Genomic DNA, 72,089 nt, shown 5'->3' with positions numbered 1-72,089 from the left:
TTCTACTTTGGAGATTGAATTAGAGGATCAAGCCGTGTACTCAGAGATTGTAGCCTAATTTTCTCATTTATATAAATATTTTATTTTGTACACATGTTCTTATTTGATTCGTTTGCAGAAAATTTCGTGTTTGGTTCGAATTATGACATTTATACGATAAAATAATATCATATCGTCATGTGAAAAGCCAAACAATCTTTTTCTTTAACGGGATTACACTCTCACCTAGCACATAAACCCCTTGTGTCTACTTTTATAACATGGGTCACTAGTTGTTCTGGTTGAACAACTTTCAATCCAACTTGGTACGAAAGAAGTGTGACTAACGAAATGAAGTTGAAGTTCTACTATAAAATCAATTTGAAAAATGGGGATTAGCAGAATTACTTATAAACACATGCAATGTCCCTTCTTTCCCTGAAGTGGGATTCATAATCTCAACAAGAAATCTGATTTTACCATTTCAATTTTTTTAATTATATTATTTATGACACACCCCGACCCGATATGTCCACTTGGACTTCGAATCGAGCTGTGATGGTCGATACCAGGAAGGTGACAAAGCCATATAGTGTAGTGATGTGGAAAATATGAATAAATTTAAACTTGAAAGTGACTAAATGCAAGATTGCACATGTGAGCGGGATTGAACTCATTTCACACGCGATGTCAAAGCATAAGTAAAGTACAATAAAAATAGAATAAGAATTATACCATCGAAGGTAATCTCCTATATCAACATTTGCCAAGAATCCTCGTCGACACAAAAACTCTGCTACTAAAACTTGGAGGGGCGAAAAACAAGGGTGAATGGGCCTAAAAATAAATTGTTATAAAAACCTTTTTAAAAAACGGTATAACCCCTAACATAATGGTATGAAAATACATACTGTAAACAGTAATGTCTCAAGAATGCAATACTTCACAATATCTCGCAAATAAACACATAACATCCAATAATCATAATATCTCGTATAAACAAACATATCACATTGAGTGCTCATCGACATATGCTGACACACGAGTTCAAGCAGAGATATTCTGACATAAGGACACACCCCGACCTGAGATGTCCACTAGGACTCCAAATCGAGCTGTGTTGGCTGACACCTGGAGGGTGACGAAGCCATAAAGTATGATGATGTGGGAAAATGTGAATAAATTTAAACCTAAGAGTGCCTAAATACCAGAATGCGCTGGTGAGCGGGAATGAACCCACTTTACACGTGACGTTAGAGCATAAGCAAGTACAGTAGAGTGAATTAAGAATCGTACCCTCAAAATAATCTCTAATACTAAGAATCGCCATAAATCTTCGACGATAAGAAAGCTAATAAAACCTGAAGGGTGAAAACAAAACAAGGGCGAGTGGCTCTGGAAATAAAATTTTAATAGAAACCATATAAAACATTATAACCCCTCGTTACAACACCTGTATAGTTTCCAAAAAAATCATAAGTATACCACAACACAGCATCGCATCAGCAATATCAATAATCATGTGATTAATAGCTCATACTAGCACGCAAGTCGGAGTCACCTACAGTGACCTATACGACTTACCCATATCTCATCACATATGCTAGCTCATCACATACTACCTCACATATGCTAGCTCATCACATATCTCCTCACATATGCTAGCTCATCACATATCTCATCACATATGCTAGCTCATCACATATCTCATCACATATTTCGTCACATATGCTAGCTCATCACATATCTCGTCACATATGTTGGAAGTATGCCCACAAAGCCACTCATTTGATGTAATAGCTTTTTGGAATACTTAATGTATTAAACTTTTATATGTTTAATGGAGGGCAAATCTTATTGTTAATCACTATTTATTGTATCATGTGTTTAAGCAATAAGAGAATCCAAGGAATGTATTTGTTCTAAGAGATAAGTGATCTAAGTGAGTTAGATTATCGAGACCTTTCTCTTATGTTCATTCCTAAAACGTTCCTAGCCATAGGATTGCCAATTGGGCATTGACGATCCGCTAAGGTTAGTATGTGTTGTGTTGACTCAAGCGTGAGTATGACTAGTCTCAAGTCATTTGGTGTTGGACACTAAGACAAACACATAGGTGCTCGAAAGAGTAATCGAGTACACTGAACTACGATCAAAAGAGAGTTCGAACATACATGTCATGTATAAACTCTAAAGTTGCAATATGCAAAGTAGTCCTTTGACCTGAGGCATCATAGATGTCTAATGGTTAGGTCATTGATATTTGATCATGTCAAACGGCATTCCATCGGAATGTCCACGGCATTGTTGGGGTCAAGCTATCTAGTCATGTAGGCATATGAATGCACAACAAGGGATCTCTAACCTTCCAAGGTAGAAGGAGAATACTCTAAGATATGATTCTAAAGTCTTTGGCCAAAGCAAATGAATATGACTTAGGAAGTTTGTTCCAAATCATATTCAAGGGAATCATATAGGAAAGTATCACATTGGATAGTAGACATGAAACAAACTATCACTTAAACAATGTGATTAAGAGTATTGTATTAGAGAATGACCGTATTGCATTGTAGTTGTAACTGGATAGGTTCTCCAACCAATTCTACTTAGCTTGGGTAACCATGATATTCTGCTAGGCATCACTCATGGTTTGTGGAAGCCCTAATGATTAGCAAATACTAATCATCAAAGGGAGAATTGAAATGTGGTTTCAATTCACAATTGATCGTTAAGACTAACATCGCCCACTGCCTCGCTAAATGGAACCTAATGGATCGTACACCGAGTAAGGATGTATGTGAAGAAATTAAATGAAATGGATAAGCAATTAAATGGTTTAATTGAAGAATGGTCAAGATTAATTAATTAGTTAATTAATTTTACGAAAGGTTCGTATTGGGCTTATATGTTGGTTTTGGGTTTCGGGGCCCAAAAGCGTTTTGGTCCAAAAGGCCCATTATGTTTAAGTTGTATGACAACTAAAACAAAATGAGCAACAAGCCCAACAACAATATGATGGCCGGCCATTAGGGTGGATGATGAAAGCTTGCTTAATTGCAAGTTTGCCACTCACCAAAGAAAAGGTTATAAAAGCAACTTTATAGCTATTTTCTCTTTAGGGTTTTCTAGTTGAAATTGGGTGAAACATTTTCTCTCCATTTTCTTCCAAGAGGCCGGCTACTAAGGGAAGGGACATCTAGCAATCTCTTCTTCCCTAAGTCATCCATATCATCTTCACAAGATACATCCTTGGTGAAGAGACTTAGAGACATCAAACTTTTGGTGTTTTGGAGAACTTATCCTCATTTCCTCAAATCTTCAAAGGAGCACTAAAGGGAGGAAAACACAAGGAGGATTCAAGGAGCTTGGAGGTGACTTGAAGGCCCTCCACTTGGGTGAATCCCTTGTGTAAACAAGGATGAGCTTCAAGGGTAAAGAAACTCTAAATCTTTACTTATCTTTAATGTTGTTAAAGAGTTTATTGGTTCACCATATACTAGGCTTTGAAAGTCATGGGTTTTATGAATTGTTTTTGGATGCATGTCTACTTTAAAGTGTTAATAGCTTGCATGTGTATTCAAATGTTCATACTTGTTCTTAGCTAGGACAAAATTTTTCCTTCAAGTGGTATCAGAGCCTAGGCCTAGTTTATGGTGAATCCTTTTGGGTTTTGTGATTTTCATGATTTGTGATTTAAATGTTGTAAATGTTACAAGCTTTTTCTTGCTTTTGAATATATAAATTTTGCTAGAAAATTTAGCATCTCAAATGTTGTAGATGTATTTCATTTAAGCATGAATATTGGAACTAAAATTTGGTGCCATGTATTTTGGGAAATTCGGCCAAATCCTTAGGGTGATTTTTTGGGTTCATGTTTGTCTTGTTAAAATGGTTTTAAGGTGACTTTTGGAACCCCTAAGTACCCTAGGATATTAGCCCTCTTTTGAGAGGTGAAAATTTGAGTTTTGGTGATTGAAAACATTCATGGAGCTATTATGAGTTTTCATGGTGTTCTTCAATGTTCTTGAAGTTCTTGCCAAGAACAAAAGGGTTTGAAGTTTTGATTCAAAAGTTTTATGTTTTTCATAAAGTTTTGGTTTATTAATTGATGGTTGATGGTTATTGGTGAGATGTGATGAAATGGTTTTAATGTTTTGTCATAAACTTTAATTTTTCTTACAAACCATCAATTTCACCAATAACTCACCCACCAAAATCCACTTGCATTTAGCACATGCATGCACAACTTGCATAAAACCATTTCACACTACTTTACCTCTCTAAAAACCGGCCACCCCCTAGTGGGGGTACTTTTGGGGTCTTTTATGCAATTACATAAAATTTTGATACTTTTGTGTATTTGCACTTTGGCCCAAAAGTTTACGTTTTTACGTTAAGGCCCTAAAACGCTAAAGGACGAATTGTTTTGATCCTTTAATGATGGTTTTACATTAATAAAATTTTGGGATCTAGTTGTAATTACATGAAATTGTGGACTATTGTGTTGTTACAAAGTGACCCCAAAAGTTTTTGTATTTGCATTATGGCCCAATTGTTGTGGTCATAGTTTCCTTTTGGCCCAAATAAAATGAGAACAAAATTGTTTTGTCTCTTTAATGAGAATTGGATTTTCATTTCATTTAGTTCCATTTAAATCAATTCTATGGATCCAAAAACCAATTGTTTAAGTTGCTTTCTTAGTTAATGTGATTAATTGAGAAAAGGGTGATTATGAACCAAAGGCCTCGATAATTGAGCTATGTGATTGGCCGCTTTACATTATGAATGTTTGGGTTTTAGTAGTATAGATTTGAATGTAATTTGATTAATTCAATTTGTTGTAAATGGACATAAGTCCATCTTTTGATTTGTGTTGTAAAAGGGCATAAGCCCTTCTTATTATTTCATGTATTCCTTTTTGTTTAATTGTATGCAAAATGGAATAGTTGGGTCCAACGCCCAATAGGAAATAACGGTTTAATTGGATTAAACGCGTAACTAAAATCAACAACTATCTACCTTAAACCCAAGGTCCAACACAAGGCTCATGTTGGATCAAATCGAACGGTTCATAATCATCCTAAAACCTAATATGACTATATAGTCCATATGAGGATGCAATGCATTCGTTAGTAGTTCTATATAGTCTCGCTTGTTTCTTCGAAATAGTGGGAGTATTATAAACTACTAATTCATATTTACTTGGACCAATGGTTGTGATAGGCCCAAGTTCTTTTAATGTGATTAAAATGTTTTGATGTAGCCCAAAACTACCCCCTCAAAACGAATATTAAGTTGATAAGCGAGAGATGTTTAGAATATCTCTTCGTAGGCCTTCCACCGTGGTGGGCTCCAAGCGTTTGTGACTCATACACCGGCTTCACCCTATCATGGGGAAGTACAAAGTATGTGCTTACATCCAGGAGGAGTCCATAAACATATGATGAGGTGAGTGTAGGCAACGAGGATAGCCAACATCGTATCATCGTGAGGCTATTCTTGAACCCCTTCACGAACTAAGCATGGTGGAAATAACTTAAACTAAGTGCAATGGTGCCAACATCGTATCATCGTGAGGCAACATTCTCTAGAGGCCAAACGGATGGGTAATTACAAACGTTGTAAATGAATAATGCGTTATTCTCTCATCATTATTTTTGCTAGCCAACATCGTATCATCGTGAGGTGGGCTTGGTAATGGTGAGTCTCCCATAACCCGCTAAGAGTTCAATATAACTCTCGAATTCTATTGAGGGATGTGAAATTTGCCAAAAATAGTGGGTGGTACTATTTGATTCAAAGACCCAATCAAATAGTTTTAAACAAACAATCTAATACGATTTCTGTTATGTTATGTAGTGAACGACATGCCTAAAATTATACCCACCATTATACTTGACAAAAGGGGCCTTAAGGGCCAACGTTTCCTTGCTTGGTATCGCCACATTGAGAATGTCTCAAAGGTGAAAGACATATTGTATGTGCTTAAGCAATCCCCTCCTCATGTACCTCCTACGAAATTAGCTTCAAAGGAGGAGTGTCAAAATTATGTTAGACACTATGAGGATGACTTACAAGCCAAATGCTTAATCCTCACTTCACTTAGTGAGGAGCTTATGAAGCTACATAAGCACATGAACACTTCTTGTGCCATGGTTGAAAGTTTGCATAAGATGCATGACATTGAGACTAGTAATGTACGATTCTCAAATGTTTGTAGTCTAATGAATGCCAAGATGGCAAAGGGGGCATCGGTCCATAAACATGGACAAAAGATGGAAAAGATATTTAAAGATCTTAAAAGTTTAGGAACTTCCATCGATGGGAAAATGGCCTAAGACTTTTTCCTTGCATCTCTCTCGGATGATTTCACTAAGTTTATTGTAAACTATAAAGTGAATAGATTCGATCATTCTTTGAAAGAGATGATTGACATGTGCTGTAAATTTGAAAAAGGTTTCAAAAGGGACAGTGGGAGTGAGAATGCAATGATAAGGAAAAGGTTGCATAAGAAGAAGGCAAAGAAATCCAAAGGAACATGCTTTCATTGTGGAAAGGATGAACATTGGAAGAATAAATACAGGGTGCGCATTGCGAGCCTTATGACACGAACTTTTGAAGAGACTATTTCTGTCATAGAGAGTTCTTTTACAGTGAGCTCCAATTCCTGGATATTTGATTCAGGCGCTAGTCAACATATCTGTAATACGATGCAGGGACTAGCAGGGAGCAAGTCACTGAGCAATGGGGAGATGATTGTGCGAGTTGGGAACGGCACTAAAATCTCGGCAAAAGCAATAGGCACCTACATGTTTAACCTACCCTCTGGGGAAGTCCTGGAACTTAAAAATTGTTTATATTTTCCTTCATGTATAAAGAATTTGATTTCCATCTCTAAGCTTTTACGAGATGGGCACTCAGTATTGTTTGACAAAATGAGTTGCACTTTATACTTGAACGGTCGTATTATCTCTCATGGTAATATGATAGATGAACTTTTTCACCTAGAGACGAATAGTGGGATGCACTGTATTGCAAGCAGGAATACCTCAAAACCCAAAAGGGCTAGAGAAGACGTTAACCAAGAAAAGATGTGGCATCTTAAACTTGGACATGTGAACCTTGATAAGATTCACAAGATGTCGAAAGACGGATATATCCACCTATTAGGTAATGACCAGATGGGTACTTGTGAATGTTGTTTGAAAGGGAAAATGACCAAATCTCCATTTACTGGAAAAGGAGAGCGTGCCACTGAAATTCTAGGGTTAATCCACACTGACGTATGTGGACCTATGTCTACTACGTCGAGAGGAGGCTTCTCCTACTATATCACATTCACCGACGATCACTCTCGGTTTGGCTATGTGTATCTTATGAAGTACAAGTCAGAATCCTTTGAAAGGTTCAAAGAATTCAAGAATGAAGTAGAGAAGCAAACTGGGAAACAGATAAAGATCCTAAGATCGGATCGAGGGGGTGAATATCTGAGTAACGAGTTCCTAGATTATCTCAAAGAGTGTGGAATAATATCACAGTGGACTCCACCGGGAACTCCACAACTCAATGGAGTTTCTGAAAGGAGAAATCGAACCTTGATGAACATGGTTCGTTCTATGATGAGTTCTGCTGATCTACCAGTAACATTCTGGGGATACGCTCTATATACAGCAGCTTACTTGCTTAATAGAGTACCTTCCAAATCAGTTTCACAAACGCCCTATGAGATATGGCATGGAAGAAAGCCAAGTCTTAAACACATTAAGATTTGGGGTTGTGAAGCATATGTCAAGAAGCTTGAAGCTACTAAGCTTGAAGCGAGATCAGTAAGATGCTATTTTGTGGGATATCCTAAAGAAACTATGGGATATGAGTTCTACCATCTTGACGACCAGAAAGTCTTTGTCGCCAGAACTGCTAAGTTTCTAGAGGACGAATTTGTTCTCAAAGGAACTATAAGCAAAGAGATGGAAATTAATGAGATTAATAATGAACCACAAACAAGCACTCGACATATTGACAACCCTGTTCCTGAACCCCTAGCTCCACGTAGATCTGAACGGGTCAGTAAGCCACCTAAGAGGTATGGCTTAGACAATGACTTTGATGAATTGTACCTTCTAGATGACAATGAAACAAAGGAGGACCCTAGAGACTACACTGAAGCAATGTCCGACATTGATTCAAAGAGATGGCAAGAGGCCATGAAATCCGAGATGGATTCCATGTATCAAAATCAGGTCTGGACTTTTGTAGACCCTCCAGAAGGTATTGTACCTGTTGGAAACAAATGGGTCTTCAAGAGGAAGATAGGCGTTGATGGGAACGTGGAGACTTATAAGGCTAGACTAGTAGCCAAGGGTTACAGGCAAAGAGAAGGGATTGACTATGAAGAAACTTTCTCTCCTGTAGCCATGATTAAGTCCATTCGGATTTTGCTTGCTATAGCTGCGTACCATGATTATGAGATATGGCAAATGGACGTGAAGACGACCTTTCTGAACGGCTACCTAGAGGAAGAGCTCTATATGACTCAACCCGAAGGTTTCATGTCCAAGTCTGAAAAGACTAAGGTATGCAAGCTTCAAAGGTCCATTTATGGACTTAAGCAAGCCTCCAGGAGCTGGAACATTCGTTTCGACACTGAAATCAAAACGTTTGGTTTTACTCAAAACGAAGACGACAATTGTGTTTATCAAAAGGTCGTTGGGGAAGCAGTAGTATTCCTAGTGTTATATGTAGATGACATATTACTATTCGGGAATGACACTGCAATACTTTCTTCTGTAAAAGTGTGGTTGTCCAAAACCTTCCACATGAAAGATTTAGGAGATGCATCTTATGTACTTGGGATAAAGCTCTATCGTGATAAATCCAGAAGATTAATTGGATTATCCCAATCTATGTACATTGATAAGGTGCTAAGTAGGTTCGAAATGGAACAATCTAAGAAAGGTTTTCTTCCTGTGAGACATGGAATTCACCTTTCTAAGGCCATGGAACCTAAGACTCTTGAAGAGATACGGCAAATGAGTTATATTCCTTATGCTTCCGCCATAGGAAGTCTCATGTATGCCATGATATGCACAAGGCCTGATATCGCATATGCTGTGAGCATTACTAGTCGATATCAATCTAACCCAGGATCAGAACACTGGGCAGCTGTCAAGACGGTCCTTAAGTACTTAAGAAGAACTAAGGACATGTTCCTCGTATATGGAGGAGTGGCAGAGTTGCGAGTGGAAGGCTATACAGACGCAGATTTCCAATCTGACGTCGATGATAGAAGTTCCAACTCCGGATATGTATTCACTCTGAATGGTGGGGCTGTCAGTTGGAAGAGCAAGAAACAAAGTGTAATTGCTGATTCCACAACAGAGGCTGAATATGTCGCTGCAGCTGAAGCCGGCAAAGAAGCGTTCTAGATGAAGAAGTTCATCATTGAACTTGGGGTGGTTCCAACCATTACATCACCAGTAACTTTGTACTGTGATAATAGTGGGGCGATAGCTCAAGCCAAGGAACCCATGGCACATCAAAAGAACAAGCATTTTGACAGACGCTTTAATATCATTAAAAGATATGCTGCCGAGGGGAAAGTCAACATTCTCAAAGTTGCTTCAGCCGATAACGTAGCAGATCCACTGACAAAGCCAATGTCTCAAATCCAGCTTGACCGTCATATGGATAAGATGGGTATTAGATACATGGGAGGATGGCTTTGAGTGCAAGTGGGAGATTGTTGGAAGTATGCCCACAAAGCCACTCATTTGATGTAATAGCTTTTTGGAATACTTAATGTATTAAACTTTTATATGTTTAATGGAGGGCAAATCTTATTGTTAATCACTATTTATTGTATCATGTGTTTAAGCAATAAGAGAATCCAAGGAATGTATTTGTTCTAAGAGATAAGTGATCTAAGTGAGTTAGATTATCGAGACCTTTCTCTTATGTTCATTCCTAAAACGTTCCTAGCCATAGGATTGCCAATTGGGCATTGACGATCCGCTAAGGTTAGTATGTGTTGTGTTGACTCAAGCGTGAGTATGACTAGTCTCAAGTCATTTGGTGTTGGACACTAAGACAAACACATAGGTGCTCGAAAGAGTAATCGAGTACACTGAACTACGATCAAAAGAGAGTTCGAACATACATGTCATGTATGAACTCTAAAGTTGCAATATGCAAAGTAGTCCTTTGACCTGAGGCATCATAGATGTCTAATGGTTAGGTCATTGATATTTGATCATGTCAAACGGCATTCCATCGGAATGTCCACGGCATTGTTGGGGTCAAGCTATCTAGTCATGTAGGCATATGAATGCACAACAAGGGATCTCTAACCTTCCAAGGTAGAAGGAGAATACTCTAAGATATGATTCTAAAGTCTTTGGCCAAAACAAATGAATATGACTTAGGAAGTTTGTTCCAAATCATATTCAAGGGAATCATATAGGAAAGTATCACATTGGATAGTAGACATGAAACAAACTATCACTTAAACAATGTGATTAAGAGTATTGTATTAGAGAATGACCGTATTGCATTGTAGTTGTAACTGGATAGGTTCTCCAACCAATTCTACTTAGCTTGGGTAACCATGATATTCTGCTAGGCGTCACTCATGGTTTGTGGAAGCCCTAATGATTAGCAAATACTAATCATCAAAGGGAGAATTGAAATGTGGTTTCAATTCACAATCGATCGTTAAGAGTAACATCGCCCACTGCCTCGCTAAATGGAACCTAATGGATCGTACACCGAGTAAGGATGTATGTGAAGAAATTAAATGAAATGGATAATCAATTAAATGGTTTAATTGAAGAATGGTCAAGATTAATTAATTAGTTAATTAATTTTACGAAAGGTTCGTATTGGGCTTATATGTTGGTTTTGGGTTTCGGGGCCCAAAAGCGTTTTGGTCCAAAAGGCCCATTATGTTTAAGTTGTATGACAACTAAAACAAAATGAGCAACAAGCCCAACAACAATATGATGGCCGGTCATTAGGGTGGATGATGAAAGCTTGCTTAATTGCAAGTTTACCACTCACCAAAGAAAAGGTTATAAAAGCAACTTTATAGCTATTTTCTCTTTAGGGTTTTCTAGTTGAAATTGGGTGAAACATTTTCTCTCCATTTTCTTCCAAGAGGCCGGCCACTAAGGGAAAGGACATCTAGCAATCTCTTCTTCCCTAAGTCATCCATATCATCTTCACAAGATACATCCTTGGTGAAGAGACTTAGAGACATCAAACTTTTGGTGTTTTGGAGAACTTATCCTCATTTCCTCAAATCTTCAAAGGAGCACTAAAGGGAGGAAAACACAAGGAGGATTCAAGGAGCTTGGAGGTGACTTGAAGGCCCTCCACTTGGGTGAACCCCTTGTGTAAACAAGGATAAGCTTCAAGGGTAAAGAAACTCTAAATCTTTACTTATCTTTAATGTTGTTAAAGAGTTTATTGGTTCACCATATACTAGGCTTTGAAAGTTATGGGTTTTATGAATTGTTTTTGGATGCATGTCTACTTTAAAGTGTTAATAGCTTGCATGTGTATTCAAATGTTCATACTTGTTCTTAGCTAGGACAAAATTTTTCCTTCAACATATGCTAGCTCAAAAGTCGAAGTCACCTATAATGACCTGTACGACTTATCCATATCTCATCACATATGCTAGCTCATAAGTATACCTGCACACGAGTCGGAACCAGCTAAAGTGGTCTGTACGACAAGACTGGGTGTAAATAAATACTCTCGAGTGCTGCGATCACGTGAAGACTGTGCGAATAATCGTGGGTCACCTACGAGTCGGAACCACCTATAGTGGTCTGTACGACAGGACTGTGCCCTGGTCACGGGCGGGAGCACTAACACCGGGGTGCAGGTTTATGAGCTCTAACTGCATCTATTGTAACATATACGACTCATGGGCAACCTGTACGACAGTGTCAGAGTTGCCTAAAACATATATGTAGTTGTACCATAACTTCATCATTTCAACTAATACCATAAACTCACCTGAACTTACCTGGGTGTCCTATGTTCACCTTTGCACTTCAAAGCGTTCCTAATAATTATATACAGGTAATATACATATAGATAAACCATGATGCAATCTGTTACTCAACCATGTTATAGCATTTTTCAATTATATATAAGCTGTAACGCCCTACTCCCGAACTATTTATTTTCAAAAATAATTATCAGTGACAAGCTCAACTAAACACTAATTTAACTAATTATTAATACTTAATTATTTAGTCTCGTTTATGGTATGGCTGCATCTAACGTCTCGTTAGACTGCCTACATACCCTAAATAAGGATCAAGCCATTCGTAGTTCGCATTAGTACTTCAAAGCATTAACAATAATTATATGCAATAATCAATTTCTGACTGTTTTTGGAATTATCAATCATATATATATATATATATATATATATATATATATATATATATATATATATACGCGCATATGCATATATATGTGCATACGTATATATATGACCAATTATCAAATCACATCTCAGAGTTCATACCGATAAAATACATAAAACACATCCCTACGTAATTCAATTTGAAAGATCTACATCACAATTTTCTGATCCGTTGCTTCCAAAGATCCACATTATACTTCTAGAACAACATCCTAAAGTCCCATTACGATCCAACGGTCGGATCTCCGCCAATTGTCAAAACCAAGTGGCGGTTAACCTTTTATTTTATGAACTTACAAATCCAATTCGGGAAGATCCATATATTGGATTTCCGATCCATAAGTTCCTATGGTCCTCAAATATTATGTACTATAACATACTAAAGTTTGGTGACGATCCGACGATCGAATCGTCAATTCATTTCTTTACCAAGTAATGTATCATAATGAGTTTAGGTCCAAAAAATCAACCTATGATATACAATTATCAAAACTGAACTCAAGACATCTAATTTAGCCTAAAGATAACATCGACAGTCCCCTAGCCAAGTGCCACCGTGAGTGGCGGTCGGCCGCCCGGACTCGTCGGAAAATCCAACTATTTCCAAAAATTACCAAAATTTACAAGAATGAAGATCTCAATGAGTAGAGTAACTTTCATACCTATGACCAAGGCCAATTTGGCCTGGAAAAGCCTCAATTTCAAGAAAATCCGACGGAACCCTAGGTTTGGGGTGCTTCGATTGGTCCTCAAATCAACTCCGCCGCTTCAACCAATGATTGGGCATTGTTTCTAGGCTCAAGGGAATTATATTGGTTGTGGCAATTAAGAGTGTAGAAATGGCGGATTGCCACCAAGAACACCATGGTGCCGCCAATGCTCTTGCCATAAAACCAAGGCTAAATCTTGTCCAATTTGTGCAGAAAATTGAAGAGGAATGATCAATGAGAAGTTCCCAAGTAGTGGGCCGGTGCAATTCGCCAGAATTTGACCGCAGAAAGCACCGGATTTCATGCACTTCCGCCGGGTTGGGTATGGGTCATGGTGAACCCGGCGGTTCTCCTCTTCCTCTTCTTCTCTCCTTTCTTTCATTTCCCCCTTCTCTAGTTGGTCACCTCCTCCTCTCTCCCCATTCGTCCACCCACTCTTCCTCTTCTTCTTGATTGGATAGTAACCCTTCTTTCTTTCTTCTCCCGTTCCCCATCATCTTCTTTCTCTTCCTCTTTGAAAAATAATTAAATGATAAAGAATATCAACATTATAAAATATATAAAAATATAAATAGTGACTGAAACAAAAGTACTTCTCGAGTTTACAGTTCCGTAAAACTTTAACCGTAACCCCAAATCCTCTTCTGCTTGCGCCTACGAGTCTGTAATGTCGAGTACTTCAGGAAAATGCTAAAGGATTAATTCATACACATCACTATACGCTGATCAACGAAAGTCAATACCCCCGAGTATGAAGATTGGCACGGGTTGTCACAAACTGGACTTGGTGTAATAATGATTTACTCTCTACTACTACAATCATATGAAGATTGGCACTATGCGCATCACATACAATTCCTAATTGCCTATAGCAATCAAGGACAGGACTAGCACTTACAATGGGTCCAAAGTGAGCATATGGTGCAATGTGAACATACACGTGAAGACTGGCCCTGGCTCGGGCGAGTACTAACACCAGAGTAGCATATGATGAGTAGATAACGTAAATATGATTGTGCAACGGTAATTCGATACTTCTAGTCAACATAATACTATTCATGGCCGTAAATATAATTAAGGAAATCCCATTATAGTACGCATACATGTGCATCCCGTAGGATTATTTCACAATTCCCATCAATATGACATTTCTTATAATGTTAACTTAATTATGGCATCACGTAGAAAATTCATTGTTAAGTATATATAGAAACTAAATAATATATATATATACACACACACTATATAAAAGAAAAGACCCACTCATAGTTACTTGTGAGGTCGCAGCCATTCAAAATAGGAAAGCCGGAGTTTCCGATAGTATTCGCACCTAAGCATAATATTGGGACCCATTAGTAAAACTCAACAAAAACGATTAAATTTGGGAAAACGGAGGACAAATTTGGAATCAGGTCATCGAAATACCCTTAGAAGGGTCCCGAGTAAATTCCATAAAAGTCATCGAAAAGACAAAAGTCAACCGAGCCACCGAGGCGGTCAACTATGTTAAAAAATTGAAATTTTACTAATTGGATGCCAAAAAGGGACTCGGGGCATCGAAATTAGCCTAGGAGAGTTTCCGAGAAAATTTTAAAAAAGTCAACTAACGGTCAACAGTTAACTTTAACTGAATATTCTATCCTCAGACGGAATATTTTGTTAAAGTTAACTGGAAGTTATCCCTCCATATTTTGAAATTGAATCGGGTTGGATCTGAGTTCAAACCGAGTCAACAGGTCAAATCTGGGTTAGGGTTTGGATTCGGATCCAGATCGAATTCGGGTTTTGGTTCATGGGTCAAGTCGACCAGTTTGAGGCCGGTTTCCGCTACAATCATCGAAATTTGGGGATTTGGCTGGAAAACTTCCGAGCTCCGATTTGGTTTCAAAACTAAATCTTTTCAATGATTCAAAAACCAAAATGAAGCTAAGAACATAAGGAACAAGAATATACCACTGCAGTCACTCGTCGTGGCCCGAATTGGCTAGAGAAATATGGCAAAATTTGGAGTCCCTCGTTGGAAACTGGAAAATAACTTCCTGAGTTGATTCTCAGTGTCAAACGTCACCAAAGTTCTTAAAAGACGCTAGAAACATATAATAAAACATGATCCACATAGATTTTGGTGGTTTTCGAAACTCACCTTCATTGGAAACGACGAGAAATTGTCAAAAAAATGGGGAAAAAATCATGAACAATGGCAGAGAGAAGGAAAAGAAACCTCAGCCTGGGTTCGAGCTTAGGTTTTATCTGGGCTTTCATAACTCGAGGGTGAGTTGTGTCACGCCCCGATCCCAACATACGTTTAGGATTGACATGTGACATCATCAAATAACCATATATCTAACATACCCACCTCTGAAATATGTACTAAGCACATCCTAAGCCTCGAATTGCGTAGTAATTTTTCGTACACTTTATGGCTGCATCTAACCTCCCGTTAGACTACCTACGTAGCCTCAATAGGGATTAAGCCATTCGTAGTTCATCATTTCACTACACTCGAACATCCATCACATAAATCGTTATGTCTCAACAATATATCACCATGCATACCATGCAATATGTCAAAGAACCAATGATGAAGCACAATATTCTTCTCAAGCCACATTGATCAACTAAAATAATCATAATAATAACATCCATATCCAAAGTCATTCCGCAACCCCGTCAATTAATCAATTCATGAATCAAAATGCATGATCTTAGCATTTATTTACGTTAATCAATCAATGCGATAACTTCTCATTTCACGAGTTTAACTAAGGAACTCTATATAATTCCTTACTTGGATTATGAGTAATAAACATGGTAATTCTAATTTACATTCACAACATTTATTAGGGGTAATTCGCATTCACTCGAACCTAGGCTTCTAGAGTAACCTTATGGAAATAAGCAAGAGCAAGGATTCCGCACCACTCAACGGAATCCAACAATCTTGATTTCTAGACCACTCAACGGAACTAAAATACCAAGCTGCTTCTCGTAATCTACCTAGACCTATTATATGTACAATCATGCCTACATTAAGGAGATGGCACACTGGGTAAATCGGACACTCAGATAAGCTGCAAAGTTCGGGTGAGTGACAATAATACAAGTATGTGATATTCAATCAAAACAGACCATCAGTCACAATCTATAAGCATCAAGTATAGAATCATGCTTTATGGAATCATAATAAAATCACTGAAAACTCCGTAGGAGTCACCTAGACATCCCACAGTTTTTCTAATACAAACCACAAGATTCCTAAAAAACATTGTACATATGTACATTAAAAACTAGGGCTAAAAGAACACAGTTCGACCAAAGCCTACATATGTAACCAAATAGGAAGTGGCCCCCCATAGCGGATTATCTAAGCAGAGCCACCCTTGAGTAACCATGTAGGTAGTCACCCCCCATCGCGGATTAACCAAGCAGAGTCACTCCCATGAATCTGTTAGGCAGTGATCACTCATCGTGGATTAACCAAGCATGATCACCCCTAAGTATGTATGGCTATAAGGATCGCCCATCGCGGATTAACCAAGAACGATCCATAAATAATATGGTCCCCCATCGCAGATTAACCAAGCAGGACCACCAGTGACCCCCCTATCGAAGATTAACCAAGCAGAGTCACACCTACAGAACTGTTAGGCAGTGATCACCCATCGCGGATTAACCAAGCATGATCACTCCTACGTATACATGGCCATAAGGATCGCCCATCGCGGATTAACCAAGCACAATCCATAAATGATATGGTCCCCCATTGCGGATTAACCAAGTAGGACCACTAGTGACCCCCATCGCGGATTAACCAAGCAGGGTCATAGTCCCCTACTAGCCTTCAATTTACAAAACATTTCAATATGCAATTCGAATCACTTTTTCACAAATATTACCAATCCATGAATCAAATCACATTTAATAAAAATAGATCGATGGCCAATTATAAAAGAATCACATTTTGACAGAAAACACATTTATAAACCATGTCATATTAATATAAAGAATCGGGTAATCACCATATCACATATATTAAAGTCACTCACCTAGATAGGTCCACAAAGCTTCACTGAGTCTTTAGTAATACTAATTTTAGTAATTCAAATGGTTCAAGACCTGTTGACCAAACGTCAACGGTGGGGTCCACACCGTAGCAATTTAATCCGGAAGATCCACACATCATAATCTAGATCCATAACCTCCTAAGGTTAACATTATACTCAAAGAACAACATACTAAAATCTCATCACGATTCGACTGTCGGATCTCTCCCAATTGCTAGAATTAGGTGGCGATCAACAACCTATTTTACAAACTTAGAAATCCAATTTGGGAAGATCCGTAAGTCGGACTCCCAATCCGTCAGTTCTAGTTATCCTAAAAAATTATGTTCTATAATGCATTAGGGTTTAGTGACGATCCAACTGTCAGATCATCGATTCGTATAATGATCAAGTGATGTATCATAATGAAACTAGGTTCAATTAATCAAATCACATTATTCGGGTATCAAATATGAAATCAGGGCATCTAATTAGACTTAGACATCATCGGTCCACCGCCGCACACGGCGACCTCTCGTCCCCAATCGTCGGAAAATTCAACTAACTCCAAAAATTATCAAATTTTACAAGCAAGTAAAGTTCAATGAGAGGAACAACTTTCATACCTAGGCAAAAGTCCAATTCGGCCAAAAAACACCTCAAATTACCCTCGAACCGTCGAAACCCTTGATTGTGGGTGTTCTTCAATTCAACCAATCCGCAACACCATCGCCCCTAAAACTATTTGGGCTTTGTTCCTGGCCGCTAGAGAAGTGTTTTAGTGGTGGTAATTGAAGGAGATCGTTTCACAAATGGTGGATCTTTGGAAAGGTTTTCCGTGGCACCTATGGTGGGTTTTTCACCAAACTACAACTAAATTTCCTATGATTTTGTGTGGGAATGGTAGAACAGGTTGTAGGTGTTGGTTGGTGGTGGTTCTACAAAAAAAAATGGTGAAAATCGTCGGAATTAGAACCGGGTCGAAACTGGTTGGGTGGGTTGATGAGAAAGGGGTCTTTTTCCCCCCTTTTTCCTTCCTTTTTTTTTATTGGCTACTACCTAACCTATTTTAAAACTGATTGGTCCCTTCCCTTTTCTAACTGATTGGTCCCTCAACCCAAATACCTGATTGGGCCTCTTTCCCACAAAGTGGGAGTTTAAATAATTCCTAAAATCTATAGTATCACAACTTCAAACGTCCATAACTATACCGTTATAACCCGGACTCGTAAACAGCTTTGGCCTAAGCGTTCGTGGGCTCGAGATCTATTCAAAAACTTTAATTGTGATCTCGAAAGGTCAACGAATTTAAATAATTAATTTCGAAATTTCAACCCTCATAACTTGTTTAATTAAAGCCCAAATTCAAATAAATTAATATAAATTCCCGAAAAATAATATAAAATCTTAATAATACAAATACGTAGATTATAACAATGAAATCTATGAATGAGATTTCACATTCTTCCCCCCTTAAAAAAATTTCGTCCTCGAAATTTCCAATGCCAATCCTTTCAACCATTCACACAATTAGTCACCAACAAGTTCAAGAATTTCGAGTACTATTTCCCAAGTACAATTGCCATAATCAAGGCGGCACATTACTAATATGCTTACTAGCACAACATCATCATCCCAGCTCAACAACATCACTAATCTTTGTACAAGCGAAATGTAGCTTCCAATAATAATTCAATCATACGAACACAACTATTTCACAATCATCTATATTCATGATTTAAATGAAAAGCATTCTAACTACTATTTGAAGTAATAATGACACACGTGAATTTCATACCACATTTTCTGAGATCAAAGAAAAATTAATTGAACCACTTAATCAACACACTATCAACACTCATCTTTCCATAAAAGCTGCAGAAACAACTGATTTCATCAACCAAGTTAACTCTCACTTTTGAATGCTAAAAAATGAACCAAAGGGTACAAAATTAAGAGAGTTTTGAAGCTCATTTTGTGTACTTTAAATCCATTGAAGATGTGTAGGAAACAGAGAACTTGTACCAGATATAAAATGGGGACCCAAAACTGGAAATGCAGAACTTGCTCCTATCTGGCAGCTTTGTGACTCAACTTTGAACATGATTTTTATCAATCAAAACTCAACGGAATTTAGTGAAATCAGATGGGTTTAATCATGGACATGCCTAGTTTCCAAATACATAATATTGGACCAAAAAGAAATCACAAGGACTGGGAAATCAAGAGCTATAGTAAGCCACTTGTAATAGTTTTTCTGCGGTAAAATAAGTTTTCTGAATTTTTTGAACCCATACTCATTTTATTCAAATTACAACTTCAGAACACTTCCATACAATCCATAAATCATGGTTCAAACCTCTATCTATTTTATACTCAACTATTAGCAGGAATTGACCTTTGAACCCAAACCCAAAGACATGATATTTGATCAATACACCAAAAAAATTGAAGTAATGAGAATTTCAATTACTACCTTAGCCTTGCGATGTTCAAAACCTTGTACATGTACACATAACTGAAATCCAGGAAACAGCCAGAGTCTTACATATATTTTTCATCCAAGTAAATGGTACAAATTAAAGCATATGAATACAGATATATGCACACATGCCAATTCGTCAAAGGCATATATGAATATTTATCCTTTCCAATATATATGAGAAGTTATAATATCAAATGGGTACACAACAACAACAGTCAAGTATATCATTACAAGAAAAAAATATTAATTGGCTAGCCACACATCATATTATAAATATTTGGCAACAGAAGAAGATTGAAAGCTTACCCATGAAGATTGACATGAGTGGATACTAATCCAAAAAATTTCACAAGACTGGGTGTTTACAAATCAATAATCGGGATACCAATAGGACCAATGATTCGAACAAAATTTAGGCGTAAGCCCTATAGAGAGCCAATGAGCTAAACAGACCTGGATATATAATTATATACACACACACATACTAGCAGTTGGAATATTCCGTGCTAGAGAACAAAAGTGATCAATCATCACCCATCATACATAATAACCACACATTATCAATACTTTCGTCTCCATCAAATACTATGTATAAATCCTAAGTTCAATAAAGCATTTGAATTGACCTACAATCATTTCGATAATCTATGTAGGGTAGTTACTAGACCACTCACCAACACATAAACTAATTCAGACAAGACACAATTAAATTGGATGTGCTAGATCAAAATGAATAACAATTTCAATAACAGATAATTCAACAAAATAAGGGGTTCAATTAACAACCCCAACTAATGGATCACATAAATGCTCTTATTTATGGCTTCTTATGTGATACTACCTTGTGTGATACTACCTCAAACATGCATGTATAGGTTCATTAGCAATAGTTATAATAACTAAGCATTCATACATCATGGTGTTTCTCCTAATCATATTGCTTGGCATTCATACATCATGGTATTTCTCCTAATCATATTTCTTTTAGAAACAAAATATTGTAAAATCGGGGACGGGTCCTAACAATTTATTTTTCTAGTGGTGGATTGCTCGGGTGGTTCGGTGCCTCATCTTCAACCCCCCTACGTTCTGGATTCAAAGTAAAAATATCGCTTATAATAAAAAAAAAGTTTAGTAATGAAAAGTGCAGTTTAAAGTAAAAATACCTCTTGTATTAACAATAGTTTACTTTTGAAAATAAAATTTTTAAGGAAAAGCATTTAGTGAAAACATTATTCTTGTTTTTGCATAAACCATGAAAACAATGTTGCAGATAAGTGAAAGGCAAAAGGCATGAACCAACCCAATTTATAAGGGGGTGTGCTATCCACACACCCCTTTTTACTTCTCTCACATCGCTTGTTAATTTCTGTCTTTTGATATTCTTCAATTCATCCGATCCAACGGTCGAAAATTAAAAAGATGTAAGAGAAGTAAAAAGAGGTATGTGAATATCACACCCCTTTATAAGTTATTGACCGAAGTATTCAAACCCAGCAAATTCACTAGAAAATAAATGTCAAATTATTAGTATAAGTCCTGAGATAATGTGTCAATTTTCCTTACTTTGAAGAGCTGTTTGAGAAAAAGGTTTTTGTGTAACTTGTTAATTGCATCATTTTTGTTTCCTCTAATTCTCAAATTTTGTATTATGGATTTTTCATGTCGAAAAGTCTTCGTAGATTTTTATTTGTGGACTCAAGATAAAGGAGGTACTAGCATCATTTATTCAAAGCTAGATTTGATGGAAAACGGGTTTCTGAATCTTGGTGGGGGAGAAAAAACAAATTTTCATTTGTCTCCTCAAATACTGGACGAAATGGTTAATTATATCTAATAATATCTCTTTGTAATCGGAGAAAATGATCTAGCAAAATTGATTATTTTCTGTAGGGACCAAACAGGGGAGAAAAAAACTCACCTTTTGTGCCATTAAATTACATTTTACTACTTCAGCTTTAAGTCACAAAACAATCTCATACCTCATCTTTTAAACATTATAATTTCATACATCTGCACTTACAAATTCGTCTCAATGTCAAATCTCCATCAAATTGTCTGTTAAATGCTGACGTGCAGGCGTGAGACCCACTGTCTCGTCTCCGTCGAGCAGTTTTTCAATTTTTTTCAGGAATTTTGTTTTTTCAAATTTGTTCTTCATTCCACGTGTCAATTAATGGGAGGATCCATGGGTTTAATAAAGCCAACGTGGAGTTCCAGTTGGGTGTGGGTGGGTTATGTGCTTGCCACGTCAGCATTTAACAAAAAAATTGAAGAAAATGTTGACGGAGGTATGACATTGCAACAAATTCATAAGTTGATGTATGAAATTGCAATGTTGAATAGATGAGTTGTTATCTTTTAAATGTTTTTTGATATATCTTTGGACTGCTTTTTCAATTTTTCTTCAATGGTATGTTGCATTGGGTGGTACAGAAAATGAATGGTGAAATTGAAATAGAAAATCTATCGGTTGTGAAAGTCAAATCTATGAAAACGTGACAACAAAACATTGAATTCAAGGCTAGAGTATTTGATAGATCTTCTATTTTCAATATACGGCTAAAGCACTCATAGCATTGAGTGTTATGTAGCCTTGAAGTCATATGTTTTTTTAAAAGATAGACAAAAACTTTTGATGATATTTATATATTATTTAATTCAAAGAAATAAAGAAGGCAAGAGCACAACACGTAATGTTGACGCTGTGTTAAAGAGAGTTTGTTCATCTTCCACGGGAGTATTACATTTTAATCATTATTTTTACGATTAACTTATTATTTTATTAAATTGATCTACATGCTATTGATTCAATTTAATTTTTCTGAGTTGAATGTGATATAACACATTGGAGATGAAATTCCAACTTTTCAAGAAGGAGGTCGTAGAAGACTTCGTCCAAATTTTCTAACACGTTGGTAAATAAAGAGCAGTAAGGTATAGATACATCCCTATTGAGTCCAAAACTCAGATTTGATTTTTGGTAGGGATGAAAGGGAGGAGATGGAGAGGTTGAAGATGGAGGTGTAAGGAGATGAAAGGAAAATAATAAGGGGATGGATGCGAGGGAAAAGGGCTGTAGAATTGGAATTAGATTGTGAAAAAGGGCAAAAAGTAGGAGCAAAAAAAGTGGGGTAGCAAAAACAGGAAAGCCAAGGCCAAAACCGGTGAAACATGCCGGGAAACGACAAACGACGTTGAGAATAGAAGTCGTGACCTCACAATCCAACAACCGTAAGCAGCGGAAGGGCATGACACATACATATTGACTAGAGAGGAGAAGAAAAATGAGGAAAAGTAAGGGGGTTGCCTGCCGACCCCAACCAAAGAAAGGAGTGCGGCGTAAGAAATGGGAATTTTTTTGGGAGGGGGAGGGCTTTTATTGTCTAGTTTTTGCGTGTTATTTTCATTGTAATTAAGGTAACAAAGTTGAATAATGTGCACAAGAAAATAAGATTTGGGTTTAGGCCCAAATCAAACCATTCCTTATTGAATTGGTTGGGTTTGAGTTCCTCAATAGTATTAACAAACCGAATCAAACTGTCATATTGTGTTAATTTGACGATAAAAGCAATCCAATCCGGATGATGCCTAGTTATAGACTAGCTATAAGTACCCGCGCATTGTTGCAAGTTTTAAAACACAATGAAATCGTGTATCAAAGACTTGAAAAATGGTTTTGCAAAACAGCAACAATACTGATAACAAATAAATTTCAAAAGCTTTGTAAAGAAAAGGTTCAATTTTGTCATATTAGGGAAAACATGAAAGTTTTCAATTGGATTACAGTGGTTGGAACTGTTTGAACCAGCATCATCATATTTACACACACAAAAATGAGCTAATACTTTCATATGGAGATACAAAAAATATTACAGCTATATATGCTGCTTTAACAGTTCCATGTGTCCTAAAAACTAAACTAGCTTCTGTACACAAAAAATTAACAAATGTTGGTATATGGAGGTACATAAAATATTGTCTAGTTCTTAGCAAAGAAATATTTACAAACTGCTAAACATGTTAGATGTTGTTCAACATATAATAACAAAAGATGCAAAATATCGTTGAATAGAGCAAGAGAAGTGTTGTTGCAACAATTTCATGAGTGTTAACATTACCAAACCAAGCTGTACAAACAAAACAAGAATGGAAAGCATTTAGATAATGATTGGAGTCACATTGAAGCAGATATGAAGCAAAAAACTGAGCAAAATAAAAGCATACTTACTTAGTCCTTTTTTGAAACGACGGTAACTATTTTTGTAACAGGCGGAGGCAATTTTTTTTTCCAGTGATTTGATATGGATTTCATCAAATTATTTTGGGTCTACTTCTGAAATTTCTTCTGCCTCACTGTTTTAAATGTGTATAACAAATGAGCACATTTGATTGCACAGAAGACAGAAAATGTTGCCTAAGTCTAATTCATTGTATTGTTTACTTAGAAAATTTTTCTTGACAAAAAGAAGATGTTTCACAGGTATATTTCAAACAAAGCAAGATCGATAAAAGATGTCAATTTTTTAACACAGAAAAGTAAAACGAACGCATCAGATTTGATGATAGCATGGAAGTCGAATCTAAACCTCTGTTCATTGCCAATAAAAAGGGCTCTCCTCACAGATTCCCTCTTTCGTTTATGTGATTGACCACTTGTTTTAGGTGGTGAGGTCGAAGATGATACAGTAGTGGAAGATATTGTTGTTTCTCTTGGTAACATATGTGGGGTTATTGGTTCCATAGCTGCATCGTCATAGACATTGTAAATTAACACATCACTTGAGTTGAAAGTATTCCTTCGATTTCTGAATCGCAAGTGAAAGATCTTCTTTTGGCCAATCTGTCTCAAAAACTCATTTGGCAACTGTTGTTGGTCAACCAATCTTTGGTTCAAGACTAAATCTTTGCAAGGCATACCGAACAATTTTTCTCCAGACTTGCCAATTACCAGAGCACTGATTTCATTAGTGCTGTCTTTAAGAATTAAATTAACTTTATACCTACATTTAAAAATTGAATTGCATCAGTTTTTCAAGCTTTATAACTCATTGGTCACAAACAGAATAAAGAACTTGAAACAATAGAGATTACATATTTGAAGCGATTTTTTACTTGTAAAGAAACAACACAGTATTGAAAATCCGAAAAAAAAAAAGAAGAGAAAATAATAAACTTGCATATTAAATATTACCAAGGTGTTGGTATCTGGTTGGGGTGTTTCTGACAAATAAGTTGTCCAGGTGCTGAATCTTTATGCATTTGCTTGACACAGTTGGGACAAGCATTATACTACCAATTATAACGTGTGTCAAAATGTTTCACTGATGCCTAACACAAGAACGTATCATTTTGTAAAATGGTTTGTCACACATGTTCGTCAAAAAAGTAAGAACAAACTAAGTTTTTGTTAAATATGTAACAATGTAAATGCTTGCTCTTAAAAAAATGATACCAACACATAAATCATTTTTATACCTTATATAGATCAGGATCTAAAAAGACCAGCTCATCTATTGTTACTCTCTTTGCAATGTGCAGAACTTCAGCCTCATTCATTTGTCTTGAAGAAGGAGGAAGTACTTGTATTGGACCTTTACAAGCTGAGAACCTGTAAGTTTAAAAACAAAGTAAGCAATTTTGAAAAATGAGTTTGTTTGTGGGTATAAATAGGAAGCACAATTTTAGATATCCACTCACAGTTATTTTTATGAGTTAACCTCTTGGATGTCCGTGTCAATGAAAAAAAGTGAGGAACCAGTACTATTAAAAATGACCTTGTCTGTAGATCCCAAAAAATAATAAATTATAAAACAAACATCGGTAAATATGAGAGATGAGTAGATATTTTCAATTTGAGATACATATTTAAAAGTGAGATAGAAATTATAATGAATAAGTTTAAGAGCATGGCAAAATAATTTGAACATGCATGGCTAAAAATGAAACACAAATTGCAATGAACACATTTAAATAGTTGCTAATTAACAGATGAGAAATAAAACAAATGCTTTGTCATAAGGGACGTAAATCTAATACACTACAATCACACAATGATAAAATAGTGGAATAGCGTATAGTCAGTAATGTAAGAACATAATAAAATAAAAATAGAAAAAGTGGGTTTCAGTTAAACGAGTTACCTAGGTAAAGCTTGACTTTTAAACTTATAAACACAACGATAATGGGCAAAGACAATGTGTGGACCGATAAAAAAGAAAAAGTTTCTGCAACATCTCCCCACATCGTAACACACAACTCTTCTTTTCTGTACAAAAAATAAATGAGAAACAAAGATTAAATTTTTTTTTCCCACCCTAACAAATGAAATGTTGTTAATAATTTAGAACTGTAGTGCTGAGATGAAAGAATAACCTGATATTCTCAATGTGTATATCTTATTTCTGCATTATTCTTTGATTTATTTGTTTTGGTTCCATGCGCTGGACCGCAGTTACATGACCAATCCCATCTTACAATTTAAAAAGTTAATACAAAAACTATGTTACACGCATGCCCAGGGACCTGGGATCCGAATGGGTTAGGCCGGATTTGGGTGGGATCTTGTTCTGGCTTTTGGGTTAGTTCCACATGGGTTGACCCAAGGGTTCCATGGGTCTGGGCTGCAAGGTTAGGCTTGGGCAACTAGGCTGAGCCTGAGTTCAGTGGGTCACCCAAGTGGGTTTGGGCCGAGGGTTCAATGGGCCGAAGGCCTAGGTTTGCACGGCCCAAAGGCCTAGGTTATATTGGGTTTGGGCTTAACAACTGGGATGAGTTCATTTGGGTTGGGCCTGGTAGCTTAGACCAATGATTTGGGCTGGGTAATTACTGGGTTTCCAGGTGTGGGTCAGTTTGACCCGGTTTTAACAAGGGAGAAGGCTGGAGCTTCCCGAGCTCCAATCAACTCCGATTCTCAACCATACTCAGCTATTAAACCAAGGAAATGAAGCTACAAGTGAGGGGAAGTGAAACATACCATTTCTAGGCCCAACCATGGCCGGGAAGTGGTTGGGAAATCCAAGTAGAGCCGCGATCCATCGCTGGAGGAAATCATTGGGTTCTCTGTGCTTCATAGAGGAAAGGGAAAGAGAGAGAGAAAGGCCCATCACGGTGGTGGTGGTGGTGGTGGTGCCATCGTGAGGAGTGGGTGGGTGTGTGCGTTGGTCATCAAGGAATGAGAGAAGCGTGAGAGAGAGAAAGAGGTCTGGAAGAGGGAGAGTGGTCCAAGAGAGAGAGACTGAGGGAGCTTAGGAGAGAAAATAGAGAGATGAGGTCGGGGTGCCACGTGGCAGACAAAGAAGAAGGCAAGTCCAAGGACCAAAAAGAAAGGTAGGCCCCGCCCAGCTCACCATTTAAGGCCCAAAAGTAACAGCCCAGAATATCTTTCACCCGTGAAATTTCCAAAATGCCCTCGTTCCAAAATCTGTAAATAAAACAGGATAGGTTGTTACAATCTACCCCCGTTAAGAAAATTTTGGATTTGAAATAACTTGCTACACTGAAATACTCGAAAGTAGGAAGAAGAAAAATATATATGTAAAGAAGAAATCAAGTCAGAGCGGTTACATAAAAAGGAACATGCCACCTCGTCGCAATCGGGTTGCAATGATTCCATCTTTTCATACCTCCTGGCTCACACCTTCTTCCCCCATCAGTGTAAAAGTAGAAATATACTTTATAAAGATATAAAGTCGAAAACATATAATAATGTAAGGTTGAAAGTATGTACGTAAATAATGTCAAAATAGATATGTAATAACATAGAGGTCGAAAACTCATGCTAAACTTAAAATTGAAAACGGAAAAGACTTCCACCAAAACATTTGTAACGTAAAAAAAAACACATATATAACTATAATAAATTAAGCAAAAATACTTGTGCTGAAAATCCAAACCAAAAATGAAAATGGCCTTGTCCAAACATTAGTCATGTCATGTACTTCGAGAATGGGTGTGTCTTGAGTCGAGACCTAATCATAGCTAACTAATAGCTCTTGTTGTCTACTACCAACTTGCCCACTTGCTTAGCGAACCCAACAATTAAGCCATCTATATTACAGTCTGCAACATGTAATGCCGATAACTCATCGTTGTCTCGGTAATCAAATGAGAAGTTTCTGAAGTTGTCAAAACGCTTTTGTGCTCCTCAATGTGAAATGTTTGATTCACGCCTCGATTGTACTACCACACTACTCCAAATCATACCAATCAGAGCTACCAGAAATACTTCGACATCCATGCATATCCGAACAACAAGGTCCTGGAGTGAAGTAGTCGGAGGACTCGAAGATGCCAATGCAGGAATGCCTTAATGTCGGGATTGTACGCCTCGATTCTATGTCCTGAATGGATGCAAAACAAACATGAGAAGACCAAGTTGATATATAAATAGTACTAACATAGTTATTCAACAACGTACTAACCCTTAAAGTTTATGAAAACTAATAAATAATAGGTTTTCCGAAAACCCTAGCATGCCATAAAACTTCATAAATATATGTCATACAAAGTGTGCTTAGTAGTGGTATCATTTCCCACCCGAAAGCATATAGAACTCTTCCGACCAAAGCCATATAAATATCTTCCACCCGTAGGCATTACAACCCTTGGCCGAAGTCAATATAAGTATCTTCCGCCCGTAGGGACTATAAACCCCTGGCCAAATCCAATATAAGTATCATCGCCCATAAGCAGAACAATGACCACTAGATAAGCACAAAAATCATTGAACATAATATTTCCAAACATAAGTACATATATCTCAACGGAGCTCAGTAGCTCAAACATCATATCTTAAAACATCTTCTCAGTAAAGCATGATATCTCATAAAAGTGTATATCTAATTTACTCATAAACGTTTCATAAAACGTAACCATTAAATCATGCTTTTATGTATGCATTTCTAATAGTAAAATATGCATTTTAGAAATGGTCCACTCATAGATACTCCGTTGTCGAAGACTCGTGTGAAATAAGAAGGACAGAAACGCAACTAATAATCGCACCTAAGCACATAAAGGGTCTAATTAATAAAACTCTACCATAACGATTGAATTTCGGAAAACAGACATCATAAATGGATTCATGACGTCAAAAAACATAAGGGGGACCTCCCCTACGTGCCATTTTGGGTTGCCGAAAAGTTCGTCGGAAAAGTCACCGACGCCACCTTGGGCGGCGGAGCATAGTACCTCTAGTGGAAGCATGTGTACTCCATGCGCCGACCAAGACATGCCCTCACGCACACCCACACACCGACCCACGCGCTGCCAGAGACCTGAGATCCGACTGGGTTAGGTCGGATCTGGGTCGGATCTTGTTTTAGGTTCTGGGTTGGTTCCACATAGGTTAGGTTAAGGGTTCCATGGGTCTGGGCTGCAAGGTTGGGCCTAGGCCTGGGTTCAGTGGGTCACCCAAGTGGGTTTAGGTCGAGGGTTCAATGGGTCGAAGGCTTGGGTTTGCACGGCCCAAAGACCTGGGTTATATTGGGTTTGGGCTTAACAACTGGGCTGGGTTCATTTGGGTTGGGCCTGGTAGCTTGGCCCAATGATTTGGGCTGAGTAATAACTAGGTTTTCGAGTGACCCAGTTTCGACAAGGGAGAAGGTCGGAGCTTCTTAAGCTCTGATTGACTCGAATTCTCAACCATACTCAGCGATTAAACCAAGGAAATGAAGCTACAAGTGAAGGGAAGTGAAAAATACCATTTCTAGGCCTAATCGTGGCCATGAAGTGGTCGAGAAATCCAAGTGGAGTTGTGGTCCATTGCCAGAGGAAATCATTAGGTTCTTTGTGCTTCACAGATGAGAAAGAGAGAGAGGGCCATCATGGTGGTGGTGGTGGTGCCGTCGTGAGGAGTGGGTGGGTGTATGTGTTGGTCCTTGGGGAAGAAGAGAAAAGTGAGAGAGAGAAAGAGGTATGCGAAAGGGAGAGAGGTTTGAGAGAGAGATAGTAAGAGAGCTCGGGGAGAATGAGAGAAAAGGGAAAGATGAGGTCGGGGTGCCAAGTGGCAGGCAAAGAAGAAAGGAAGGTCGGGGACAAAAAAGAAAGGTGGGCCCCACCCCGATCACCATTTAAGGCCCAAAAGTAATAGCCCAAAATATCTTTCACCCGTAAAATTTCCAAAATGACCTCATTCCAAAATCCGTAAATAAAAATCAAGACGGGTTGTTACACCCCTCCTAGGCTAATTTCGACGTCCTGATTCCAAATCCGCTATCAGTTTTCCCAAATTATGATGTTTCAATAGAGTTTTACTAAATGACCCCTATATGTGGTTAGGTGTATCGGCGAGAAGTGGCACCATCCTCACTAGTTCGAGCGGCTCTCGGGCAATGGAGTACTAGTGAGTGGACCCCTTCTAAACTTGCATGTTTTTATAAAAGATTAGGTTGCATGCATTTCATATTTCTTGCATCGAATATGTTTTATATTATGTTTTTCGGATTTCTATATTTATGGTTTACGAGATATTTATGACTTATCAAAATTATATTTTACTAAAGGTTATGAAATATTGGATTTTCACTTATTAAATTATATGAATTTACGATGGTGATTTAATTGGTTTACGAATATGACTTATTATGGTTTACGAAATGAGATTTGAGGTTTTGAGAAATGTTTTCAGAGCTTATCTAGTGGGTTATCATACGACACATACACACACCACGAGTATAATGTCTATGGCCATAGGACACAATGGAGGAGTAGTGAGATATTTATGATATACCCCCAACTTCACTATCGAAAGCAGTGTCAGATAGCTTCACTAGCCACGGCTAGTGTTGGTGTGTATGTATGCTATTTTTTTCAATTTCACCTTCGAGTGATGGACATGTTATTTAGCTTCACCTTCGGGTGATGGACAGGTTATACAGCTTCACCATCGGGTGATGGATAGGTTATTCAGCTTCACATTTAGGTGACGGACAGGCTATACAGCTTCACCCTCGAGTGATGGATAGGTTATACAACTTCACCTTCCAGTGATGGACAAGTTATACAGCTTCACCTTCAGGTGATGGACAAGTACTGCCGCCGAGTGACTTTACATATGTTTTACGGATTTGCCTACGGGCGGCAATACATCCATCACTGAGCACTATTTACACATGCATGTTTTTAAGAATGCTTTGCATGGCATGTAGAGTTTTCGGGAAAAGTACTATGTAGTATTATATATGTTTTCAAAATAGGGGGTTAGTATGTTAATAAATAAAATGGTTTTCTTATTATTAGAATTATTATAAACTCTGGTCCACTCACATTTTCTGTTTTTGCGCTCCCTCAGGAGTTATAATCGAGACACACGATCTCAACGTTAGGATTCTACGACATAGGTATTCTCGAGTCTTCTCAGTATAGGTATCATTTCCTTGTTTGTATATTTTCTTAGTAATTCTTCCATTTTATTCCTACTAGTTGTATGCTTTGAACACGTTCCTGCAATGGCATATTTCATTCTAATTGCATATTCTTTATTTGTATGCATGTTTTAAATGGCTTCGTCACCCTCGTGCGTCAGCCAACACGTGCCTATCCTGGTATTTAGGGATATCGGAATCGGGGCGTGTCAACGTGTGTGTAAAGCTTCTCACTTTAGATTCAATTGGGATTTCATAAAAAAAAGTTATTATCGATCATATCTTATAGTGCTGAATGAAGACTTACAACACACAAAAATAAAAAATCTACCTCTGGAAAACCCCCAAAGGGAGAACGCAAAAACACTCACCTTTAACACATGCAACTTCCAAACCTGCACACAAAAGCACCACACAACTGAAGATCAGTTCCCAATGAAACCAAGAACAAAACCATAGAAAAAATCCACATGGAACAAAATCGAAATCCCATACCCAAAAATATAAATTGAATTTTTATTATTTGAATGTTTGTAATCTACATGACAATATTTAATTAGATTTGTGGAACTTAGTAATGTGTCAAATCAACACTTAACAGAATTTTTGATAAAATTGTGACAAAAATATCATATTGATTTACGACACCAATTTTCAGGAACAATAGTGATCGATATTCAATTTCATTAACATCTTAATAGCGTGGATCAATGTCAAGAATCATTTGTGATGAAAACTAATATATAAACTACCTATTAATAGAATTTTGTTTAACAACCAAAACTCTATAAAATTACTATTCTAACCCTCTTATCGGAACTGAACAAAAATAAAAATATATGGACAATTTAGTAATTACATGCAACATAAATTTTGTTGTCTTTTACACATATCTCACAGCCAATTAAACATAACACACCCTGTTTAAAAATTACAAATTAAATAAAAATTTGAGAAGAGTTACCAGATCTTAATGCACTACTCAAGCAAATACAACATGAGTGGCGCCAAGAACAGTACTCTCTCTCTCTCCCTCCCTTTCTCTCTCTGCAATCTGTTTGGTTTCTGAGAAAAAAAACTAATCTAACCTACACTTTCTCGGCAACCAAACAAACATGACACAGTTAATTTCTCAGATCCTCACACTAATTTTACTGTCTCTCTCTCTCTACAGATGCCACTTCGCCTTCCTTCCTCTCTGACAAATCGGCGAAGGTTTTCGTAGCCGGCCACCGCGGCCTCGTCGGCTCCGCCATCGTCCGCAAGCTCCATGCCCTAGGCTTCACCAGCCTCGTCCTCCGCACCCACGCCGAGCTCGACCTCACTCGCCAGGCCGACGTCGAGTCCTTTTTCGCCGCCGAGAAACCCCAATTCTTGATCCTCGCCGCCGCTAAAGTCGGTGGCATTCACGCCAATAACACGTACCCGGCGGATTTCATCGCCGTCAATCTCCAGATCCAGACCAATGTCATAGACGCCGCCTACCGATTTGGAGTCAAGAAGCTCTTGTTCCTTGGCTCCTCCTGCATTTACCCCAAATTCGCTCCTCAGCCCATCCCGGAGAACGCATTGCTGACGGGACCACTGGAGCCTACCAACGAGTGGTACGCCATCGCCAAGATCGCCGGGATCAAGATGTGCCAGGCGTATCGGATTCAGTACAGTTGGGATGCAATTTCTGGGATGCCCACCAATTTGTATGGGCCGCATGACAACTTTCACCCTGAAAATTCGCACGTGTTGCCGGCATTGATGAGGCGGTTTCACGAGGCAAAGGTGAAAGGGGCGGAGGAGGTGGTGGTGTGGGGGACTGGAAGCCCCCTGAGAGAGTTTTTGCACGTGGACGATTTGGCAGATGGAGTGGTGTTCATGATGGACAGTTATAGTGGGTTGGAGCATGTCAATGTGGGGAGTGGCAAGGAAGTGACAATTAAGGAGTTGGCTGAGCTTGTCAAGGAGGTTGTTGGGTTCGAGGGCCGACTTGTTTGGGACTCTACCAAGCCCGATGGAACTCCGAGGAAGCTCATGGATAGCTCAAAGCTTGCAGGGTTGGGGTGGACACCGAAGATCTCGCTGAAAGACGGGCTTGTTGATACTTATAGCTGGTACTTGGAGAATGTCAAGCAATAATGCAGGTGGTTGCATTGCATTGGATTTCAAATTTTTTTTTCCTTGATCATCTGACATTAACTCTTATAATCTTATCATCCTTAAATTGTTATTGTTGTTGCATGTAACATGAGGAGCCTACATTGGATGTTGATTCTGTATCAATTACATCGAATAAGTTATCTGTGAATTTCTTGTTTGTGATACATGTTAAAACAGAATACTATGGAATCAAGTGAGCTATTTGTATTACAGATTAAGCAATTTTTAGATTATTGAATATACATGTCCAAGAAATCTTCGGGTTAGTAAGATTCCGAGAGTAGCAGTAGATTTCATTATCTTCTTAGTTAAGCGGTTTGATCTTCTTCTTCGCATCGATTTGGTTCTCTACCATCCCTCTTTCATTGTCTTCCGCAACTTCCTATCTTTCCCCCTTGGTTTGCGATGATTTAGTTCCCGATTGGAGAGATTTTGAGTAGCTGTGAAAACGTACTCTTGGAAAATTGAAGAAATGACCTTAAGGTGTTTACTTCTTTAACCAAAATGCCCTTCAAAATTTGGTCAAGTTATTTGTGTAATGGTAGAAAGTTCATGTGTCGAGCACCAAACAATGTGTTCAATCAACACCTACAGCCGAAACCACCCTCGATTGTAAGTTTAAGACAAGAAAAGATGTGGACAGCCATCGACGTTTAGCCTCCAAATCAGGATTTCCTGATTTGTAACCTGCACTTTGAGCCTTCAAATATATTCAATAACCATTTGGATATTTCATCTGTCTCAATCCCATTACACAAAAAACTGGAGAACAATGGTAGCATAGCATGCATATACGGTGAAAATTTCTTATAACACATTTCTCCGCTGTGTGAGAAACGTTTCATTACCTCTGTTGTGTGCAAGAATTCTTCTGCACATAAGGTGCACTGCATGAATCTTAACTCGTATTAATCTAGAGAAAACTTCTGGTAACTAGGCCTTATTACGTACAGCAGTAGTGTTAAATTAATCTAGCCATCCTTAAGGGGAAAATATGCTATCACCGCAGACACATTTCCAAACCTGTGGATAGTACTCGTTCTCTTCCGATGACATTGCTCGGACAGATACTTGAACTGGCATGCAAGGCTCGCACTCGTCACATTTTGAACGACAAGTAGCCGGAAATGACCCTCTCCTTAACTTGTTAACAGTCCCTTTCCCTTTAGATGGTTCATGATCATTTGCCGTTGGATTTCCTACAGCCTAACGCAAAATTCAGAAAACTAAAACGATAAACAGAAAAGTAAGAGTGAATCATTTGATTAGAGAAGAGTGTCGGATGAAGTACTCACTGGCGAAGGTGATGGAGACAGTGATGGAGAGCTGGTGAAGTGCCCGGAGTGAACCAAGCGAGAAGAAATGAGCATGGTGAGCAAGAGGGCAAACAGAAGGTTTCTAGGATTTGCTGCTGCTTGCATTTTTCGTTCTGTTTGAAAGTTTTGAGACTCCGAAACAAGATAGCAAATTGAGCAATGCTCTATTTGGTTTTTTATAAAAGCCCCCCCTTTTTTTTTTTTTCGCTTTTCAATTAAATTGAAAATTTTGAACTGGTCTGTTAAATGAAGGTGCAGGTGAGAGTATGTGAGGCTGCAGTGGTTGAAAATTAGTGTAAGATTCTGAAGTAGTCAAGATGCTCCTCACGTGTTAGTTAAGGGAGAATGATCAGCTTCCAGCTGATCCTTTGGGGTTCAGTTGTGAGTTGCAAGGGTGGTCACGTGTATATGAAACCATCCAGATGTTATAAAAAAATAAAGGCTTTTTTGTTCGGAAAATGATTTATGCACGTTGTTTCTTTCTGCTACACACCTTTGTTTTTTTTTTCGTATATTGATTCTCTTTTGCTTTACTTAATGAAAAGGTTAAAATAAACGTGGCTGTGCTTGAGAAGAGAAATGCGGAGTGAAATCATTTCACTTTCGTTTATATCCCCTTGTGCTTTGATGAAAATCTCATTTTCTACATCAACTAAGTTAATGATTTTTCTAACCAAATGACGGAATGAAGTAACATGAAACATGAAATGAAGGCGCATAGGGTAAAGTGAGATTATCGTCATAGAGTTGTTAGCATAAAAACAAATAAGTCAAAATAATAATGGAGAAACACACACCAATAGAATGGGTTACAATCTTTTAGAATGTAATCCTACGACAGCAATATTAATTGTACTTTATTTATGGCTTGCTCTAAGTTCAGCATCCCTCTAGTTCTGTTTTTTTGTTTTTTTGTTTTTTTTTTTTTTTTGAACAAACGATTTATTTATACTAAGGGAGAGAGAGTGGACTTAACCTCATAATGGGCTAGCAGTAGTGCAATTCAAATTCGCTTTTGGCGAGAATCGAACCTAAGACATCTCTTACAAATGAAAATGAATACCACTAGACTGTAATATTAAGAGGCAAAAGTTCGGGATGATAAAAAACGAAAAAAATGCACCAGCCGGGAATTTCTCAATAAACATTTGGATAAATGAAAGGGTTTATATTTTATGACATACAAATTAAACAAAAAGAAAAGGGAGAAAAAACAGTTTTAGGTGTATCAAGTGAAGATCTCAAGCTGATACGATAAAAATTACAACAGAAATTTTGCTATTGCAACCCCAAAAAGAACTGAATGAGTTACAAAATTATCAAGATTATAGAAACACTAATTATGGTCTGGAGACCGTTGGCTACTTTGACCGGCATTAACGGACTTTCAGGCATTAACACCACCGGAAGCAATAAGCGATCTATCTGACCTGAAGATCTTCTATATCAGTTAGAGTGTTCTCAGTTGAGCTCTTGTTGGGTAAGTTCACTACCAACTGACCACATGCTCCACTTATATCCTGACCCATTTCCTTACGTACTGTCGTTCGGATACCATAAGTGCCTCGTAGAATTTTCTGGAATCTTGTTACTTTGTTTTCGTTACTGGTTGTGAATTTACTCAGAATACCGATTGGATTAAAAGGTATTAAATTAATTACCTATACGACAGGAAACAACAAATGCAAAGGTTACTTTGGATATATATATGATACGCAGAGGCACACAAAAGGGACTGAAGTTCCTCATATGCTGCAAGTTCATAGATAAGAACTCACCACTTGAAATGTCTCTAGCAATTTTCCGAGTTGGTGTGCATGGTGCTCTTCATCATTCACTCCATCAAGCATTATGTACTCAATGAAGATTTTCTGCTGACTGAAGAATCAGTTTAAAAGACAATAGTGAGATTTTTGGGGAGTGTAAAACGACAGTAAAAGTTTCATTCGCACAGAAATGAAAGCTAATAGAATTTACTAAAACGCAACAGGTGTAATGAAACTTTACGTGTTCTTTTGATATTCTTGCAGTGCATCCATAAGCTTTACTAAAGGAAAAGCCCGAGCTGCAGGCATTATCTGACAACGGATTTCTTGGACTGGTGCATGCAGTGAAACTGCTAAATTCAGACCTGGAAGATCACTATGAAGCTTTTTGATAGCATGAATAATACCAACCTACAGAAGATTTGATGCACAATTAATGGATGAGTAAGCCAAATGTTTCTAGCACTTGCAAACTACATCATTACTAATGCAACTATGATTCACCCCCATTCAACAAAAGAAGTAAAAGGGTACTACGTGCTACCCAATTTACTAAGATCCACCAAATCTAAAAATAAAGACTACAAAAATTTGATTATGGAATCATATAGAACAGTATGAGAAAGTTAATAAGATCCATCATATCTTAATGCCGAAAGCAATGGTATTTTGGCAGAGAAAAAGATCTTAGACATAATGGTTGTTTCCAATGCCTACCGTCGATACAGTAATTTTCTTAGGTGACAAGTGAAATGGTGATCCAGTCATGACATGAACTGCTTCCACCAAGGAACCATAATTATTCAAAGGTTCCCCCATTCCCTGCCAAGAATACACAACATCAAATGTCAAAAGTTCAATGGTTCCTCCATTCCTCCATATCCATGTCACTTAATAAAACCCCTAAGCCAGTAAGGAAAAGCAATTACCATGAACACAACATTGCGTATAGGCGCAATGCGAGAAGCATGAACCAACTGCTCCACAATCTCCCCCGAGGTCAGATTGCTCTTAAACCCCATACTCCCAGTAGCACAGAAAGTACAACCCATTTTGCAACCAACCTACAAACATCAACATAAACATTCAATTCCCGCAATTTCAACACGAAAACAAAAAATTTCAAAACTTGATACCTGAGATGATACACACAAGGTGGACCTAGGACCACCAGGGCGGGGCTTCCCATCATACCTCCCCAAGCGGCTGTCGTATCGCATAATCACAGCTTCCACAAGAGCCCCATTCTAACAAAAAAATAAAATAACACGAGAGTTTTTTCACAGAGGCATTTTATCGAACAGTTTGTGTGCAACATAAGAAATGGGGCAAACCTGCAGTTTTATGAGGAGCTTGGTGGTGAGTTGGTCTGAGGAGTCCATGACCTTGTGGACAGAGGAGGTTAGGGTTTTGAATTTGGAGGTTAGGAGAGGATACGCTGCCGAGGGCAGAGATGGAATTTGGTCGAATTGGGCATCAGGGTTTTGGATCACCTGCTTCCATAAGTTGGGGATGAAGCTGGGCTTGACCCCGGACTTTTCCAGTTCCGAATTCAGCTCTCCGGCGTCGAAGATTGATCGAAACGCCGTCGTATTTTGCGCACCTTGCATAGTTTTGAATGTTGGTTTGGGTGTTGCAGCAATGGAGTCGGCGTGTGGCTTATGGCTCTGCTGTGAAGTCATGCGTCGGGGAAGGAACCCATGGAAGAGCGTTTGAAAAACGGCACTTGCTTGTATTCAAATACTAATTTAGAGACGGTACATTCACAAAAAACCCTTCACAACAATATTATAGTTTTTTCTTTTTTTTTTCAACTACTATATTATTTGTACCAAGGGAAGAGAAGGGATAACTTTAGCCTTCCAATTAGTTAACAATAATATGGTTTAAATTCATATTTGACGAGAATCGAACTTAAGATCTTTTCAATTACAAGTGAAAAGAAAAACCACCTACATGGTACTACTAAGTGGCACAACACTATTATAGTTAAAAACCTAGTTTGATTCAAACTTTATAAAAATATACTTACACACTGATATTGCACAGACCGAGTAACTATGAGTTAACTACGTCATATTTGTGAATGCAAGTGTGCCAACTCACAACATAGTTGGGTCGGGCGAGTATAATAGATTTGGGGGTGTGTCGAATGCACTGCTAACTTCTGCACTTAAGTGACTACGACTGAGGGGAACACCTCTCGGCCTAGGGTTCTAGAACCTGAAGATAAGGTTGCCTAGTTCAGCACTTAGTACAAAATCTCCTCACCAAGTTCGGCTTCCTTATTTATATTAGTGAGAATATAAGTGTGTCGAATCGATATCAGGTTTTAGGGACAAAGATACTCAAAGGACATAAGCGTTTAATGGTGAACATGGTTTGACCGTCTGAATGTCGAACTGCAAAATGCACCCAAGAGTAACAAATCATAAGACACTTCACGTTGCTGGGAAGCTAATAAAGTGACCTCTTTCAAGATGAAATCAAAGATTCTTCGCTGGCTAAGACTTGGATAGATAACCAACTAAACTAGAAGTAGTGTTGTTCCACCAAGGTGAAGGTACTTTCAAAGCAATGAGTTCTACGTTCCAGGTGATGTTCCAACGAACTAAACATGTTGTCGGTTGTCAACCTAGTGATATTTCAACTAAATGAATATGTGCTGACAGAGGAGTTAGGATAATTAGTATTTTCCTTTGGGTTGTGAGAAGGTTTCGCGTAGAGCGAAGTTTTTATATAGAGTTTGTTTGTTGAGTTGAAGAAGCCCCTTTAGGATAAACAAGTCTACTGAATAGGTCTTGAATATTCTTTATTTTTCCCTTCCTTAGCCGAAGCTCATCTTCATCTAGTCTCGGCTTCTTTGGTTTAACTGGGTTCTGAATTAGGATTCGAGTTTAATCAGGGTTGTATCTTGATCCTTAGCAATTTCAACTTGCCTAGAACTCAACTGAGTCATATCTGATCTTAATCGCCACACAGTCCTATTTTCACAAAGACTCGATCCAATCAACCATTTCTTGGGCTAAAAGCTCTGTGGCATGAGGGATTTTTACTGGGCTAAGAATTGTAGCTTTTCAGTTCATGTTAGCCCATTTTCGGTCCAAAGTGTTATTTTGGGCCCAAACACATACACGTTTAATAACTAAAGATCACAATTATTCATTTATGAAATATAATATGTCTCAATAATCCAAGTACATTAATAAAATCCAAATTTAAAAAAAAAATCAACATTCTATAACAAAACAAATCATTCTCATATATTAAAACTAAAATAAAATCACTCAAATTATTTTGAAGCACCATCTCGTGCAATTATTGTCTATACACTAGGCCACTAGGCCTAGCAATTCCTGACATGACCCGATCACTCGACACGACACGACACAAAATTAACAGGTGTTCGGGTCGACACGATAATGAATCGGGTGTTATCGGGTAACCCGATAAGTACCTGTTAAGATAACGGGTTGGTTCGGGTATACACGTAGGTAACACGATACACGATAAGCAGAATATTAATTTAATAATTTTATAACCCTAAAAAATACTATAATAATTATATATATATTAATTTAACAATTTTATACCCCTAAAAAGTTTAAAACTATAACAATTATATATATATATATATATATTCAATTAACTATAATAATTATATATTTATAATAATTATATGTATATATATATTAAGTTTTAAATTAAATTTTATACACCTAAAAACTATAATAATTATACGTACAAAATAAATAGATTTAAATCTACATAATATATATATATACACATACCATTGAACTTGATGGGATACACGAAACTAATTTCAACGATCCAACCGTTAAACTTGTTTGTATATGTTTCGAGATCACATCAGCAAAAAATCACAAAAAAACAAACATTCAGAGATCAAGTTACGGGATAAAACAAAACATCACGATTTAACGGTTATTTTAACTCCGATTTTGATGATTTTTTACAGCTACACTCGTTGACCCTATATGAATACAATGAATGAATTCGATTTTCAATTTAAAATATTTACACTAGTGGATACCACAAAATCTTATGTTATACTAAATGAAAGTATAAATAAACTCTAAGTGTTAGTGAATCTATCGTTTTGATGAGATACGAATTCTATGAAACTAATTTCAACGATCCAACCGTCAAACTTGTTTATATATGCTTTAAGATTGCATACGCCAAAAATCACAAAAAAAAAATATTCAGGGATCAAGTAATGAGACAAAACTTTTTGACGGTTATAAAACAAAAAAATCACGATTTAACGGTTATTTTAACTCCAATTTTGATGATTTTTTACAACTACAATCCTTGACCCTATACGAATACAATGAATGAATTTGATCGTCAATTTAAAATATTTACACAAGTGGATACCACAAAATCTTATGTTATACTTAATGAAAGTATAAATAAACTCTAAGTGTTAGTGAATCTATAGTTTTGATGGGATACGAATTCTATGAAACTAATTTTAACAATCCAACCGTCAAACTTGTTTGTATATGCTTCGAGATCGCATATGCCAAAAATCAAAAAAAAAAAAACATTCAGAGATCAAGTCATGAGACAAACCTTTTCGACGGTTATAAAACAAAAAATCACGATTTAACGGTTATTTTAACTCCGATTTTGATGATGTTTTACAACTACACTCCTTGACCCTATACGAATACAATGAATGAATTTGATCGTCAATTTAAAATATTTACACAAGTGGATACCACAAAATCTTATGTTATACTTAATGAAGGTTTAAATAAACTAAGTGTTAGTGAATCTATAGTTTTGATGGGATACGAATTCTATGAAACTAATTTTAACGATCCAACCGTCAAACTTGTTTGTATATGCTTCGAGATCGCATATGCCAAAAATCACAAAAAAAAACATTTATAGATCAAGTAATGAGACAAAACTTTTCGACGGTTATAAAACAAAAAATCACGACTTAACGGTTATTTTAACTCCGATTTTGATGATGTTTTACAACTACACTCCTTGACTCTATACGAATACAATGAATATATTTGATCGTCAATTTAGAATATTTACACAAGTGGATACCATAAAATCTTATGTTATACTTAATGAAAGTATAAATAAACTCTAAGTGTTAGTGAATCTATAGTTTTGATGGGATACGAATTCTATGAAACTAATTTTAACAATCCAACCATCAAACTTGTTTGTATATGCTTCGAGATCGCATACGCCAAAAATCACAAAAAAACAAACATTCAGAGATCAAGTAACAAGACAAAACTTTTCGACGGTTATAAAACAAAAAATCACGATTTAACGGTTATTTTAACTCCGATTTTGATGATTTTTTACAACTACACTCCTTGACCCTATATGAATACAATGAATGAATTTGATCGTCAATTTAAAATATTTACACAAGTGGATACCACAAAATCTTATGTTATACTTAATGAAGGTTTAAATAAACTAAGTGTTAGTGAATCTATAGTTTTGATTGGATACGAATTCTATGAAACTAATTTAACGATCCAACCGTCAAACATGTTTGTATATGCTTCGAGATCGTATACACCAAAAATCACAAAAAACAAACATTCAGAGATTAAGTAATGAGACAAAACTTTTCGACGGTTATAAAATAAAAAATCATGATTTAACGGTTATTTTAACTCCGATTTTGATGATTTTTTACAACTACACTCCTTGACCCTATACGAATACAATGAATGAATTTGATCGTCAATTTAAAATATTTACACAAGTGGATACCACAAAATCTTATGTTATACTTAATGAAAGTATATATAAACTCTAAGTGTTAGTGAATCTATAGCTTTGATGAGATACGAATTCTATGAAACTAATTTTAATGATCCAATCGTCAAACTTGTTTGTATATGCTTCGAGATCGCATACGGCAAAAATCACAAAAAACAAACATTTATAGATCAAGTAATGAGACAAAACTTTTCGACGGTTATAAAACAAAAAATCACGATTTAACAGTTATTTTAACTCCGATTTTGATGATGTTTTACAACTACACTCCTTGACTCTATACGAATACAATGAATGAATTTGATCGTCAATTTAAAATATTTACACAAGTGGATACCACAAAATCTTATGTTATACTTAATGAAAGTATAAATAAACTCTAAGTGTTAGTGAATCTATAGTTTTGATGGGATACAAATTCTATGAAACTAATTTTAAGGATCCAACCGTCAAACTTGTTTGTATATGCTTCGAGATCGCATACGCAAAAAATCACAAAAACCAAACATTCAGAGATCAAGTAACAAGATAAAACTTTTCGACGGTTATAAAACAAAAAATCACGATTTAACGGTTATTTTAACTCCGATTTTGATGATGTTTTACAACTACACTCCTTGACCCTATACGAATACAATGAATGAATTTGATCGTCAATTTAAAATATTTACACAAGTGGATACCACAAAATCTTATGTTATACTTAATGAAAGTATAAATAAACTCCCAAGTGTTAGTGAATCTATTGTTTTGATGGGATACGAATTCTATGAAACTAATTTTAGCGATCCAACCATCAAACTTGTTTGTATATGCTTCGAGATCGTATACGCCAAAAATCACAAAAAACAAACATTAAGAGATCAAGTAATGAGACAAAACCTTTTGACGATTATAAAATAAAAAATCATGATTTAACGGTTATTTTAATTCCGATTTTGATAAATTTTTACAACTACACTCCTTGACCCTATACGAATACAATGAATGAATTTGATCGTCAATTTAAATAATTTACACAAGTGGATACCACAAAATCTTATGTTATAAATAAACTCTAAGTGTTAGTGAATCTATCGTTTTGATGGGATACGAATTCAATGAAACTAATTTTAACGATCCAACCGTCAAACTTGTTTGTATATGCTTTGAGATCGCATACGCCAAAAAGCACAACAAACAAACATTCAGAGATCAAGTAATGAGACAAAGCTTTTCGACGGTTATAAAACAAAAAATCACAATTTAACGGTTATTTTAACTCTGATTTTGATGATTTTTTACAATTACACTCTTTGACCCTATACGAATACAATGAATGAATTTGATCGTCAATTTAAAATATTTACACAAGTGGATATCACAAAATCTTATGTTATACTTAATGAAAGTATACATAAACTTTTAAGTGTTAGTGAATCTATTGTTTTAATGGGATACGAATTCTATGAAACTAATTTTAACGATCCAACTGTTAAACTTGTTTTTATTAGGCTCTTATTTTCGAGTGTAGATGTAGTACTTAAATGAAAAATCTGTTTTAATGTTTTGAAGTAATATTTATGCGGTAATGTGTGGTATGTGAAAATTTAAGAAAAAAATATATTTTTCTTAATGGGTCATAATGGGTCGGGTGGATAAAGTGACCTGACCTATTAAGGACCCGTTAAGATAACAGGTGTGACACGACACGACCCATTAAGATAATAGGTGTTATACGAAAACGACACGAACACGACAGACACGACCAGTTTGCCAGACCTACTATACACCACCAACGAATTTTAAATTGCATTTTTACAAGTCACTTTGTTATGCCATGCATGATGAACCAAAAATGCATCAACACATATAAAGAAAGAAAAACCAAAGAAAAGGATTTCAAACTTTAAACCTTAAATCAAAAGCATTTTAATAACTTTATGTAATGGATAGAAGAAATCCAACATCAAACCAGTAAAAAACAAAAAACATACCCAATTAATGAGTTTCCAATTCTTCCATTACACAGTGAGAGCAAACCCACATAATTACAACCTCCATCTCGCTCAGCTCTCTATACATGTATGTATAGGTCTCTTTGTCTCTCTATATGGATCATGAACAATTGCATACGTGTGGCGAAGATCGAGGTCGAACATGGCGAACTATCTTGCTCAGTTCCAGTCGATCAAGAGCTCCCTCGATCATCTCCTGATTGCAGTTAAATCTCCCAATTCGATATTCCTATTCAATTTTCCGGTTCCCTTTTTCTTCTGTAATTTCAAATCAGTCATTCTTGTTCTGCTTTTTTTGTTAATCAATTACTCATTTGAAGTTACTGATCTTTTTTATTGAGATTTGGGGGCTCTGGGTGTTAATTAGGGCTATTCGGTAGTAGAACAAAAAATGCGTATTTGTCTGAGTACGGGGAATCGATGCAGAAACAGTAACAAAAATTGATGTGTAATGACATGTTGAGGCTTGTTGGTTCACTCTGTCATGTTCGAACTTCTGTTTTAACCTAATTAATACCCCAACAAACCGTTGTTTTTTCTTTCTTCTACCTATCAACTCGGGTGCCATGAAATGGTGTGATATATGCTTCTAAACATACATGTAACATGAGATTTAAGAAATGACAAGTCCATATTTTGTTTCCTTTATTTGCTTCCCCAAAATGGTTCATAGTTAAGATTTTGATCCCATAAGTTTCCGGTTATATGCTTCAGGTGGGAGGTCGATCATCCTCTTTCGACCATGAGATCCTTTGCGAGTTTGCCATTCCAGCGAGGCTAGGTGCTTTATTCAAGTTCCTGGATGCTTTCAGTCCCCTTTGGAACATAAGCTTGTTCCGTTACTGTGGACAACTTTGTGCCTGTTATGCTGACAATCCACTTTACTCATTGTAATGTTGTTGCATAAGGCTAATATTCCTCGTGTTTTCATCTTACAAGGGTGAAAGTGGCGTGTGGATGCGTTGGTCGGTTTTCATGTTACAAGCTCTGAGATAAACAAGTTCAAGGCACAGTAATAGTACCTGTGTTCAGTTTAAAAAATAGTAATAGTACTAGTGTTCAGTTAAGAAATAATATGTATTCATTTAAAAAATAGTGATAGTACTAGTGTTCAATTTAAGAAACAGTGATAGTATTATTGTTCAGTTTCAAAAATAGTGATAGTACCTGTGTTCAGTTCTAGAAACAATCAATGTTCAGTTTACGAAATAATATGGTACTAGTGTTTAGTTCAAAAAATAGACAATGTTCAGTTCTAGAAATAATCAGTGTTCAGTTCTAAAACTAATCAGTGTTCAATTCTAGAAACAATCAATTTTGAGTTTTAAAAATAGTCAATGTTACGTTTTGGAAATAGTTAGTGCTATTGCTCAATTCTAGAAATAGTCAGTGTTCAATTCTAAAAGTAATAGTAGTATTTAGTTCTAGAAATAGTGTTCAGTTCGAAGACTTTAGATTTTGGAGACTTTTCATGTGTTTATAATTGATAATTTTGTTTACTTGTGGAAATATTTTAGCTAGTTGGTTTTTATTTTTTATTTTTACGGTTGATCAACTACGGATTCCCCGATGTGTTGTGCCTTGTTTCCAAGTTTTTGTTCCTAACCCAAAAACAAGAACAGAACAAAACCTGAAATCATATTTTCCCCAATTTGGTGGTGCATTCATAACTCAGGATTAAATGCCAAGTTTGCCTACAGCTTTTTTGAGCTCCTGTTAAATTAATAAGCATTGCATACGACTCTATGGATACTTCTTTTGCATCCAAGCCCGAAACTAATCTGCAATTCGCAGGGAGACCCATGATCTTATACCTTAAGATGCTAGGCTTAGATATTTCAATGCGAGATTCTGTCTCTGGGAGTAAACTGATGTGGCTATCTGGTATGAAAATGGTTCTAGTTTATTCAAAATATCCCCAGCAGATCTAAGGGTTTTACATATATATTGGTTTCCATTATCTAAGTCATTAGTGTTAGAACTCGTTTAATATTCTTGTAACATTTTCCGTGTTAGAAAGTAATTGATTTGTGCACTGTGTCTGCTTTTAAGCTAGATTTGGAATAATGTTTCCTTTTCAGTTCCTGTGAAAATTCTTCACCAAAGGTCCAAAGCTTGTATTGAGGTTCTCATGAACCAGGAGACTGACTGAAAGGCCAATTAGCCTTCCCTTTCATCAACATCTCCACCTTTGTTTACTTTTTTTACTTGTTACTTCTTTACATATACCATGAAAAGTGAAAACTGTGAGAGATTGAATCATTCCATACTAATCTATTCTTATCGAAAACATTTGATTAATCTGTATCGTTTCATCTTTGAATTATGAGTTTCTCGAGTGTTTGATTCAACGCCTCATTGAATCAGTTGACCTTAAACTTTGCATATTTGAACTTCACTTAGATCTCTGTTGCTAAACCAATAGCGCATAATCTAGAATGGGTCTAACTCAAATTAATAAAACCCTCTTCAAAAAAATGAACGAGAGTAAAATTATGTGAAGTGAATTATTTGTTTACAGTTCTTGTATAGTTTTTGCTCGACATAGTTTGGCTCTCTGAAACCATCACAACAGTATCTTGGGAGTGTGGCCCCGACAAAACTTTTCACTTAGTTTAGAGCGTATTGGGAAAACTTTCTAACTGCAATAAGTCTATCTCAGTTGAGGCTGCATATAGGTATACTATAAAGTCCTAAATAACTTTGCAGGACCTTATTGTTAGGCTTCCTTCAGGGGCATTGGCAAAATTAGAAACTCGGTAAGTTACTTTGTTTGGGATAGTTTTATTGGACGGGTGTGATTTCGAGTTAATTTTATCATAACCATTCAAATAAAAACATCTGCGAATTTTTTATAAAGATTTAAAATTGAGTAATGTCAGGGAGATTAAATTTTATAAACTAAATAACATGAAAGTTGATGTTTGGATTATTACTTAAGTGTTGATAAACGTGTTCATTCCTACTGATGACACATTATTTAGTTTGTAAATTTTTTCTATACATATAGTCTCTTTGTTAATATCATGTTAGTACATCGTTAATACCATATTGTAAGGTATTAACTAGTGCTCAAACTCAAAATTTTGGGCCAACGGATTTTGTCAAAAATAGATTTTAAGAGATCTATCAATAGGTTACGGGGCCCAAAACTTTAAGGAAAAGCCCTTCTTTTATAATCCGCTTTCATCCCCTCTTACTTTCTTAGCCGTTCATTCTATGCCACGTTAATTTAAAGCTTCAACTTTTGTCACGTCACCAACAATATTCACATTTCATTAAGCTCAATTTTCTTGCCTCTTTCGGTGCCTTTCCCGCCCTCCTATTGCTGCCTTGTCTCTTGATGAGTCGATATTATATTATACATTTTACTCTAATCTTAGTATTAATTTATTGATTATTTTGTGAGAATTTTGTTACTTTATTATATTATTCTCAATGTTGGACATTCGACTTCCCCTTGAGCAAAAAATGATCAAACGGATGAATTTTGGAGTTATTCTATTCTAATTGGAGGGTGTTCTGATTCTCTCAACTTGATCATGCCAAAGTTTCAGATTTTTCTACCAGGCAGATAATTTATGGTGATGAAATAAAGGACCAACATGCATTGCTATGAAAGTGATGTTTTGGGCTTATTTGGGTTTTTCGGTGTCAAAGATGTTGTCTCTGGGGTTCAAGGTCTTTTGGAGATAATGTTGAGGACATCTCAAGCTTTAAGTCAAGTTGTTTTGCGCCTGTTTTGGTGCCCCGAAGGTCCAGAAACATGACTGTTTTGTGGCTGGTCAAATTTCTCATTATTGATTAGAAATGTATTTCCTAGATATCTTATTCTATTATGTTTCCTAGTTTTTAGAAGACATTTTCTAGAAAGGATTTTATTCTCTAGTAGTATAAATTAGGCTATTTAGACATTAGGGTTCACAATGCACTATTTTGGAGAACTTGATGTAGAGAGCTTTTGATGATTCAAGTTTATTTACAAGGTGTTTTCTCTCAATTTTCTATTTCAATAAAAATTCATTTTGTTTTATGATTATTCGTAACTAATTTTCTTTTGCTAGGGCCAGGCCACAAGCCTTATCATGAATATGTAGTCTTTATTCAATTGCTTATAATATTATGCGTGCATACTTTAGATTAGGGCTGGGCACGGGCCGGGCCGGGCCTAAATTTGGAGGAACCTGGCCTTACCAGTTTTAATATGTAACGGGTCGGGTAGAAGGATTTTGATTTTAGGAATAGGACCTAACCCGACCTGTTTCAGGAAGGGTCCACGGGTCTGATTACTTTTTTTTTTTTTTGGGTTTTGGAATGGTGCCGATCTGCATGTTAGGGAATGCATTTGATCCCCATTTTAGAAAACCAAACCATTCTTTCTTTCGCTGGTACTCAAGTTCCATATTTGTCTGCAATGCATTTTCTGATCTTGCAACATCTACTTGAAACTCATCACAGTTACGAATAGCAGATTTGAAAAGGATCTTAATCGAGAATGGCAGGTTCTCTGCAACGTATAACACCAATACCATAGTAAATTTCACCATAAATTTTCACACTTTCAAGTGAAATAAACAAAATTAACACTCTGTTTCCTTGCAGTAAGCCAAAAGCAACTACTTTCCACAAACACAAACCACAAAGATTCAAACTTTCTACTTATTTCCCACACTTTCTCGGCAACCAAACAGAAAATACAGTAAAACCAATCAGAGAAACAAACCGATTCTGGGATTGTTGAGAGCTGGCAAGTTGTAGTATTTGCCGAATTCGCCACAATCCGGCTTCTTTAGCGCCGTCAGTATCTTCTAAAATGGCTTCACCGCCGCTGAAACCACCCCAAAACATAAAAAATTAAAACCAAAAACCAAAAAACAAACAAATAAAAAGCTCTGATCAAGAAAAAAAAATAAATAAAAGATCAAGCTGGTGGATAGTGACCGTACCCATTTAGCGATAAAGATCTGAGCTTTCGGTTTCAATTCAATTTGAACTAGGGCCGACGATTCGAGAGAGTGAAGTGAAGGAGGAACGGGAAACACTTGACAACGTTATTTGTACTACAGGAAGCGCATGGGTATATTCTTGAGGGTTGTTGAGCTCCGGAGGTGGTGATGGAGGTGAAGCCGGCGACTCGGAGTCTGAGTCCGACGACGAGTCTCCGTACGAGGCAATCGGGGCCTCCATTCCAGTGACACTGTGACGGAGTCGAAAGGGAAAAAGATGGAGTGAGAGGGAAAGAGAAGAGCGAGAGAGAGGGAAAGAGATGAGCGAGAGAGAGGGATAGAGATTAGAGAGGTGGCTGAGACTTGAGAGAGTGATGATTCTGGAACTTGGCTTGGACTCGGGTAGACCTAGGTAGAAACTAATGGTTGAGATTGAATGATAGGTTATCATTCAATCTCAGCCGTTTATTATAATTTGAAACAGGTCGGTCCGGGTACCCGTTTTTCTAAGTATCTGGACCCGGCCCGCCCCGTAAATGAAAAAGGCCTGCCCCGTTTGTTTTCTAAAATATTAAGAACCGGCGTGTACCCATCCAGACCCGACTCGCGGTTCCTGTACCCGTTTGCCCACCCCTACTTTAGATTATTAATCACTATGTTTAAGCTGTCTCTATGTCTTAATATTTAGCTACCATTATGATGTTTAAATAAGTAGTCGAATGCAAATCGGTCGGAATGTCACCTGAGGATTGAGTATTGCTTCTTGTGGTTAATAATTGTAATTTCACTTAAGGCAAATATCACACTCTTAAGGTTTGCATGGTTTTTCAAAAGGTTTTCACAAAACTTAATGAGTCTTGCATGTTCATATTTGAATATCACAGACGAATTGCATGTTAGATATATGTTTTTACTTGAATATCACGAGGAGAATTAATATGCATTAGGAAAACCTAACCTTCAAAGTTGCCTGTGTAATTTGTTTGTACCATACTTGACCAATCCTGAAACTACCGAGCACTGGTCAACGTTATACTGTCAAGGATCCAGAAGAGTTTCCCTCCAACCAGGAGGCTAATCACAGCGCGACACGTGTCGACATCAGAAGCCAATCATAGCGCGACACGTGTCAACATCAGAAGCCAATCACAACACGACATGTGTCAATGTCAGAACAAAGCTAGAAACTCTCTTTTATAAAAGGAGATCATTCTCCCACAATATTGCCTAATGTCATTTGTACTAAATCATTCATTAGTACTCACAAAATGAGAGCTTGAACCTATGTACTTGTGTAAAACCTTCACAATTAATGAGAACTCCTCTACTCCATGGACGTAGCCAATCTGGGTGAACCACATACATCTTGTGTTTGCTTCCCTGTCTTTATCCATTTACATACTTATCCACACTAGTGACCGGAGCAATCTAGCGAAGGTCACAAACTTAACACTTTATGTTGTACCAACCCTCACTGATTTTGTGCATCAACATTTGGCGCCGTTTATGGGAATCACACTTATTCCTACTCTTTTCAGCTTTGTCAAGCTGGTTTCCACCATTCGTACACTCTCTTTTGACCAGGCATCCCTCTCCAACATGGAGAGCGAAGGAAGCCACAACACGCAGAATGACACCCTCTTCGCACCTGGTGCGAAGCAACGAAAGAAGGAACAAAAGAAGTTTTCTCTTCAGGCTAAAGTTGATGAGCTGAGGCTCAGAACAACAAGATAGCGATGAGGAATGAAATCCTTCAAGAGCAGTATAAGAAGGTCTTCGAGATGCTCCACGAGGCTAGATATACTAAAACACACGAGCTCATCACCCATGTGGAAGTCAACCATCAACTGGGTGCCCCCCCAACATGGAGGGCCATTTGCCCTCAACATGGGTATTCTTGTTGAAGAGCGAGCTACTCATCGAAATGGCGATCAACATGAGACTTCTCTTAACCCAGTTGCTTCGACCCGAAGCAGGAGGAATGAAGGAAGGCACCTTCTTACAGAAGGAGTGGAATGATCGAAAGCTGTCTTTCGCGATTGTCGAGACTTCCTAAAGCAACGTCGAGATAATCTCATCCATATAAGCTCGAAGATCAATGACCCAAGGGTCTCTGAAAGACTCGGTCCCCTGCCATGTCCCATGCCAGCTACTAATTTGGGGAAGGGGCAATAAGTCCTAGAGAAACACGAAGGTATATGAGACTCAGAGATGTTCCGACAAACATACCTTGGAAGTCAGTACGGCGAGTCCAGGGAAAAATCACATGCTCTTGATCAAACTTTCCTATTTCCAAGAGGAGATGGAGATTTATGAAAGAAAGCTCAAGTGGTAAATGACTCCATTCAAGACCCTCTTGTCATACAACTCCTTAAGGAAGTAAACAAGTTGAAGGCTGAACGACAAGCTGAGATACTTGATTGGAACCAACCTAGGCCTGGCCCTCTTACAAGGAGAATCCTCGACACCTCATTTCAAGCAAAGACAAAGCAGAAGCTTGGCTTGCAACTTTATACTGGAAATAAGGACCCGATTAAACACCTTAACCTCTTTGAGTCCACCATGGCATACTGGATGCACACAAACGAAGAGCAATGTTTTCTTTCCCCTTCACCTTCTTTGGCGGAGCTCTAAACTTGTATTGCCGTATTCTACCTGAGACAGTAGACTCATTTGAGGAATTGAGGAAACTGTTTATTTCTCAACACATTTTCCAGACCGATCGCTTACGCTCTGTGGATAACTTGTACACTATTCGCCAGAAGCCAGACGAGTCATTACATATGTATGCTGGTTGCTTCAGCCATGAGTATTCCAGTTGTGCCGAGGTAGACAACAAGACTGCCCTCAAAGCGTTCATGACAGGCCTACATGACTGTTTCTTTAAGTACATGATCAATGCTAACACTTGGAAGACTTACTCTGAGGTAATGGCGCAGGCTTATAACCATGCATCTGCCGAGGCAAGGACATACCAAAAGAAACCCCTAACAACCATCCCCTATTAACAAGTGGGGAGTGGAAGCCAGACCCACCCAAATAAGAAGACTTCAACCTTCTAAACGGCAGCGGTGCCTCCCCTTACCTTACTTAATACTTTGTCAAGTCAACAAACATATCAATCTTAGGGCAAAAGGAAAGATTTCCATCCTCAGCAGTCTCATTTTAGTAAAAGGAGTAAGGAACACTACATCGATAACCAAGGGTATCACCACGATAATCCCTGATCCCAGACAGTCAACACAGTGGGTTAAACATGTGTCAAGACAGGCCCTACCCCGAGGTATGAGGCATACACATCTTTGAATGCCACATGCGTGGGCATTTACCCCAGCATAGCACACCTGATACCGAAGCCAAAGCCGAGGCACCCGGATTACAAACCCATAAAGAACACGGGCACGTTTTGTTGCTACCACGAGCATAATGGCCATGACGGCGATAAGTGTATCACCCTTCGTGATCATATTGAAGCTTTGGCACGTGAAGGAAAAATTGATCAATTCCTCCTTCACCCTCTAAGGGGTAACTGTAACCAACGCCAGGTGAATGTGATATATTCCATAAGTGGCGGCACACCCATATCTAAATCTTCCAACAGGGCCTTGAAAAATAGTGAATGAGCCTTAAGGCCTGGGCACTAAGTGTTTCACGTGGAAGACATCAGGGGAGGCAAGTATCAAAAGCATAATTGGGATCCAATATGTTTCTACCCTGAGGAAGAAAGAGGTATCATCTACCCTCACAATGACCTACTGATCGTGGAAGCTCACATAGCCAACTTTGAAGTACGACGAATCCTGGTAGACACGGGGGCTTCGGTCAATATCATGTTTGCTGAAGCTTTCAGGGCATTTAATGTAGCTGAACACTTGCTCGATCGCTCGATTTCTCCTCTGATAAGCTTCTCCGGTGATATCGTGCAACCTTTAGGGAGTATACACTTACCTTTCACCATTGGTACATGCCCTTACATAGTTACCATTACAACTAACTTCCTGGTGGTTGATTGCCCAACGACATACAATGTCATCTTTAGACGCACAAGCATCAATGATCTCAAGGCCATGGTATCCACACATATGTTGTTGATGAAATTTCCAACCCCCTATGGCAATGGTTACATCAGAGGAGATCAACTTAGTGCACAGTCATGTTATAACACTTCGGTCAAGCAACATCACCTGCCTGTGCCCAAGGAAACCCTTTCTATACATGACTAAGTCATAAAGACCAGCCTGGATGAAGCCAACTTGGATATTCACGGTGGCAACAGTCAACCCGACGATCCTCGAGGTGACTCTTTCACCTAGCAAGCACAACCCGCTGAAAAGTTGGAGAAGGTCTCTATCTCAAAAGATTATCTGGATCGCATGGTGAAGATTGGCACCACCTTGTCACCACCCATTCGGTTGACATTGATATTTTTTTTTTTGCAAGAGAACACTGAAGTCTTCGCCTGGTTATACAAAGACATGCCAAGCATCTCTCCCGATATCATCTGTCATTGCTTAAGTATTGACCCTAAGACCAAGCTAGTGAGACAGAAACGAAGATCTTATGACGCTGAACGATACAAGGCAATGAAGGCAGAAGTCGAAAAACTCAAAGGCATAAGCTTCTTCCGCGAAGTCAATTACCCAACATGGGTAGCAAATGTGATCCTTGTTAAGAAAAATCAGACCAAAGAAAGTCTCCTGCTCCAAAAGGTCTTGTGGAGAATGTGTGTCGACTACACCGACCTAAACAAATGATGCCTGAAGGATAGCTTTCCTCTTCCTCTCATTGACAGACTTATAGACTCTACAACAAGGTATGAACTCCTGAGCTTCATGGGTGCTTACTCAGGATACAACCAAATCCTCATGAACCCTTCGGACCAAGAACACATAGCCTTTACTACTGACAGGGGACTATATTGCTATAAAGTCATGCCCTTCGGCCTAAAGAATGCAGGGGCGACTTATCAGATACTAGTCAATTCAATGTTCGCTGAACAGATTGGGAAAAACATGGAAGTTTACGTTGATGATATGCTAGTTAAGAGCAAACATGCTAACCAACACATCACCGACCTATTTGAAACTTTCACCATTCTGAAGAGGTATCGAATGAGGTTGAACTTCAACAAATGTGCCTTCGGCGTAGGCTCTGGCAAATTTTTGGGCTTCATGATTAGCCAACGAGACATTGAAGCTAATCCTGAGAAGATCCAAACAATCTTTGACATGTAGGAACCGATACCTTCAAAAGACATCCATGCTCACTTGAGGAATGTCGCCTACAAGCAGCGCATCTCCAACTACTATGACTCAAGGGTCAAACCTCGTTCTTTCAAAGTGGGGGACTGGGTATTAAAGAAAAGATTACTCTGCGACAGAGTCCCGAGTGAAGGAACACTTTGTCCAAACTGGGATGGACCGTTTGAAGTTGTTGGCATCAGTCGCCCTGGCTCCTACAAGCTTAAAAGCTCCAATGGCAAAACCCTTAGCCATCCATGGAACGTTGATCACTTGAAGTACTATTACAAGTAAACTTACATTGTACAAGTGTTAAGCTTCAGCCGTTCAGCATCCTATGTAACGAACACCATTTGGCATGAATTCAATAAAGAGATGATTTAGACAACTCAGTTTCAATCCTCTTACATTCTTAGCAATGAAACACTGGAGTTCAAAGCTTCAACATGAATGCTTCCAACATGAAACAAAGTCTAAGTATATGTCAACAAGACTATACAAATAAACGAACAGCTTCACAGTATATTTGTTCAATCATACATTCTAACACATTCATACATAAGCCAACTGTGCTTCGAAATGGTTCAACATACTTTGTGTCATTCGACACTTGCTACAATGTGCCTCGGCACCTTGCCCTTATTTTCACCAACTAGGTGATGAAGGAACTTACCTTCGTGCCACCAACCAGGTGATGAAATGTACAACCCGTACTCTAATATTATTTGGCAACTTGCCACTGTTATCACCAACTAGGTGAAGAAGGAACTCACCTTTGTGCCACCAACCAGGTGATGAAATGTACAACCCATACTTTAATATTATTTGGCAACTTGCCACTTTTATCACCAACTAGGTGAAAAAGGAATTGATCTTCGTGCCACCAACCAGGTGATGAAATGTGATGAAGGAACTCACCTTCGTACCACCAACCATATGATGAAAGCAACTCACCATTCATTCCACTAACTAGAAGACGAGTGGTATAACTTGTACATGTGAACTCTTAGAATTCACAAATAATTAAAAACCCTCAAGCTTTACAACTCAACTAGGGGAGCACTTATGCCCAACAAGAGTTATAGTCACCAACAAAGTCTTATTGCAAACCAACAACAACTTCAGTGTATGGTATACGAAGATCAAGCTATTCAACCCTCTTGCATCTGCTTTAGACATTTCTCCTATGTAACAATGCAAACACTACAACTGGTAGAAAGCTTCAAACACTCTTCATCAAGACTGTTCGAAGCAAATTCAATTTATATGCCTCATCCAAACCTTCGGCTGCTACAAGGTGTGGTTTGTATATGTTGTCTACCCTACAATTTCAAATTTCCAGTTTTCTCAACAAAAAAAAAAAAAAAAAAAAAAAAAGAAAAATAAAAAAATGGAAATTGGGAAATTCAACAAAGCTTCATCAATGAAGGACAACTACAAATTCTCAAAATCTTCACACACTCTTGATCAAGACAGTGTGAAGCAAAACCAATTTATGGTGCCAACAAGAGCTTTATCAAAGGAGTTCAACCATAATTCTCAAAAGCTTCACACACTCTTGATCAAGACAGTGTGAAGCAAAACCAATTTATGGTGCCAACAAGAGCTTTATCAAAAGAGTTCAACCATAATTCTCAAAAGCTTCACACACTCTTGATAAGCAAAACCAATTATTGGTGCCAACAAGAGCTTCATCAAAGGAGTTCAGCCATAATTCTCAAAAGCTTCACTCACTTCTGATCAAGACATTTTAAAGCAAAACCAATTTATGGTGCCAACAAAAGCTTCATCAATGGAGGGCAACTACAATTCTAAAAAGCTTCACACACTCTTGATTAAGATAGTGTGAAGCAAAACCAATTTATGGTGCCAACAAAAACTTCATCAAAGGAGTTTAACCATAATTCTCAAAAGTTTCACATACTCTTGATCAAGACAGTATGAACCAAAACCAATTTATGGTGCCAACAAAAGCTTCATCAATGGAGGATAACTACAATTCTCAAAAGCTTCACACACTCTTGATCAAGATAGTGTGAAGCAAAATCAATTCATGGTACCCAACAAAGCTTTAACATCAAAGCTTCACCTACAAAGCTTCAACTCCAAAGCTTCACCTATAAAAGCTTCAACTCCAAAGCTTCATCTATAAAGATTCAACACAAAAGCTTCACCTACAAAGCTTCATCTCCAAAGCTTCACCTACAAAAGCTTCAACTCCAAAGCTTCATCTACAAAAACTTCAACACCAAAGCTTCACCTACAAAGTTTCAACACAAAAGCTTCACTTATAAAGCTTCACCTACAAAGATTTAACACCAAAACTTCACCTACAAAGCTTCAACTCCAAAGCTACAAAGCTTCAACACAAAAGCTTCACCTACAAAGCTTCAACTCGAAAGCTTCACCTACAGAGCTTCAACACAAAAGCTTCACCTACAGAGCTTCAACTCCAAAGCTTCACCTACAAAAGCTTCAATTCCAAAGCTTCACCTACAAAGCTTCAACATAAAAGCTTCACCTACAAAAGCCTCACCTACAAAGCTTCAACTCCAAAGCTTCACCTACAAAAGCTTCAACTCCAAAGCTTCACCTACAAAGCTTCAACACAAAAGCTTCACCTATAAAAGCCTCACCTACAAAGCCTCAACCCAAAAGCTTCACCTACAAAAGCTTCAACACAAAAGCTTCACCTACAAAAGTTTCACCTACAAAGCTTCAACACAAAAGCTTCACCTACAAAAGTTTCACCTACAAAGCTTCAACACAAAAGCTTCACCTACAAAAGCTTCACCTACAAAAGCTTCACACACTCTTGATCAATATAGTGTGAAGCAAAATCAATTCATGGTACCCAACAAAGCTTCAACCTCAAAGCTTCATCTACAAAGCTTCAAAATCGGTAATTCGAAAATCCGGAAATTCCAAAATTAAAAAAAAAAAATTTGGTAATTCGAAAATTCGAAAGTTTTGTTACTTTGGAAACTTGGCTACTAGCATAACACCTCATTCGTCAACTCCCTCGACTGGAGACTTGGGGGACTCCTACCATATACTAATGTACCTTGATACGCGGAAGTCTCACGACCACTCAATGACTTGGATTTTTCAAGTCTCCAACCAAGAAGTTTTCATCACTCGGAAAATTAAAGGAGCACTACCTCAACCTACATACTTCACTCACAAAGCTTCAACATACAAGCTTCAACAAAAGAAAAATTCAAAGAACTTAATGAAGAAGACTTTGGTATATTTAACACAATACGTTGAAATGAAGCAAAGCTTATTTATTGATATCTTCGATAAGTTACAAATATGTACATATACATGAATCAAAATAAACAAACAAGAGGGAACCTTCACAAAGGTTGCTTAGGAAAAGTCTCAGCAGTCGGCAAAGCCCTAGAAAGAGAAGGTACCGGAGGGTGATCATTCGAAGCTCAGTACTGGGCAGAACCCCAGAAGGAGGAGGCACCAGAGGTTGATCATTTGGAGCTTCATTACACGGTACAGCCCTAGAAGACGAAGGCAATAAATGCCTTTGGAACAAACCCACAAACCTCTGATGATCAAGTAAAATCTGACCATCAGATTCCTACAGCTAGTCAAGTTTCCTCTTCATGTTTGTAGCATAGTTATGTGCCAGCCTGTGCAACTGTTTATTTTTATGCTTGAGCCCTCTGATCTCCTGTTTGAGACTTATCACTTCAGTCGCCAATGATTCAACTTGGTGGGTTCGAGCACATAGGCGTTGAGCCATATTAGACACAGAACCTGCACACTGAACATTGAGAGCCAGAGAATCCTTAACAGCCAACTCATCAGACCGTTTGGAAAATAGTATGTTATATTTGAGAGTGAGAATGTTCCTAGCCACCACCGTAGCAATCATATCATTCTTCATTACAGAGTCCCCAATGGTAAGATGACCAGTAGGGGATAAGAAGGATGGGCCCCATATTTTGTCTTGAGGAGACATGGCTACCTCTTCACCAATGTTCAAGTCAAAATGACAGTCGGATGGCCCATACATTTTCAGAAATGATGAAGGAGAAATGAGGTCCAATAAATCTCTGAAGTATAAAAATAAAGGGAAATTTCCTACAAGCAATAACTCTCTGAACGTATTTCTTGCACACAATTGGTGCCCCTATAAAAGAAAGGGCAACATGGCTGTTGGTTCAAAAATCGAAGAGGCACCACTCCCCGGACTTCAAGAAACGGATTTTCCTGAGTAAAATCTGTCGACAATCTCCATATGCAACATCAGCTCCTCAGGTACCACATATAACTTTGCCAAAGATCTCTGACAAAGTTTAGACACATAAATTTTGAAGGTCCAGCTACTCGACCATTACCCACAAGGGTAAATGAACAACACCACTACTTGATAACTGGAAAGTCCCTATGTGTGTCCACCTTCGTGCTCCATGGCAAGGCAGACTGTCAAAAATGCCCAACCTTTACCCGAATCTCGAGAGCCAGACTTCCAACAGGATTACTTGCTCAAAAATCGAAGAGGCACATCTCTTCAAATCTCGAAAGCCAGACTCCCAACAGAATTGCTTTCTCAAAAATCGAAGAGGCACCGTTCTCCAAATCTTGAAAGCCAGACTCCCAATAGGATTGCTTTCTCAAAAATTGAAGAGGCACCGTTCTTCGAATCTCGAGAACCAGATCCCCGACATGATTGCTTGTTCGAAAACCGAATGGGTACCGTTCTCCGAACTTTAAGAACCAGATTTCCTTGGATAAAGCTTGTCTGCAATCTTCACACGTAACATCAGCTTTCCAGATACCACATACCACTTTTTCAAAGTGCTCTGACAAAGTTAAAACACATGAATCTTGTAGCTCCCACTACATTGCTATGACCGAGAAGGGTAAAGGAATAGCGTTACTACTCGTTGTTGGGACAATTCTTATATATGTCGACCTTCATCCTCCATAGCCAGGCTGACCTGTAAATAAAAAAAATGCTCAACTTTTCTTCACATCCGAGAAGGCACTCTGAGCAGAGTCTCTAAAAATACTCAACTTCTTTTCCCCCTGATAATACCTCTGCAAAAAAGCCATACTAGAGCAAGAATATCTCATATCATCAGGGTTAAAAGCAAGAGTATACCATATCATGCTTTTTCCTTGTCTTTTCCTTTGCCCTTGTTCTTACTTGCAAGACAAGGAGAAAGAGAGCAATCAGTCAACACTTGGAATCAAGTTCTAGTCAGGAACTGACTGCCTGTAACTCCTTGCCTGATTACTTACTTGGCATTGCTCTTGAGTACTCATCTTCAACATCTTATGCTTCTAGAAAAGATACCACATCTGCCTGAGGAACAAATAGGGCAAGTGAGAAGGATACAAGGAAGCATGTGGAGACAAACATAACAGAACACGTGCCGATTCATTTATTACTTTGTCAATAACAAAAGTATCCCATATCATCAAGGTCGAACGCACTCTTGATTTGATGGACTTGTTTTGACCTTTAAATTCTTGAGTCGGTATTATACTCTGGAGGAAACCAGAAAACCCTCCAGCCCAGTTCAAGAATAAGCATGTGGAAAGTTACTTTTTCAAAAGCAAAAATATCTCATATCATCTCTTCTCCATGTCCTTTTCTTTGTCTTTGTTGATGTCTACAGAACAAGGAGAATGAGAACAATCAGCCGGAACACGAGATTAAACTTTCGATCTAACACTGACTGCTTAGAACTCTAATTGGTTACTTTGTTTGTCACCTCTTTCGGCAGATCTCCTCGTTTAGAGACTTGGGGGACTCCTACTATAGGGTTTGTATCGTGCTTGACCAAGCCCGAAACTATAAGTAAGCTTCAAGTGAAATTGATACATTACCTTGTGCATCTCCATTAGTTAAAGATACCACCCCTAGATGGAGGAAAAGTACTTCTAGAGAAGATGCCACATCTACTTATGAGACAGATAAGGCAAGTGAAACGATACCACATATCGGTACTTAGAAGTTTCGTAATTACTCAACGGCTTGGATCTTGCAAGTCCCTAACCGAGGAGCTTCCCTCACTCGAGAACTTAGGGAAGCATTGTTTGTACCATACTTGACCAATCCCGAAACTATCGAGCATCGGTCAACGTTATACCGTCAAGGACCCAGAAGAGTTTCCCTCCAACTAGGAGGCCAATCACAGCGCGACACGTGTCGACATCAAAAGCCAATCATAGCGCGACACATGTCAACATCAGAAGCCAATCACAACACGACACGTGTCAATGTCAGAATAAAGCTAGAAACTCTCTTCTATAAAAGGGGATCATTCTCCCACAATATTGCCTAATATGATTTGTACTAAATCATTCACTAGTACTCACAAAATGAGAGCTTGAACCTATGTACTTGTGTAAACCCTTCACAATTAATGAGAACTCCTCTACTCCGTGGACGTAGCCAATTTGGGTGAACCACATACATCTTGTGTTTGCTTCCATGTCTCTATCCATTTACATACTTATCCACACTAGTGACCGTAGCAATCTAGCGAAGGTTCCAAACTTAACACTTTCTGTTATACCAAAGTCCTCACTGATTTTGTGCATCAACATAATTCATAAGTAGTTGGTAAAATTGTATAGGATTGTTAAGGTCACGGTAGACCCTAGTGTTTAAATTTATATTCAAAACTATTTTCTTAAGTTTTTCTTACTTTGCCGGTTTCTTTAACTTTTTAATATTTTAGGTCACAAAATCAATCTTTTCCTTGTTTTAATAGTTAACTAAGAATTAGTTTAAATAGAAATTATTTATTCAATCCCTGTGGGAATAACATTACATGAGCATTCTTACTACAACTACTTTGTTCTCTTGCAAGTATTTTAATATTTTTATTCCTACTTTTGTAGGTAAAAATCATATCATCCTCCCTTTTATGTAATCACTCCAGCTACAAATTTTATAAAAGTCGCCATCTGAGTTGTGATCCTATGAGCTTTTTGGTTGGATTTGAGGTGGAAAGGAGGAAGCTTTTCTTTTGTATTTTTCAGTGGATAGTGGAGGTTCTGCAAGTGTGTCGTTAACCAAGTCACCGCTGTCCAAGGAGGAGAATTTTGCCATGTCTTCTGAGGACTCTTCTAACCCTGAGGGGTCTGGGCTCGAGCTCTGTCTTACGCTGAGCCTTGGTGGTGGTGGTGGTAAAGACAGAAAATTGGGCTTTAAAGAACGTAAGTGAGTTGGAATGAACGGCTGAGAAAGTAGGAGGGGAAGAAAGAGGATGAAAAATGGAGGGAAGGCAATCCTGGTCCGACCAACAAACGAACCCTTAGCCTAAATCAAAGGTAATCTAATTACGACACAAAGCTATCATAGATGATAGCCCAAATCACAATTCAATATTTTTATTTACTAAATGGACAAAACCACTTTGCTTGCTTGGGCATGGTTATTATCTAGTGCTCTTTCTTGGGCATGGTTCTTATCCAGTGCTTTTTTCCGGGCACGGTTTTCTTTTTCTTTTTAGTAAGAGAAGAAAATCGCAAGACATAGCTCCGAGTACAACCCGAATCAAAGCGATCATAGTTAAAACCCGAGTTCACAACGTCTCAGTGAAGGGAACATAATCATTCTGATGAACATGGTTTTAAATCTTATGTGAGATACAATTTCAAATCCCGACTCTTCCAAACTGTACAAGTTAATCTCAATAAACACTAAATTTCAGTTTCGCCAACATTATCAAAATAACATCATATGCTAATTTTATTAACATATTGAACTTTTACATGGAACTGAACTGCTTTAAAACACTATGATTGAAGCTGCACCATTGAACACTTTGTTCCTACTTTAAAACACAAAAGAAACCCCAAACCAAAGAAAGAAAGAAAATCAATGAAATATTTGGGATGAACATATCAATCACTTCCTTCTAGCCATGCCCACATTAGAGCCTTGGTAAGGATACGACCCCATCTTCGATCCAACGAGCACCGAAGGAGCAACAGCGGAAACACCGCCTTCTTGCTTATTGAAGGTGGGAGGCTGGAATTCCGACCGTGTCCGGCGGTGAGACGAGCCCTCCAATGAATCCTGGCCGCTAATCAGAAGATGGTAGCTACGGTTGGAGTTGCTCTCAGAAACAGAAAACGATCTGAACTTGTGCTGAGGCCTTTGCTTCTTGATTGCATGAAGAAGAAATGGAATCAAACCTTCCATTTTTTTACCGTAACTTGCTAGACGATCTCTTGCTTTTGCTTATTGTCTTGTTGCAGATTATTGAAAAACCACTTTGTTCCTTAGATATGTATTGCGATTTATGTGTGGTATACAATGTCGCTAGGAAGCAAAGACTTTATATATACAGACAACTGGGTAGGGCATGCGGGGCAGGTAATATATGCGGAATGACCCTTATGCCATTTCGTTGTGGGAAGATATTAGGGTTTCGTGAGGGCTTGAGGGTAGTTTCCGTGCACGGTTTCTTGAAATGGAGGGTTTTCATATTTGACTTCGCAATATGATATAATGGCGTGTCGTGGGACATCTGGTATCTAAATTAGATCAGTACGGTTAGGCGGCCATAAGCGTAGGGTCAGAATGGATTGGTTTGAAATTGCATTTGGCTAAACAAAATACATTGGCTACTTATTCATTTTCACTTGTAAGTGAAAGATCTTAGATTCGATTCTTACTAAAAACGAATTTGAACCACATTACTGCTAGCACATTATGAGTCTAAACCCACCAATTTCCTTTAGTATAAATAATATCGTTTATTCAAATATATATATATATATATTACAGATAACACAAGAGAACACTGTCAGATGATGTTAGCATTTTGAGTTATAAGATGGATGAACAAGAGAACTAATATATCTTATTTACACAATATATTAAAAAAATCATATGTTACATAATTTAAATGAAACAACAATAATATCATATAATGATGTTCGCGTTACACCTAAAATTTAGTTAAACAAGTGGAAAAAAATATATAAGAAATATTGTTTTCTTGACTATCATCGAGGATTTGGCAATTGACACTATATGCATGTAGTCAACTGTAAAATGGTAGTTGGTTTTCTCTTTTGAATATTAAACACAAATTGGTTTACAGGTGATAGCATGGTTTGATTTTGCCACAGTTTATTGCACCAATAGCAGTAAGTATATGTGGTGATGTTAGGTATACATTGTATTTTTCTCACATTTTATTATGAGTAAATTGTAGTTATGGTCCCTCAACTACAAATCCATTACCATTGGTCCATCAACTTTAATTCAATTGGAGAAATAGTACCTTAACTTGAACTCAAATGTAGCAATGGTCCTTCCAACATAACTCGTTTTGACAAATTTTTTGATGTAGTTGACGAAAAGGACCATAATTACACAATTTGATGAGTTGAGGGACCCTAATTATATAAATGGTTATTCCAACATAACTTATTTTAACAAAATTTTGACGAAATTGATGAAAATGACTATAGCTACACATTTTGATAAGTTGAGGGACTAATGGTAATAGATTTTTAGTTGAGGGACTATTGCTACAATTTACTCCTTTATTATATATAAGTTCTTGACTTTCATGGAGAGAAGCATCTTAGGTTTCACACCTATTTTCTGGGTTTTGTAAAACATATGGGTCCCTTTTGCTAATCATTTGTTTTAAGGAATGTGTTATGAAGTATACACTAGAAAAACTTGCATATTCAATTTTTATTAGGCATCTTTTATAGAGAAGGGAGTATTGTGCGAGGTTGTCACTCACACTTGTAGGACAACAGACACAAAGAATACGATTCACAATCAATTAAGAGGGAATGATTTAAGAGAGAGATGTAATGAAATCCTTACATATGATTTTTTATTTTTTTTTAGTATGCAGATAAACTCCCAAATTTGGACCCAAGACCTTAATGCTAAAGTTAGTTTAATTTGTATGATACCACATAAGATAGCTGTCAAGCACAAGTTGAATTATATAGGTTGAATTGGTCTCGAACAAGAAGCTTGAGATTTAGAAGTAGTCAAAGCAGCTTTTCAGCGAAGTGTGCCCACTTTGACAAATCACACGATAAACATATGGATTTATTACATGACACCGAACCTAACATGTATATTAAAAGGTGCTAGCTAAAGCTAGCATCAGTCACTCATATACGCTTATACGTACACACTGTTTTTTGAATTAATTATGGAAGCGTGGATGACTGTGGCATCTACATTCATTAACGGCTACCAATTTAGGACTTCCTAAATACCAATACAAACCCTTTTATTTTATTTATTTTTCTATAAATTATAGATTGTTAAACAACATATTTGATTTACACTAAAAAGTCAAACTACATTTTTACGAAGTCCTTTTAAATAATAAGTCTCTATCACAATGCTTACTACAGAAGAGATTGCTTTGAATAATGTATTTTATTCTTCTCATTCAGAGGTATATATAATCATATACAATCCTACTGTAAACAAGAAAGAATAATTACAAGATAATTACAAGACAATATCTCCTAAACTAGGAAACCCAAGATAATTACAACACTCCCCCTTAAGTTGGTGCATATATGTCACACATGCCCAATTTGTCCAAAAACTTTGGGAATTTCTCACTAGAGCCGACCTTAGTGAGTATGCCTGTCACTTGGTCCTCGGTCCCGATTGGAGGAACTTCAATTACTTTCCCTTCCAACTTTTCTTTAATGAAGAATCTGTCAACTTCCACATGCTTAGTCCTATCATGTTATACGGGATTATGAGCAATATCTCGTGCAGCTTTGTTGTCACAGAATAAATTCATTGGCTGACTATGTCTAACCCCCAAATCTTGTAATAGGAACTTAAGCCACAAAAGTTCACAAATGCCAAGAACCATACTTCTATACTCAACCTCTGCACTAGACCATGTTACTACATTTTGTTTCTTACTTCTCCACATCCCTAGATTACCGCCCACAAAGGTAAAATATCCAAATGTTGAATGTCGGTCATCTATCGAACCTGCCCAATCAGCATCAGTATATCTTTCAATTCTGAAATGCGCGTTCTTTTTGAACAAAAGTCCATTTCCTAGACTTCTTTTCAAGTAGCACAATATCCTCATAATCGCTTGCATATGTTGTTCCCCTGGATCGTGCCTATACTGACTGACCACGCTCAAAGCATGGGAAATATCTGGTCTTGTATGTGCCAAGTACATTAGTCTTCCCACCAACCTCTAATATCTTTCTTTGTCTACCGGTACTTGATTCGGATCTAAACTCAACTTCATCCCTTCAGCCAACAGAGTAGTGACCGGCTTGCATGCTGACATCTCGGTCTCTTTCAACAAATCAATAATATATTTTCTTTGGGAAAAAAATATCCCGGACTTGCTTCTCGATACCTCAATCCCGAGGAAATATTTCAATGACCCAAGGTCCTTCGTTTCAAACTATGTGGACAAATACTTCTTCTTTTCCGATTACTTAACCAGATCATTTCCGGTAACCACCATGTCGTCCACATATACAATTAGGGTCATAATCTTCTCATTCTTGTGCTTTAAGAACAAAGTATGATCCCAATTGCTTTGTCTATACCCAAACACCTTCATTGATTTAGTGAACCTACCGAACCACTGAAGGAAATATTTGATAAAACTAGTTCCTTTGAGCAACATCTATGGATGCAATTAACAATTAAAAGGTGGAATCATGCTTGTATATACTCAAAAATAAAACTTTACCCATGAAATTCAAGGCCTAGTAGTTGCGGTGAACCAAGACTCAACTCAAATCTTAAATAAAGGAGTTGAGAAACTTTTATACCTTTGAAGCACCTTCACCCATGTGAGGGCCTTCTTTCTTTAGTCTCCTTGCTCCTTGACTCTATGGATGTGGATGGAGGAACTTTGCTTCTTGGCTCCATGACTTCTTGGATGGATGAAGGAATGGATTCTCCAAGTTCCCAAAATAGGGAACCTCTAAGTCTCCACACCAAGGAGAGCATTGAGGAAGAGATGAGTGACCTAGAGGAAGAAAGATTGCTAGCTATTTTCCTCTAGGGTGGCCGGCCTCTTAGAGAGAAAAAGAGAGCTTGTGTTCTTTGCAATTTACTCAAAGAAAACCCTAATGATGAAATGGCTATAAAGAAGCATTTATACCACCTCACATTTGAGTGGCAAACTTGCAATTAAGCCAAGTTCACTACCCCTCACTCTTATGGCCGGCCTTGATGGGTTTATTGGGCTTTCAAGCCCTTTGTGTTTTCAAGTTGTCATACAACTTGAGTTATTGGACTTGGCATTCAAATCCCATTGGACCTTGAGGCCTAAAACTAACCCGAGGTCTAATAGGAACTTATTCGTTTGATTAATTAACATATTAATTAATCCTAGTGATAACTAATTAAACCATTTAATTATCCTTACTCATCTCCGTTGTTTCTTCAATCTCTACCTTACATGGTGTACGATCCATTAGGTTCCTCTTAGCGAGGTAGTGGGCGATTAGAACTTTTCTAATCGATTGTGAATTGAAACATACTTTCAATTCTCCCTTTAGCGATTATACACCTTTAGGGCTTCCACAAACCATGAGTGACACCTAGCAATATATAATGGCTACCCAAGCTAATCAGAAGAGGTGGAGAACCTATTCAATTTAGGATTACAATGCAATACGATCTTTCTCTAATACAATACTCTTGACCACTTTGTTTGGTTTGATAGTTTATTCATGTTTACTATCCAATGTGATTTGGAATGACTTCCTAAATCTCATTCATACTCGGGCTAGAGATTCTTAATCATATCATAAAGTATTCTCCCTCAAATGGTTTAAAGGTTAGAGATCCTTTGTTGTGCCTTTACTTGCCTCCATGACTAAATGGCTTAACCTCAACTATGCAGTAGACACCCTTTGACGGAGTGACTTTGACATAGTCAAAGATCAATGACCTAACCATTAGACAATTATGATGCCTCAGGTCAAAGGGCTACTTTGCATTATCCCAATCATGAGTTTTCATGTGATATGAGTATGAGAACTCCTTGTTGATCACGTTTAGTGGACTCATTCTCTATTGAGCATCTACATGCTTGTCTTGGTGTCAGTCACACCAATGACTAGAGACTAGCCACTCTCCCTAAGAGAAGACATAGCACGTACTAATCTTAACATACTGTCAATGCCCAAATGGCAGTCATATGATCAGGAACGTTTATGATATATATATAAAAGAGAATGGTCTTATGAATCTAACATCTTTAGATCACATTCTCCAAATTACATATTCATTGGACTTATCAATTAAGCATATAACATTTATATGAGACGATTTTAAATAATAATCTTTGCCCTTTATATTAAACTAGATTAGTTTAACATATGAAATGTCCGTAAAGCATCATCATATGATTGGCTTTAGGGTACATTTCCAACAACCACACCCTTGGTGACTGCTTCAACTCATATAATGACTTTTTAAGCTTACACACCTTTCCCCTTTGCATGTCCAGTACATCCTGGTGGAAGGTCTATATAAATTTCTTCGATTTGGTCTCCATGTAAGAACGCATTTTTTACATCGAACTGTTACAACATGTTGCTCGACAGTGGGCTACTATGTAGTTGCCTCTTCCTCGGCAATGGGCTATTGTGTAGTAGCCTACTGGTCAACAGTGGGTTGTTGTACAATGGCTTTTTCCTCAGTTCCATAATTAAACATTTGAACTTCATCGCCTTGAAACTCATGAAGTGAGGGCTCAGAGAAACCAAAATACATATCATTTTCATGGAAAGTGACATTGACAGTGATAAACAATTTCTTGGTTGGAGGGTGATAGCAACGATAACACTTTTGAATAGTAGCATACCCCATACAAACACAAAGAAGAGCTCGAGGTTCTAGCTTGTTTTACCGTTGGGAAGAATGCACGTGGACAAAGGCCACGCATCCAAGGACAAGGTTAATAACTGGTGGACAATTTGTCAGAGACAGAAAGGTCTGGAATGGTGTCTCAAAGTCTAGGGTACGAGACAGAAGCCGATTAACAAGATAGGCAGCGGATGTGAGTGCTTCACCCCAATAATGTAGTGGAAGACGGGCCTCAAGAATAGAAGCATGAACCACTTCTAACAAGTGTCTATTTTTCTATTTAGATACCCTATTCTGTTGAGAGGTGTACGCACACATAGTCTGATGAATAATACCGTGCATATAAAAAAAGGAGCGAAGTTCTGAATTAACATACTTGCCTCCATTGTCGCTAAGAACCACCTGAATATTCATATTGTACTGTATCGAGACCATTTTGTGAAACTTTTGAAAGGCCATACTAATATCACTTTTCTATTTTAACAAATAACCCAAGTCATTCTTATACAATCATCAATAAATGTGACAAACCAATAAGCCCCACCAAGAGAGGCGATTTTTGAGGGGCCCCAAACATTAAAGTGTACAACCATAAAAAGAATGGAACTCTTATTTAAACTTGGAGGAAAGAAGTTCGATGGCTTTTAGCCATTTCACACACATCACACTTAATTTGAGAAACATCGTTTTTCATGAACCAACTAGGAAATAACTTATGCAAATAACCAAACGAAGCATGGCCAAGACGACGGTGCCACATCCAGATGTCGGCCTCTTTATTAGTCTCTGTTAAAGTCCCATTCACTGACAATGCTTGAGTGAGCAACCTCAAGCTACTGGAATTCAACTCGAGGAAATACAGTTTCCCTCATCTAATACCATAACCAATCGTCTTCCGCGTCTGGATGTCCTTAAATACATAAAAATAAAGCCAAAAAACAACCAAACAGTGTAGGTAAGGGTCATTTAGGCAACTTACAATAAATTATAATTTAAGGAGGGAACCATAATAATAGTATCAAGTTTCATGGTATCAGAAAGAGAAACAATGCCTTCCTAAAAAACTGGGGCAGCATCACCATTAGTGACATTAACCTCGGTGTGGGTGGAGTTGTTTAGTGATGAAACTTGTTTAGAATCACAAGTCATATGTTCAGTAGCTCTGGAATCAATTATCCATGTATTATTCATAACAAAAGTGGAAACATTAAGTGCCTTATCCTCAATACCTGCCGCGGCAATCAGAGTCGATGATTGGCTTGCTACAGTTGCTGAATCATCCTTGGTTTCTGCAACGGAGGCTCGAGGTTTGTTGAAGCGAGGATCCCGTGTCTTATCCCAATTCTTGGGATACCCAATCAACTCAAAGAACCTACTCTTGGAGTGTCCCATTATACCACAATGTCGACATTTACCCAAAGGACGATCATGATTTGCTTGGCCGGTTCGTGGTTGTTCGAACTTACTTTCGTACCCATATCGATCAGTTCGATTGGAGGGAGCTCGGGCCTTGACTGCCATTGCTGCCATTTCAAAATGTTAGTCCTCCATTTTCATGGCTTACTTACGATCCGCTTCACGTTGAATATACGAATAAGAAGCCTGAAGCCCGAGCGGTGGATCTTTGCGTAATATTTCTCCACGAACCCGATCAAACACATCATCAAGTCCTCCAAGAAATAAATACACCTTTTTTCACTCAATTGTTTTATGAAATATCTAGACATCTTTGTCACACATCATGGCCACCTTGTTAAAATGGTCCAATTCCTGAAAGATCTCTGTCAGCTCTCCAAAGTAGTTAGCCAAAGACTGTCCATTTTTCCTAAGACGTGAATCCTTCTAATTCAATGAATAAATTTTGGCCTCATCGTTCTCATCAAAATAAGCAGTCTTGAGAAAATCCCAATTTTTTTTCGAAGTTGACAATCAAATGTAGCATTTCATAATTTTCAGCTTCATCGTTGACAAGAGCCAACTCTTAATTCTTTGATCTTCAGATAACCAATCATCATATTTAGGATCATCCTCTTGGGGTGCCTTGATGGACCAACAAAGATATCCCATCTTCTTCCTTCCAGCAATATGAATCTGAATAAGAGGAGCCCATAATTCATAGTTCTTCTTATAAAAAACCATCCCAATGTTAAAGTTTGAATTATACGACTGCACCATAACTGGGGCAGTAACGAGAACCACCTAGCTATCCTCGACAAACATCTTCCACTAAGAATGGTAATCTGTGCAGTGGCAATGGTAGGAGTTCGAAACAAAAAATGGTCATCGAAATTTGGCAGACTCCGATAACACCCTATGAACTTAGAACAATACTCGAGCAGCAACGACAAACGTCACTCACTGCAGTTGAGGGAAAAAAACAGAGAACAACAACGATAACAAGTCGTTCATTGTGCGTTGGAGACGAGAGGCGTATTAGTGATGCTGGGCACAGCACGGCAACACAAACCCAGTTAGGGTTCAAAGTTTTTCTTTTCTTTTTTTACGACCTGGCTCTGGTGCCAAGAAGAGAATGCTTTGAATAATGTATTTTATTCTTCTCATTCAGAGGTATATATAATCATATACAATCCTACTATAAACAGGAAAGAATAATTACATGATAATTACAAGATAATCTATACAAAGTCAACAACTACCATGGATGATTATACTGCATTTAAATTATAGGCTCATAGCTTAGTTTCTATTGTCATAAAGTTAAAAGGCCTCCATTAGTTATGCTTTTCCAGAAAGCTTGACGTCGACAATATGCTTCATTTGGTGCTCACTTGGAGAACCAACCACAAATTAGTGTTCTAAAAATCGGCCTAGGTGCTAGACAGTGACCGACTATGATTAACTCCTTCTTGGTCATAAAATCGGAAAACGTATTAGGCGGACACCTAGGTGGGATTAGGCGGGTCTAGGCGGAGCTTTGCAAGTCTGGACGGGGCTAGGCGGAAGCTAGGCGGGCATATAAGAAGATGCTGAGATCTAAATTTTTTTTATCAATCTAGAAAAATGATGTTGCAGGTCGCGAGGAAGAAGATGAACGGGTGGGGACCACCATATTAACTTTCAATTTAAACGGATGGGTGAATTCTTTATGGTCCCACCATCCCTTTTATTTTGGTTGCACGGGTTTCCTCTTCCTTGGTCCTAATAACTCTCTTTACCATTTTTTTTATTCTTTTATTTCTTTCTTTTTTTTTTTATCACAAAGTCAACTTGCATTAATATAAAAACTAGTTCAAAACCCATAAAGGACCAGGTAAACAACTATAAGGAAAGTAAAATGCCTAAGCAAGATGAGAGCAGCAACCCAAGATACAATGGGATGCCCTCCACATAAGCTTAGGTCCGAAGGTAGAAAACAGACAATTAAAAAATCGTAATCTTCAGCAGCAAATACCACATCACCGCCGCCGTTTCATCCTCGTAGGAAGCCAAACTCCGAACCAAGAAAGTAGACACCAGATCCAATTCTCCTTCACGAACACCTATAAATATGTATAAACAAAGTATCATATAGGTAAAAGGTGAGGCTAAGGGGGTATGTAAAATACCCAACACTTGGCCTTGATGGGGCTACAACATAGTTATACCATTTGGAGGGGGAAAGTGAAGGAGAGTAGTAAATTTGGTATCCCATTCTTGGTCGGAGCTCGCTATCCGAGTACATGGTGGGATAAGGATGTAGTATCATAGCTAAGGAGGAGGGAGGACAAAAAAATTAAAAGACAGAAAGTAGTAAAAGTAGGCAAAAGATGTCAGATAAGGGGCATGAAGCCCAGATCTGAGACAAGCTCAGGGAATAGTTGAGACCCAGCTCAGGAGAAACTGAGATAAACTTAGAGAGAACCGAGAATTAAACAATTGAAGGAGACTAGAAAGAAGAGCAGAAAAGATAGATGCATGGAGGGGGATGAAGCAGAAAAAGTGAGAGGGGAGGAAAAGAAGAAAAAGGCAAATGAGGGAAGGAGATAAGAAGGGAAAAAGAAGATTGGAGGAAGTA

General features: G+C 37.7%; 4 protein-coding genes and 1 pseudogene across 4 annotated transcripts; 1 reads left to right on the top strand and 4 right to left on the bottom strand.

Moving 5' to 3' along the window:
* Positions 1 to 24,133: 24,133 nt before the first annotated feature.
* On the bottom strand, positions 24,134 to 26,729 carry LOC126584297 (uncharacterized; annotated as a pseudogene).
* A 5,193-nt stretch (positions 26,730 to 31,922) lies between these two features.
* On the top strand, positions 31,923 to 33,383 carry LOC126586571 (GDP-L-fucose synthase 1-like). The gene is made up of 2 exons (XM_050251435.1): positions 31,923 to 32,038; positions 32,197 to 33,383. Exons 1-2 carry the CDS (start codon positions 31,996 to 31,998, stop codon positions 33,150 to 33,152), a joined length of 999 nt encoding a protein of 332 aa, XP_050107392.1. The 5' UTR covers positions 31,923 to 31,995; the 3' UTR covers positions 33,153 to 33,383.
* A 499-nt stretch (positions 33,384 to 33,882) lies between these two features.
* On the bottom strand, positions 33,883 to 34,610 carry LOC126586572 (EPIDERMAL PATTERNING FACTOR-like protein 4). The gene is made up of 2 exons (XM_050251436.1): positions 34,469 to 34,610; positions 33,883 to 34,379 (listed from the first exon to the last, which is right to left on the bottom strand). Exons 1-2 carry the CDS (start codon positions 34,592 to 34,594, stop codon positions 34,155 to 34,157), a joined length of 351 nt encoding a protein of 116 aa, XP_050107393.1. The 5' UTR covers positions 34,595 to 34,610; the 3' UTR covers positions 33,883 to 34,154.
* A 1,012-nt stretch (positions 34,611 to 35,622) lies between these two features.
* LOC126586570 (uncharacterized) lies at positions 35,623 to 38,010 on the bottom strand. Its single transcript, XM_050251434.1, has 7 exons — positions 37,590 to 38,010; positions 37,392 to 37,502; positions 37,185 to 37,319; positions 36,973 to 37,077; positions 36,497 to 36,666; positions 36,268 to 36,367; positions 35,623 to 36,150 (listed from the first exon to the last, which is right to left on the bottom strand). Exons 1-7 carry the CDS (start codon positions 37,935 to 37,937, stop codon positions 35,911 to 35,913), a joined length of 1,209 nt encoding a protein of 402 aa, XP_050107391.1. The 5' UTR covers positions 37,938 to 38,010; the 3' UTR covers positions 35,623 to 35,910.
* A 23,920-nt stretch (positions 38,011 to 61,930) lies between these two features.
* LOC126584760 (uncharacterized) lies at positions 61,931 to 62,618 on the bottom strand. Its single transcript, XM_050249098.1, has 2 exons — positions 62,486 to 62,618; positions 61,931 to 62,445 (listed from the first exon to the last, which is right to left on the bottom strand). The coding sequence occupies exon 2, from the start codon at positions 62,411 to 62,413 to the stop codon at positions 62,117 to 62,119; it is 297 nt and encodes a 98-aa protein (XP_050105055.1). The 5' UTR covers positions 62,414 to 62,445; positions 62,486 to 62,618; the 3' UTR covers positions 61,931 to 62,116.
* Between the last annotated feature and the right edge of the window lie 9,471 nt (positions 62,619 to 72,089).

The sequence above is a fragment of the Malus sylvestris genome, chromosome 10, assembly GCF_916048215.2.
Source record: "Malus sylvestris chromosome 10, drMalSylv7.2, whole genome shotgun sequence".
In the NCBI taxonomy this organism is placed as follows: domain Eukaryota; kingdom Viridiplantae; phylum Streptophyta; class Magnoliopsida; order Rosales; family Rosaceae; genus Malus; species Malus sylvestris.
This window is presented reverse-complemented; position numbering and strand designations above follow the sequence as displayed.

Coding starts and splice junctions, on each gene's coding strand:
- LOC126586570 (XM_050251434.1), bottom strand. CDS start 37,937: ATGACTTCACAGCAGAGCCATAAGCCACACGCCGACTCCATTGCTGCA. Junction 37,320..37,391: donor CCTTGTGTGTATCATCTCAG/GTATCAAGTTTT, acceptor TGATGTTTGTAG/GTTGGTTGCAAAATGGGTTG. Junction 36,368..36,496: donor CAAGAATATCAAAAGAACAC/GTAAAGTTTCAT, acceptor CTGATTCTTCAG/TCAGCAGAAAATCTTCATTG.
- LOC126586571 (XM_050251435.1), top strand. CDS start 31,996: ATGCACTACTCAAGCAAATACAACATGAGTGGCGCCAAGAACA. Junction 32,039..32,196: donor CATGAGTGGCGCCAAGAACA/GTACTCTCTCTC, acceptor CTCTCTCTACAG/ATGCCACTTCGCCTTCCTTC.
- LOC126584760 (XM_050249098.1), bottom strand. CDS start 62,413: ATGGAAGGTTTGATTCCATTTCTTCTTCATGCAATCAAGAAGCAAAGG.
- LOC126586572 (XM_050251436.1), bottom strand. CDS start 34,594: ATGCAAGCAGCAGCAAATCCTAGAAACCTTCTGTTTGCCCTCTTGCTC. Junction 34,380..34,468: donor TGTCTCCATCACCTTCGCCA/GTGAGTACTTCA, acceptor ATTTTGCGTTAG/GCTGTAGGAAATCCAACGGC.